We start from the raw sequence: 72089 nt of genomic DNA, 5'->3' as shown, positions 1-72089 counted from the left end.
TGAAGAGCTATCTGGATCCCAGAGATCCAACTTGAATGGGAAGTCATGGATTGCCATATTTCAGTGTGACATTCATTTAGTGCAATTTTATTAGCACTGTACTATGTGATGGGTACAAAAGTGAATAAAGAATAATTTTTCTCCTGGAGTTGCTTACAGTCTAGTTGGAAAGACAGATGTAAACAATGAGTATAATAGTTGCTGTAGCTGTTAAGATGAAAGGAAATAGTTTAATGGGCATAAAGCAGCAATTAGTCACAAATATTTCAGTAAGACTATTATTATGAGTCTTTAAAAAGATAATAGGTATTCATCAGGTGATAGGGATCTAGGTGGAAGAAATCATCTGAGCAGAGATAGGAAATAGCAGACTGCATTAGAGAAACTTCTTTTTCTAGGATTAGTGCTGGGGGTAGGGATATGGAGACCTATGTTTTGGAAAATGAGAAAGAAGTTAGAAAAATAAAATTGATTATACAGGACCTTGTGTTAAGATATTTGTATCTTTGAGGCAGTAAAGCTCCATCAACAATTTTTTTTTTTTTTTTTTTTGGTTTTTTGGGTCACACCTGGCAGTGCTCAGGGGTTATTCCTGGCTCCAGGCTCAGAAATTGCTCCTGGCAGGCACAGGGGACCATATGGGGCGCCGGGATTCGAACCGATGACCTCCTGCATGAAAGGCAAACGCCTTACCTCCATGCTATCTCTCCGGCCCCTCCATCAACAAATTTTAAGCATGGAATTGTTTTCATATCTGAGAAAGAATATTGTGGGAGCAGGTAAAAGGTGTGATGAAGTGTCTGCAGAGGAGAGACTGACCAGCACTAAGACAGAGAGGAGAGAGAAACAGATCAAAAGAGATCTGTAAAGGCTTTTTTTTTTTTTGCTTTTTTGAGTCACACCCGGCTGCGCTCAGGGGGTTGTCCTGGCTCTACAATCAGAAATCACCCGTGGCAGGCTCGGGGGATCATATGGGATGCCGGGATTCGAACCACCATCCTTCTGCATGCAAGGCAAATGCCCTACCTTCATGCTATCTCTCTGCCCCTGTAGAGGCATTTTTCATTGGGTTTTTTTCCTAGTTAGTTTTAGAAAAAACTTCCAGACATCTAGAACTCATGGTTTAGACTTTCTGCCCTCTCCTCCAGGAATTGAGAATATTGCATTTGGAATTCTTGTTTTGCCAGTCTACCCAGAGCCTCAGGTTCCTTGGCCTTGAGAAGTGGAAGTAAGATGAGACAATGAACACAGTTGAGTAACTATCAAAGTCAGAAACAGGTCTTTCTGCTTCTCAGCCTGATACATTTCCTAGTTTGTCAGAAATTATGTCAGCAGTGAGTGACCATAAAGGGATGAAACTATCTGTAGATGAAATTCTTAACTTTTGGAGGGAAGGAAGTGGTGGTAGTTAAATGAACCTCAGGAGCTAACTAGGGATCTAAAAGCCATCTCAGAGAGCTCTCTGATAAAGTTAGATTGTCAGATTATGTTGAAATGCAAAACTGCCATAATAAAGGCTAACAAAATGATGACAAACTTAAAGCTGTATTTGAAATGCTAAAGCTCAGAATAAGCTGAAATGTGCAGAAAAAGTTAAGGTTGCCAAGAAGGTGAAATAACTAGAGACAGAAAGAATGAGTACAAGAGAATAGGAAAATATTAAGTGGGGAAAACCAGAATGACTCCTTTCCCCTTCTTCTAATAAGAAATATAATCTAGTTAGAAAAAAAAAAAAAGACAAAATTCCAAAAATGAGAGGCAAAATATCTTACGAACTTATGTAATTTGGGAGCTCTTAGGTGCAAATGTTTGTTTCCCAGAGAGCTGCTAGATGTTACAAATGCTTTTTGTTTGTAGCTATTATGAATTTTTGAGAAATCATTGAAGATATAGGGTGAGACTAGACTAGATATGGATAGTAGTATTCCTATTATTTAAGAAATCAGTTAATGCCTAGCTATTTTTCTCAACAGCTCATGAACCAAACTGAAATGTCAGTTCTTTATATCTGGAGGATATTTAAATAGAAATAAAGAATTAAAAATCACTTTTTAAACCCAATATTTAAAGACCAGAAGACAATAAGTGTTTCTGAACTTAAATTGTTTAATGCTGCTTATTAACTGTTTTATGTGTTCATGAAAGCAGGTTAAATAGGATCTCTGCGTGGCAACTGTTTTTTAGCTGTGTTTGAACTTTTGTATGTATTTCCAAGTAATAAAACTATATTTCTAAAATATTTCTATATTTGAGACTGTTTGCTAATTTACTTTGTCATAAACTTTTATGTCATAGCCCATATTGTGAACATTTTGCTCAGTACCCATATGACTATAGTCACAAGCTTTTCTGATATTAATGTTATTTTTGAGAATATTGCATTATACTTGGGAAACTTTTTGAAACATTGTGTGGGCAACTCAAGCCTCACTTCAGTTTGATGCAGCACATCTGCTTGTCAAGGAATCATGGTATGTACAGAAAATCTCCAGACAGAATTGAGGATCTGAATATCATATCAAAGAAATCTGTAAAGTCTGGTTTAAGTTTTTTTAGGATCCCATAGCCAGAGAAATTATAGGGTCACTTGACACAAAGGTTTGGGAGCACTTGAATAATAGATAAAATGCAGCCTACAAATTATTCCTCTAAAATGTCCCTTTCTTCTCTTCATCTTGCTTAATAAATTCTTTCTATCCTACATTACTTTTCAAGAGAATTGTCTCCTCTGTGGTCCCAGAACTCTTTATGTGTAAGACCAGAGTTTTTCAACCTTTGAAAAGCTACAAGGCCTTCTGTGCCTATATCCCCCATCCCCTAGCATTCCCTCCCCTCGCACACAATACAGTTGCCCCCCTAATCTTACATTGTGCTTCTCCTTTTATGCAATTTTCACCTGTGAACCTCTTGGAATATCCTCGAGTCATTTGTCCCTGGAGTTAAGAAACAATGGCTTAAGAGTTACAATCTAGGGGGCCAGAGTGGTAGTTTGCCTTGCATACGGCTGACCAAGGATGGACCTGGGTTCGATCCCCAGCATCCAGGTAGTCCCCTGAGCCAGGAGTGATTTCTGAGTGCAGAGCCAGGATTAACCCCTGAGTGTCATAGGGTGTGTCTCCCCCCCAAAAAAAAGAATGTTACAATCTAATAAACAAAACTGTGAATATTATGTTTTTACCTATCTCTATGTAAGTGCCCTGTAAGCAGGTCTCCTCTTCATATTCTCAGAAACAGTCTGAAGATGATCACTAAAGCTCTGATTTAAAAAAACCCAATTATGTCAAAATAAATAGATAATAAAGGAAGGGACAGAGGCCAAGAAAGCATCTCCCTAATGGAATGGATCCATGGGCCTCAACTGTGACTCCCATTGATCTACGTGATGAGGCTTGTAGTCACGAAAGAATCAAGTGACCCTATAATTTCTCTGGCTATGGGATCCTAAAAAAAAAACTTAAGCCAGATTTTACAGATTTCTTTAAAACGATAATCAAATCCTCAATTCTGTCTGGAGATTTCCTGTATATACCATGATTCCTGACAGGCAGATCTGACTTTTCAATCAGCCTGGTGGTTGAGTCAGGTAATGGAACCATTTGTGGCTTACAAAATACGCTTACCATTCATCAAACACTAGCTATCTACTCTAGCTAGGATTGGGTGGACTGTAAACTGCCCCTACTATTATGGAACTCATATACAGTGATTAGTTAAGGTGTGTGCCTTGCTTGAGGATGAACTCTGATTTGATCCTGGTATCACAATTCTTCAAGCACTATCAGATGGATCCCTGAGCACAGAGCCAGGAGTAAGCCCTGGGTACCACTGAATGTGGCCCTTTCAACAACAACCAAAAAAAAAAAAAATGAGAAAAGGAGTAAAATGAGTATGGGGGCCGGCGAGGTGGCGCTAGAGGTAAGGTGTCCGCCTTGCAAGCGCTAGCCAAGGAAGGACCGCGGTTCGATCCCCCGGCGTCCCATATGGTCCCCCAAGCCAGGGGCGATTTCTGAGCGTGTAGCCAGGAGTAACCCCTGAGCATCAAACTGATGTGGCCCGAAAAAAACAAAAACAAAAAAGTAAAAAGTATATAGGTGATTGTGATAAAAGGCTGTAAGTGCTATAAATTAACCATTGGGAGCATGAAAGTTATGTCTCCAAGGACAGCCTTCGGACACAGAGAGCTTCCTACAGGAAGCCTTTTCTTGGCTGGGAACAGAAAGAGCCACACTTTCCTATTTTCTTTTTCTTTTTTTGATTTTTGGGTCACACCCGGCAGCGCTCAGGTGTTACTCCTGGCTGTATGCTCAGAAATGGCTCCTGGCAGGCTTGGGGGACCATATGGGATGTCGGGGTTCGAACCAATGACCTGCATGAAAGGCAAAAGCCTTACCTCCAAGCTTTCTCTCCAGCCCGAGCCACAGTTTTCTAACACATCAGACATCCCCACCCCTAGCCCCTGTGTAAGTGATAATTGTAAAGGTAGTCCTTATCGTCTGTTAATATCTCACTGTAATAACAGTATGACTTGAATCGTTTGTCCCAACTCCAGCCCTTGAGCATTTAGGTTAAAGATCTTGTATTTGTTTATCCGTGGTCCTTTGTTTTTGACGTATTGAAAATAAGATAGCATTAAGAAATATTTTTAGTGCTCACTTTGGCAGCACATACTAAAATTAGAACGTTATAGAAATTAACATGGCACCTGTGCATGAATGACATGCAAATTCATGAAGTGTTCTGTAATTATATATGTATGTATGTAAATATATATATTTCTTTTTCAAGTGCTGGGGGGGGGGCGGAGAGATAGCATGGAGGTAAGGTGTTTGCCTTTCATGCAGAAGGTCATTGATTGGAATCCTGGCGTCCCATATGGTCCCCTGAGCCTGCCAGGAGCGATTTCTGAGCATAGAGCCTGGAGTAACCCCTGAGCGATGCCGGGTGTGGACCAAAAATCAAGTGCTGGAGGGATAATGCAGCAGGTAGGGTGCTTGCCTTGCACATGGCCAACCTAGGTTCAACCCCAGCATCCTATATGGTTCCCCAAGCTTCTTTAGGAGTGGTCTTTGAGTGTAGAGCCAGGACTAAGCTGTGAGCACTGGTGGGTGTGACCCCAACACACACACACACACACACACACACACACACACACACACACACACACACACGTACGTGCACACACGCACCACACTTTTTCACCAGGACAATGGAGACTATCACAAGAATTGACATATGTGGTTACTGATAAAATCATAAAAGCATTTTCATGTGTGGATATTCTTTTTTATTTGGCAGTAGAGCCAGGCACCAAACCCAAAACACCATTTACTCTGCTGTTCCACATCCTGGAGAGTACTTTCTCCTCCCTTTCTTTTAGTGCTTGTGATGTTGGGAGTCACACCCTTGTGTGTCCAGTGTGGTGCATGTGCAATTGCATAGAGTAGAGATTACAGTACAAATGTCTATACCCAGTGTTCAGGATTGAACTCTCATTCTCCTGCATGCTAGACAAGTATTTTACACTGAGTCCATCCCCGGGTCTTGTGTTATCATTCTAAATCGAGATGAAAAACATTTCATTTTACCTATGAGGCAGCTGTCATCATTAGTCCAGCTTAATATTTACTTTTTAAAAGTCACTTTAAGACTTTTTGGGTTTTGTATCAAGACCCACTTGTCTTGGGTGTCTAATACATTTTGTAGGCACCTGATACTTTTTAAATTTTTTATTATGTTTTAAGCTTTGGCAAAAATTTGCTGGAGAGATCATACCTATAGCATGTAAGGCACTTGACTTGCATGAGGCAAACAGGGTTCAATTCCTGGCATCCAATCTGGTCCCTAAGTTGCATTGCTATGTCCAAGAGTGATGCCCTGAACCCTGCTAGATGTGGCTCATGATCCATATTAAATGAAATAAATTTTGACAAATACCAACACTTCCTGTAATAACAGTGATTGTTAGTACAGTGGTTACAACTCACATGTGTCACTGTCATCCAGATTCATCAAGTGCACTTGACATGTTTTAATTCTTCAATCCTCTGCATCATCCCAAGGAGGTTAAGGAAGTCCTGTATTCCCTCCTGAGCCTAAATAAGATAAAGCAATTTGTTATGAGCAATAAAATCCTGAGGAGAAAAAAAGGGGATTGATACCTCTGGAGAATCCTGTCAGCTTAGAGGCAATTTGGTCAAATGAATCTGGAAGGAATCTGAGTATTTTAAGTCCTAGATTCATATCCTGTCAAAAGAAAAAAAATTTTTTTTCACTTTAGCCCAGTCTTTGTTTTATTCCATCTTTACTTGCTTCATAGAATAATTAGCTTCCCAGTGCTGAAGTTTTAATGCACAAGCACCACAGATGGTGAATCCTTGGGACTACTATCTGGCCATATCTACCTTATGATAAATCAGAAAATAAATTGTAGTTCCCATACTATTTCTTCACTGATTCATGGCAGCTGCACATTTCCAAATTATGACTTTTAATTGGGAAAGGGGATAGAAATATCTAAATTCTGAAATGTTCAGTTCCTGGCTTACAAATCCTAGAGATATCTTCCAGATTGTTGTATTGCTGTTAACGTAAAAATGAGTGCTGAGCCAAGCTTTGGTCAGGAAGCTTCTCTCCATTCTAATATTGCAGGATGGTTGGCATGGCCTCACCCATCACCATCACCTAAGTGTCTGAGCCATACCCAAATGTATGGTTGGTTTCGCCTCCTCATAATCTCTATCAAAGGAGCAATATGGCCCCTTCAAAGAAGCTTCTAGTCTAGTTGAGAAGACTACACCACTATGGAGGAAAGAACTGTATCCTGTTAGCATACTGGAGGCCCCCAGTCCATCTCTGGTATCACATGATCCTCTAAAGGCCCCTCAGGAGTGACTGAGCACATAGCTGGTGGGGGAATAGCCCTGACAGCACAGGGTGTGGCCTCAAAATCACAAATTGACCCCCTATAAAGTTGTACAATATTGCTGAGTTTAGCAGGAATAAAAATGGGATCCTCTGAGGCATAGTGGTCAAGAGATAGTCATGTAGAGATGAAAAACTAAGCCATAAAGGCCTTGGGCACAGAGGTAAGTTTCATGACTACTTTCTCAGCACATCTCCAATAAATATTTATGGACCAAGTAGCAAGACAAGAAAGCAGGTATTCAATGCTAAGCAGAGGGTCTTACATCACAGGCAAGAAAGCACAAATCATTTCTTGCATGTGGAAAATCAAAGGAAATATGCTTTCAAGATCCAAGCAAATATGAGGTTTATTACTAAGTTTCCTGGCAACAAGAGCAAAATGAAAAACTCAAGATTGTAATAGCCTTATCTGATGTAAGGCAAGACATCAATTACTTTGAACAAAGACTATTAAATATAACCACACATTTATATTTCTAGCTAACCAGCTTTGTTACAATATTCAGTTCCTTGGTTTTCTTTAAGTCCTTTCGTATGTTGTGCCTTTTGTCCATGCACTTCCTCTGCTCCTTGAAATCTCATCACCCTTCTTCAATCAGCAACGTTCTTCAGACCGTGGCTTTATGTTCAACAAAGCCTTCTTTCCCTTCCTTTTCAGGAAGTTGATCACCCCTTTTGCCTTCATATTACTTTATCCATGTCCTCTGTTAGAACAGTGAACACACGACAGTCACATTCAGTTCAGTGGTTTTGGATTTATTGCATGTTTTCCTTACAATCATCTTTCAGCAACATCATAAATAATATGCTTTCTAAAGCTTCAGAAAGTTTCACTGCTGGGTATTGTATTTACCTCACAAATACCAGAGGTTTGGCAATATAATGAAAAATATCTAGAAAAATTTAGTTAATGAACATCTTTTAGAGATAAAAATACATGAAATTATAGTGATAACTAAATATAGGTAGGCCTCAAGTACTTGAGAAATATATGAATGACATGTATTCATGAGTGTTTTTCTCCAATAGTTAATTGTCAAATTTCTCCTAAGAGCTGGGAAACTGTCCATGCCAGACTGGAATCTAGGCAGCTACACAAAAGGTCCTCAGGTTTTGGCTCTCAGATCACAAATAATACTGTATCAAAGAATAAGAAAATTAATGTATTTTTTCCTCTTGGTGGGTTTGAGTGAGTTTAATGGTTATTTACCATAGGAAACAACTGACATTTGCTCAAGGCTTAAAGATGGAATATTGCCTTATAAATTATTTTATTCCAGAAAAAAATGTTGGGGCAGAGCGATAGCACAGCAGTAGGGTGTTTGCCATATGACCCCCTGAGCCAAAATCAAAACAAAACAGAATAAAAATGTAGCTTATTATTCAGTTTGTCCATTCATCATAGGACACCTTCAAATTCTTCTTGAAGCCACTGTCAAACAATGATAAATAAGTTTGAATAAGTAAAACTGGGTCAGATTCTAGAAAGCAGTGAATGGCAGTCTAAAGGCCTTTAATTGTGATGGGTAGAATATATGTATGTATACATATATTCATACATATATATATTCAGTAGGATATATAAAAATGTTTGGTGGGTAAAGCAGACATATTGGTTCTCATTCTGTGGCTGTGATGTGAGGAAAATTTAAAAGTGAAGAGAGGGTGGAGTGAGGTACACTAATCGTTGGTTGGACCAATGGCTGTATATTCATTTAGAAGTGGATGCCAGGAGTGAACATTCAGAATGGAACCTATAGGACATGACACTGTGAGAAGCTAGAATGAAGGTAAAGTTGCTGACTGCTAAGTTTCAGATTGAGGACTCCCTAATGGAATTGAAGAAGGCAGTGACTTCTGAGGAAAGGTTGATCCAACAGAAACCCAAGCATGAAAGTCTGGTTGGATTATTGTTCAAATGCATAAATATCTGAAACCCACCATCAAAGGCAACTTTATTACAAGAGAAAATGTCCCATCTCACAGTGTTTCCTTGTCTTCTGAGTGTTTCCTTGTCTTTATTTTTATTTATCCCCCGATTTCATACTGCAACAACGAAGGGGGCCCTGAGAAAAGTCGGATTTTTTTTTCCTTTATTGGATGGGCCACATCTGGCTGCACTCAGGAGTTATTCCTGGCTCTGCACTCAGAAATTGCTCCTGGCAGGCTTGAGGAACCATATGGGATGCCAGGAACTGAACCTGGGTCAATCCTGAATCTGCCACGTGCAAGGCACATGCTACTGCTGTACTGTAACTCTGGCTCCAAAATCGTTCTCTCTCTCCTCTCTCAACCAGAGGGAGGGGAGGGGAGGGAGGGAAGGAAGGAGGAAAGGAAGGAAGGAAGGAAGAATGAAAAGAAGGGAGGGAGGGAGGAAAGAAGATTTGACAGAGGGAGAGAAGGAAAGGAGGGAAGGAAGGAAAGAGGGAAGGGACGGAAGCAAAGAAAGGAGAGAAGATGGGAAGGAGGGAAAGAAGGGAAGAGCCAAATCACTCATTTTTAAAGCAAGGCTTGGTTTCTGTGCTTTCACTGCATAAATATATGCACACATACATATATGTATATATTTATGTTTTTGGCTTGGGGTCACACCAGTAGTGCTGTGATGGAAGATCATTCCTGATAGAGCTCAGGGACCCAGGGATCAAACCAGGGTCAGCCAGGTGTAAGGCTCTTCTGAGAAGCATTTGAACCTATTTTGTAATTAAGTATGAAAAGTACTCTTTTTAGTTAATGGTTGTGTCCCACCGATATTAAGCATTTGCAGGATCTGTGGGTGGGGTAAACATATTTAATGTTAGCATCTAAGGTCCAAGCTCAGCTTCTACTAAGCCCTTTGAAGCTGCTGGACACAATTAGGAAGGGCAGGAATTTTATTCAAAAGTGTAGGGGCTGGAGTGATAATAGAGTGGGTAGGGCATTTGCCTTACACTCAGACAACCTGGGTTCTGACAACTCTCAGACAACTCAGGCACCCCAGATGATCCCCTGAGCAAAGAGTTACTGCTATATGCAGATCCAGGAGTAACTCCTGAGCACCACAGGTGTTGTCCTCCTGAAACAAAAAATAATAAAGTGTAAATAAAGGACTGTTGTGGGTAACTAATGCAAATTTGCTTTACAGAATGCAAAGTGGCCATTTAACTTTGTGTAGAGCAGGGGTCTCAAACTCAATTTACCTGGGGGCCGCAGGAGGCAAAGTTGGGGTGAGGCAGGGCCGCATAAGAGATTTCACTTACCGAATATTCGCAACAGAAAATCGCATTAGTAAGAAAAAAAAAATCGCATTAAACATTTGCATACCCTGGACGGAACTGCTCGGGATATGCGAATGTTTAATGCGATTTTTTTCTTACTAATGCGATTTTTATTGTGATTATTTGGTAAGCGAATAATCGTGAACACTGCGATATTTGAAGGCCGGCCGCAGGCCACAAAATGTTGTACGGAGGGCCGCAAACGGCCCTCGGGCCACGAGTTTGAGACCCCTGGTGTTGAGGAGCAGCAACATATGAGAGTGAAAGGAAGTTCTATAATTCTATGGGCTTTGCAATCACCTAGCTTCATCTTCTGTAGTTGAAAACCTCCATAAATTTATCCAATTATTCCTTACCTGTAACTGGCTTAGTGAGTGCTTAGTAAGTGCCCAGCAAATAAACAATATTCAATAAATACAAACTCTTCCCTAAGACTGTTTTCTTATATTCTGAATAGCAACCTATTAGGAAGTCAAGTTAACAGATTGCAACCAACATATTTTAAAACAAAAAACACACTAGGGAACACTCACATACATAATGGCAAGACTGTACCACTATGCATAATACAATTAAAAAAAAAACAGATACAGTCAAAACAATTCATATCCTCTGCTTCATGGAGAGAGTCTCAGTTTACAATAGCCAAAATGTTTTATGAGTGCTCCGTTTATTCCAAATGAATACTTAGAGGGGTCAGAGAGATAGTGTAATTGGCTGAGTGCATATTCAGCACATGCTCCTATGTGCTGATCCCAGGTTCAATCCCTGGCACCCTTCTCCTAAGCATTTTTGGGAGTGAAGTCCCAAAAGCATAGGACTGGGAGTAGACCTTGAACATCATTAATTGGGTGTGGCCCCAAACCAAAATGAAACCTCATAATTTTTTGGGGGGGGTCACACCCGGCAGCACTCGGGTTACTCCTAGCTCTACACTCAGAGATCACTCCTGGCAGGTTCAGAGACTATACGGGATGCCAGGATTTGAACCACAGTCCTTCTGCATTAAGGGCAACCACCCTACCTCCATGCTATCTCTCCGGCCCAGAATCTGTGTTCCTTCCATTTTATTTAAAAATAGTGAATAAAAGTAAAAAGATATGATTAATAGAGAAGATAAATTTAATCTGATAATGTAGGGCATATAATTGTCAGCTTAGTTTGTGTCAAAGTGGTTGATTCACATTTTTGAACATTTTACGGTTTATTCATATGTAATTTATAGATGATGAAACACTTCTAAAAGTGCTAAGATTGACTACTAGAATTGACTATGGAAAAATAAGATAGAATTTCTAAATAAATCATGTAATGAAACCTTTAAAAAAGAGCTGTAATTTGTCTCCACATGAAGACCACTAGAGTAATAGGAGAAAGCCCAACATGAAATGAAAGATTTCTCCTGCATCAAAGCCAGTCTGAACTGCAATGGTGCTGAGGGTAACAGACTACTGCTGGTTCTGGGCTGGCAGGGGTGGGGTGAGGAATATTAATTACTGTGCTGAAGACTGAGACCCATGGAAAGGGAGAAGGACAGGTCAGAGAATCAGTGGTTCAGTTCCATCTAGACCCTGGGCTTTTGAGTATAGACAGTGCTCCCACCTTTGTGATGAGTCTCCCATTCCAATGCTCTCAAAGGTAAGGGTAAGGCAAAAGGTGGTTCCTTCCTATTTCAGATGAGCTAGGGGTACCAGTTGAGGCTGCCACTTAAGATAAACAGCCCAATTTTCAAAGCTTCCCGCTGACTGGGAGAATAGTTGGGTTGGGGTGCACTGTGCCTTTATCAAGTGTTGGATTAAGCACCACAAACCCTTCATCGGGCCTGAGTCTGGCCCAACTGAGTGTATGAGAGGTAAACAGCTTCCTGGGAAGCCAGAATGGCTGTGGAGGGACGAGGGCAAGCAAACCCATGGAGAAGATGTGCGAACACACTGAGGTAGAAAACTGCTATTTCGCTCCCAAAGACTCGAGTGTCAGAGGTTTCCCATTGGCAGATATATCAGCCCCAGAAACTGGAAAATGCCCCCAAGAAATGACTTTTCAATTGCTCTCCTGCTTTTAAAAATATAAAATAAAGTTCAAACTAACAATGTTGGAAATACTTGGAGATTCTTCTCCACCTCTCTCTCCCTTCTCTACTTTGAGGGTTACAAGGAAGGTTGAACGCATATAAGAACAAGAGCAGAAAGATGATGAGTCTTCATTTCACATAGCTCAGACCTTACTCTTGTACCCCAAACCAAAGGCCTTTTCCAAAGCAGAAGGAAGGGAAGGCAAAAATGGGCCCTGGATCTGGATCATGAAGGCGATTTAGAAGACCTGTTGGAAAACCAGCAAGTTTTAGCAGCTGGCTTGAGAGGTATCCTAGTACATGAGATTCTGTTTGGTTCAGTTTTTTATTTCAAAACAGGCTGAAGGAAAAGTTCAGAGAAGCAGCTGGTGCCACGAGTGAAAGTATTTGAAGGGGAAGCTGAGCTGTGTGCTCCCTTGCCTTACACTATGTGCTTCCTTTGCAGAAAAAGATAGTTGGACAAAAACACTGTAACAGGGACTCCACTCTAGGCTCCGTGGTGCCCCTCGTGTGTTCTGGACTCATTCTCAGATGAGAGAAGCTTGGCTGCCTCCTTCTCTTGTTAAGCCTAAACAATCTCTTTTGACACCTCTCCTTAGGGTCTCCAGGTCAAAATATCTACATCCCAAGCCCATGGCAATATTCCGGGTTCCAGGTTCACACTTCCAGTAGAAAGTCTGCTTGCTGCCTGGCAGTCTTGGAACTTGCTTTATCTGGTGCAGGCTGCCCTCCCGCCATTCAGCCCTGGCTTTTCTGTCTTCGGTATTTCTTAACCACAGCCCAGCAAGCCACCAACCACCTCCTCATGCCACAGCCCAATAGCACTTGAACACTCCCTCCATAGATGCCAAGTCCAGAGGCTGATGAGTTTCCAGTAGCAGCAGCAGCAGCAGCAGCAACCAACCTCATTCTGGGAGACATGTTGGTGCCAAGAAGACAAAGTTTGGTTCCTAAATGCACTTCTTGTCAGTTTGGCTGGGGAGATCTGGACAGCTGGAAGTGAGCTTCTCTATCATTTTCTGTTTCTTTCTTTGTATCAATTTTCCACCTGTGAAGCCCAACACCCCACCACCAACTACAGCTGCAATTCCTGCCAGTTTGAAGCCTGCGAGGAGGCCAATGGGACCCCCCACCACTCCGCCGATGAGTGCACCTGCCACAGGCAGAGCTGCCAGCTTGTATTTTGCAGCCTGTAAAAAAAAAAAAAATTCAATTTAGAAATTGAGTTGAGAATATCTGCCTGTGGTGATGTGCATTTTCCTCTCATTACTCCTGGCAATGCCTCTTTAACTCTTGGTACATAATTAACCTCAGGTTGTACCTGGGGGATTTGGGGAGGGTGGATGGGAGTGGAGAGGGAAGAAAAATATTCCACAGGTACTACAAATACTCCTTGCCTACAAACTTAAGAGAAAAGAGCTACAAAGGCTGGATTGTTACCAATTGATTTTGCTTGTAAAACAATCAATCCACTATCTAGCTGGCTGATTTCACCAGCCCCGGTTCCAGCCACCACAGAGAGCCTGAGCTTTTATGCAGCAGAGATTACTCTGGGCTATGGACCTGGGGTTAAAAGCAAGATGCTATGGAAAATAGATCATCTCACTCCAACCATGCTGTCTCATTCTTACACTTTTGCCCCCTCTGATTCTTTCTACTCTCTTCTAATCTCTGCAAACAGTCACTTTGCAACACACAAATGTCTTCTGGTAGAGGATAGGTTTGTAGTTTCTGAAAAAAAATAAAAAAAGTCCTTCTTGACAAAATGAATCTGAAGAGTAAAATGTATATATCACTCATTGATTTCTTACACTACCTATGTGTCATTTCTTCCTTAGTTCCTTAATTGCTGGTTCCCCCAACATTAAAGGGAGCAGATCAATTGGGTTAATACGAGAGATTCCCGGGAGCCAGAGAACTATTGATTTGTCAGCAGGAGCAGAATCTTACCTTCCCCAAGTTTTTGGTTCCCTCTTCAACATTCACAGCAGCACTGCTGACATGGTCTTCAATGCTGTCAATCTTCTCCTGCTGAGACTAGATGCAAAGGAATTATGAGTGAGCGGCCCTGCTGCGGAGCAGCAGTCGGCCAATACACACTATTTTAATTCCTGTAATCGGGGCCCTTGTACCTCAGCCTTGCAGCCCTAATAGTGGTTCATTAATAGCCTCTGATAAACCATATCCAAAGAACAAATTCACTTGTTTGAAAAAGAGAAGGCAACTAATGATTAGGTAATAAAAGGGTGGCAATTTTATTAAAGGAAAAAAAAAAAAACAAACCTCAGACCAAATTCATTCAAACATGCAAACATAGTATTCTCTAAATGAATACTTTCTAGGAAGGGGAAAAAATTCAAACAAGCTTTTTTTTTTTTAATATTAAGTTTGAGTTTGGTGGAAAAGAGAGTGAGAGACAGAAGTAAATATAAAACCACACATCTTTCCTAACTTCTCGCCCAAAATTCAAGTTTAAAACAGGAACTATGAGTCCAGGGGAATAGTTAATAGAAGAATATGCTTTGCATGACAGAGTCCCAGGTTTGAGCTCTGGACCTACATGATCCCTGAGCACTGCTGAGTGAGACCCCCAAGTTGTAACTCTCTTGATCATTGTTATAACCAATAACTCGCCTCCCCCCAAAAATACCAAGAAAGAAAAGAAAAGAAAATTGGAAAATTGCCTTTGGAGTAAAATGTCCTTGAACTAATAAATATAAATTACTATGCTTTAGGAATAAGAACACAATATGGTTTAATCAATCATGAAATATTTCCACTTGTGATATTAAAGTGTCCTATATTTTACACCTGCACATTTTAATATGCTTTAAATCATGACACATGGAAAACTTTCAGATCAAATATATTCATAAAACACTCACTATAAAACAGCAACACCTGCATGGACACAACAGAACTCATGACTAATGGGATCACCAGGTTTTGCCATTTAAATAAGTTTTCTTGAAAGACAGATGCTACATACAATGCTCAGCTACACCCACTGTAAAGAAATAGCATGATGAGTCCCATGGTAGAAGGCATGACCTCATGTAGCCATCATCACATAAATACACAAGTTATATTTATTTCCTTTAGTCACAAACAAAAAAAAAATAGTAGCCATCTTTGGATCCCAACTCAAAGACACTTCTGCAAAGACCGTGAATCTATTCAATTTTAATTCCAGCATATTTTATTGCGCTTACATATCTGACCCCTGCTACCAAATAGGATTCAAAGAAGTCTTCTCATCACAATAGTTGCTTCACTTAAGAGCATGAGGCTCCAGTTATACAACTGATTTCTCCCCAGACTCTGTCCACCCAATGCCAATGACTACTTTCCTTTAAGCCTATACCTGTGAATTATCAGACCTTCCAAACAACCCTTCATTCCTACATTCTTCATCACAACTTGGATTTGTCTAACACAATCCATAAAAAGATCTTCATTTTTCCTTAAAACATCACTGTCAGAAGCAAGCACAATTCTCTCATACTTCTGTGCCCTACTGAACCACCTGGATGTTTTAAAACATTTTTTAAATAAATATTAAATCACCATGAGATACAAGATACACAGTTACAAAGTTGTTTGTGACTGAGTTTCAATCATACAATGGACAACTGTACAACACCCTTCACTAGTGCACATTTCCCACCACCAATGTCCTTAGTTTCCTTCCTGCCCTGCACTTCTCCCAGCATGTCTCTATGGAAGACATTTTTCTTCTCTCTCTCTCTCTCTCTCTCTCTCTCTCTCTCTCTCTCTCTCTCTCTCTCTCTCTCTCTCTCTCTCTCATCCTTTTTTTCTTTTAGACACTGTGGTTTGCAATACTGTAAATGAATGGGTATCTCATCATATCACTTGATCTCCTTTCAGCACCCAGTTCTTGTCCAATATGATCATTCCCAACTGTAATTGTTATAGTGGTCCCTTCTCTGTTTTTGTTTTGTTGTTTTTGTTGTTTTGATTTGTTTTTTGGGCCACACCCAGCAGCGCTCAGGGTTTATTCCTGGATCTGTGCTCAGAAATCGCTCCTGGCAGGCTCAGGGGACTATATGGGATGCCAGGATTCAAACCAACGTTGGTCCTGGATCGGCTGCTTGCAAGGCAAATGCCCTACTGCTGTGCTATCTCTCCGACCCTGCCCTTCTCTGTCTTAACTGCACCCTCCAACTCTGTGACAAGCTTTCTACCATAGACTGTCCTGGACCTCATTTATATTGTTTTTGAATATTATTGCTATACTATGCTTTTAAAAAAAATATTCCACAGATGAATGTGAACATTATATATCTATCCCTCTCCCTTTGACTCATTTTGTTCAGCACTGCAAGATTTTTTAAAACACAGGCTGCTGGATCCACCCAAAGTTTCTGACTCAGTAAGCCTGGGGATACTTGTGCTGCCAATTCAAGATTCACAACTCTTTAAAATCCACTAGTGCAGTGCCAGGATGCAGTGAAGAAACTGCCTGCATGTATGAGACCCTGCATTTCACCCAGCATCATAATACAAACAAAGTCACAAATATCTACTGTATACATGATAGTATTAAAGAAGTCTTTGATCAGGTGCACCATGTTCATATTTCAGCAAGACCAATGAGTGCCCCCATGAGTCAAGCTCTGGGACTATCAGTATTCCATGTCAGAGGAGGACATGAAACTTTTACCTCACAGAGCTCAAGACAAACTGGGAGTGGGAAGGACACAAAGCAAGAGAAGAAACAAAACAAAAACCACAAAAAAGTCATCCTAATCTTCCCAAGAACGCATTATTCCTTTTCTGTTCAAAAATATATTAGGGAACTTCCCTGTGGCAGTGGCTGCAGTGCCTGGAAGCCACATCCCAGGTGAGTGGACCAACCCAAAGGACTGAGCCAGAAGGAGCGGAGCCAGAACTGCGGTCAAGCACTCCTCCTAGTCAATGAATCCTACCACATGGCAACTGTGACAATAGGTGTACTCGCCTCCGCTTCTGCCCTTTACTGGGAGAGATTTCCGGCCAGCAGCTTTCTCTCAACCAGGACAGAAGGCAGAAGGCAGATACAAATAATTCGCGAGTGTTAAGCTCTTTTGTGAACACCTAAAAAATTAAGCTGTAGAAATTAGTAGAATGGCTCCTGGTGACGTAAGCCAGTCAAGAGGTTTATTGAGGGAGAGAACAGGGCTTTTATGCCCTGCTTCAGTGGGAGGAGCAGCAACATAGGATTGAAACTTAAACCAATCAGATTTGTACAGGTACAACGATTTTAACCAATGGGAGCATAAACACATTTTGATGGCGGGAAGGATAAAGAGGAACCTGGCAGGATGGGGGGAGGGGAAGCAAATCCTTAAACAAATAGTTAATAGATCTTTCTTTTGTGCAAGCAATAAGGATTACAGTTTAAACCTTACAAAAACCTATCTATAATTATGTTTTTGAGAGCAGTTACAAAAACAGGTTCCATGGAAAGGTTAAGGAATCTGGTTTAAGCCAGATTCTGTGTGCCGGGCTAAATTTATTTGCAGAGTTTCTTTTTGGCTCGGGGCTAAGCAAACTTATGGCTTGAATCAGGCAGCGGTGAAAAATTCATTCAGAGTTCCATTGAAAATGTGGGTGTACGGTCGCCCACAAATAGGCTTCCACCATGTTTAGAGAATGAAGATGGTAGCTCTGATGACACAAAAAGTACCAATAACTTATTAGTTTCTTAGATAAGAACTTTAGAGAAAAAAATATGGAAGACATACATGGAACTCAATGAAAACATAAAAAGAACTAAATGAGCCACAGAAAAGAATCAAGACAATATGAAAGTAAAATGAGGAAACTTCAAACTGAAATAACAAGACTGAAAAACTTGGTAGGAGAACGAAAACCTCACTGGAAAACTTTTCCAACAGAATAACAGCCTCTGAAGACAGAATCATTTAGCTGGAAGATGAGATGCATACAACTCTGGACAACAGAAAATATTGAAAAAGAGCCTTAAAGCGAATGATCATGCAACAGGAAAAGTCCTCAAAGAATGTTAACAGATGAAAATAGAAGTCTTCAATAAACTCAACAGAAACAATATTAGAATCATTGGAGTCCCAAAGACACAAAAGAAAACCCTCATGAAATGAAGGACAAAACTCAAGGACATCATTGCAGAGAAACTCCCAGAGCTAAAGAGTGCATGCAACCAAATCCTACATACCCAAAGAGTACCACTCAAAAAGCACCCCAAGACACATCCTAGTCACAATGACAAATCCCACAGATAGGGATATAATATTAAAAACAGCAAGATCAAAAAGGGAAATTACATTCAAAGGAGCATTCTTAAGACTTACAGAAGATTTGTCACAAGAAACCCCCATGGCCTGAAGGCAATGATAAGATAAAGTGACAAAACTAAATGAAATAAATGCATCACCAAGAGTATTTCACTCAGCCAGACTTACATTCAGGTTTGAAGGAAAGAAACACAGCTTCACAGATACAATAACTCAGAAACTTTACAGACACAAAACAAGCCTTAAAAGACAAACTGAAAGGCTTATATCGAGACAAACCAACAGACACATCAAACTCTGTAAACAGATGACACTAAATAGTACCATGACAATTATCTTTCTCAATGTCAGTGAACTAAATGCAGCAGTTAAAAGACCTAGAGTAGCAAAATGGATAAAAAACAAAAGCTGAATCTAAAAATTTTCTGTCTACAAGAAACAGATCTGAATAATCAGAGCAAACATAGACTCAAAATCAAAGGTTAGAGGACAATCATTCAAACAAACAATTCCTTTAAAAAGGCTGGAATGGCTATACTAATTTAGACTTAAAAAAAAGTTAAAAGAAACAGATGAACATTTATTAATAATCAAGGGATATGTATAACAGGAAGAAATCACACTCCTAAATATATACACACTCAATCAGTGACTAGCAAAATATTTAAAACAACTGCTAAATTTGAAGAAAGACATCAATAGCAACACAATAGTGGAGACTTCAATACCACCCTGTCATCCCTTGATATGCCAAAAGACTAAAATCTAACAAGAATATACTAGCTTTGAAAGGAGAAATGGGGGCTGGAGAGATAGCATGGAGGTAGGGCATTTGCCTTGCATGCAGATGGAAGTGGTTCAAATCCTGGCATCCCGTATGGTCCCCCGAGCCTGCCAGGAGCTATTCCTAGGTGTAGAGGCAGGAGTAACCCCTGAGAGCTGCCAGGTGTGACCCAAAAACCAAAAAAAAAAAGGAGAAATGGAGGAGAGTGGCCTATTGATTGGATGTGTGTGTGTATACATATATGACTCTTCATCCGAGAAAACTGAATATACATTCTTCTCCAAAGCACATGGGTGATCATTATCCAAGACAGACCACATGCTGACCTATAAAACATAACTTCAGAAAAATCAAAAGGATAGAAATGATCTAAACTACCTTATAAGATCACAATGCATTGAAATTAGAAGTGAATGACAGGGGCCTGAGTGGTAGCACAGCAGCAGGGCATTTGCCTGGCATGCAGGTCCAGGATGGACCCAGGCTCAATCCTCAATATCCCATAGCATTCCCAATGCCAGGAGCAATTTCTTTTTGTTTGTTTGTTTTTGGTTTTGGTTTTGGTTTTTGGGTCACACCTGGCGATGCTCAGGGGTTACTCCTGGCTGTCTGCTCAGAAATAGCTCCTGGCAGGCATGGGGGACCACATGGGACACCGGGATTCGAACCAACCACCTTTGGTCCTGGATTGGCTGCTTGCAAGGCAAACGCCGCTGTGCTATCTCTCTGGGCCCACAGGAACAATTTCTGAGCACAGAGCCAGGAGTAACCCCTGAGTGCTGCCAGATGTGCACCCCCAAAAAAGAAATGAATTATAAACACAAGGAAAAACTTTAATGCTTGGAAATTAAACAGCTTACTAGTAAACAATCAATGGTTCAGAGACTAAATCAAACAGGAAATAAAAAGATTCCTGGAAATAAACAAGAATGAAGTCACAAATTATCAGAATTTGTGGGACAGAGCAACAGCAGTAATAAATGTAAAAAATGCTTTGCATGCATACATCAGGAAGGAAGAAGGGGCCTACATACATAACTTAATGGTACACTTTATAAAATTGGAAAGTGATCAATAAAATGAAAGGAAAAATAAAGTTTAGAACAGAAGTGAATTGGAAATCCAATAAACAGTCTGAAAGATCAATAAAAGCAAGAGTTGGTTCTTTGAGAAAACTCAAGAGAAAAACTTAATGAACTGAATTAGAAATGAAAAGGAGATTACTAGTGATACTATAGAAATTCAAAGGGTGGGGGCCGGGTGGTGGCGCTGGAGGTAAGGTGCCTGCCTTACCTGCGCTAGCCTAGGAGACGGACCGCGGTTCGATCCCCCGGCGTCCCATATGGTCCCCCAAGCCAGGAGCGACTTCTGAGCGCATAGCCAGGAGTAACCCCTGAGCGTTACCGGGCGTGGCCCAAAAACCAAAAAAAAAAAAAAAAAAAGAAATTCAAAGGGTAATAAGAGACTACTCTGAGAAACTCTATGCCACAAAACCAGAGAACCTGGAAGAAATACATAAATTCTTGGACTCTTTTTTGTTCTGTCCCCCAATTCACAGTACAGACCAGGCATAGAACTTGTGTTGAGGTGTATATGGGGTGCATTTACTGTACCTCCTCTTTTTATATAGTCAGTGTAAAGAACACTGTGGTAAGAATTGGGAGGCCAAATTCTTGGACTCTTATAACCTTCCAAAGTTGAGCCAAGATGATCTGACAATCTTAAAAGACCTGTTGCTATTGAGGAAATTTAAATGTTAACCAAAAGTCTAGCCAAATACAAAAGCCCAGGCCCAGATGGATTCACTAAAAAATTCTTTCAAACCTTCCAATAAGACCTACTGCCTATATTTTTCAGGCTCTTCCAGGAAATTAAAGAAACAGAAACATTCCAAATAATCTTTTATGAACCTAACATTACCTTGATACCAAAAGTAGACAGAAGCCACAAAGAGTACAGATGGCCAAAAGGCACATGAAAAAAATCATCCACATCACTAATCATTGGGGAGATGAAAATTAAAACAATGGGTATCATCTCATGCCACAGAAACTGGCACACATCCCAAAGAACAAGAACAATCAGTGCTGGTGGGGATGTGGAGAGAAAGAAATTCTCATTCACTGCTGGTGGGAATGCTATCTATATCTAGTACAGCCTTTTTGGGAATATTTTCTCAAAATACTGGAAATTGAGCTCCCAAATGATCAAACAAAACCACTCCTAGGAATATACCCTAGGAACACAAAAACACAATACAAAAATGCCCTCTGCATGCCTATGTTCTTTGCAGTGCTATTTACAATAGCCAGAATCTGGAAACAACCAAGGTACCCAACAACAGATAAGTGGCTAAAGAAACTGTGGTACATATACACAATGGAATATTATGCAGCCACCAGGAAAAATGAAGTCATGAAAATTTCCTATACATAAAAACTATTACACCAAGAGAAATGAGTCGGAAGGAGAGAGATAGACATGAATAGTCTCATTCACCTGTGGGATTTAAGAAAAATAAAACAGTATGATAATAATACCCAGAGACAATAGAGATGATGGCTGGAAGGACTGTCCCATGATATGAAGCTTACCACAAAAATAGGTGAGTGAAGTTAGAGAAATAACTACACCAAAAACTATCATGACAATGGTAGTGATAGATAGAAACAGAATGCCTGTCTTGAAAAGAAGCAGGGAATGGGAGAAGAGGGAGAAAATGGAATTGGTGGTGGGAAAGTTACATTGGTGAACTGTGCTATATATTCAAAACCCACATATGAATAGTTTTGTAATCACAGTGTTTAAATAAAAAATGATATATATAAAGAATATTCAAGTCGGGGCCGGAGAGGTGGCGCTAGAGGTAATGTGTCTGCCTTGCAAGCACTAGCGTAGGACGGACCGCAGTTCGATCCCCCAGCGTCCCATATGGTCCCACCAAGCCAGGAGCGATTTCTGAATCAACCTGGGTTTAATGTCCAGATTACAATAAAATAGAATAAATATATTAAATATTTCCCTATGATACTTGAAAAATTTAAGGCACTAAAACACTGGATTGTTCCAGGGGCCTGTTTCATTTTTATTATCATACTTTCAGATTAACTTTCTGTTAAAAGCCTGAGTGCCAGCACTAATAATATCTTGTCTGAATTTCTGACACCTGATCACCGTTTCTATTTGGGACATATCCAACAAGCTCCATTCTGGCTTGAAAGTCTATGCTAGTAGATAAATCACCATTGTAAAACTCTATCATCAACCTCTCTCACTTGATGAGTTGAAGAGTAGAAGGAAAATAGTCAATGAATCATCTTTCTTTCAGCTCCCAAATGATGACATCAAAATAATGGAATCTGTCAGGATTAGGGTCATTTTTAGATCTAGGATGTGAATTCAAGGCCCTAGGGAAGTAGTTTGTAATGTTCTTGGCTTTAAAAATTGCATATTTCAGTCCTCTATGTTGCTAATTTTGGGGGGTTGGGTGGGGACTGGGATTTGGAGTACACCCAGTTGTGCTCAGGAGTCATAGGTGCTTGGGGGACCATGAAGTATTGGGAATAGAATTGGGTTCAACCACATGCAAAGACAGCACCTTCACCTCTATAATATATCTCCAGTCCCTATTTTTCTCTCCAGTTCCATTCTATTTTTTTTTTTAAATAGAAGTAGAATTTGTTTGTGCTTTTGTTTCAGGGTCACAACTGGCAGTGCTCAAGACCACTCCTTGTATTGCTGAGAGGACCATATAATGTTCTGGGGTTGCCTACAAACAGGCACATTAATGCTTGTACTATCTCTTTAGCCCCTGATTTCCTAATTTTTTCCCTACAAAAGAACCCCTGAAATAATCAAAGAAAGGATCATGAAAGTGAAGACTTAGATTGTAAAGCCTTTCCCACTTACTCCCCATCCTCCAATCGCTGTAACCACTGTTAAGGCTTGTTGGACCCTGGGAAGTGGCCCACACCTGGAAATATTTGTTCACTGATATCAAGAGGTCAGCTAAATATAGGCTAGAGATAAGGCAGAAGGCAGGTGAGGTCCTATCCTGTGATCACCAAGTGTTCTAACTATGCAAACCGACCGCCTCTTTCCCTCATTTTGCCTGAATTAAGTGGACCCAATGCCATGACAGTGAACTGGGCATTAGCTGGTGTTGGAGGCATCATCTCTGCTGGGTGTACTGGACTAGATTCCATTCAGATCCGAATCTGGCCACCACTTCAGAGCCCTGTGCTTTTGGCTAAGTGACAACAGCTTGCAGGAGACCCCAAAATACCACCAACTTAAGTTCCCTGCTGGCTTCTGACTTGCTCAAGCTTGCTTTCATCTGCCTGGGTTTTCCACACCTAACAATCCTCAAAATCCATGATCTATTGTTCTTTGGCACCTCAAACATGATTTCATCACTTATTTAATAGAGTGGCACCCCAGTGTTTCTTAAGCTACTCAACCTAATGTTACATAATGTTACATATTAATGATACCTAATGTTACAGAAGAACTCTAAAAATGCCTCTGTGGGTATCATTTAAAGAGTCACTGCATTAGAGAGTACATCAGGGAGGACATATGTTTGCATGTGGCTGACCTGAGTTCAACCCCTAGCATACTGAGCCTGCAGGAATGACCCCTGAGCTCAGAGCCAGGTGTAAGCCTGAGTAGTCCTGGGTATAACCTCAAAATCAATAGATAAATAAACAAAAAGAATAAAAAAGATTAACTAGAGCTGGAGAAAGTACAAGGGTTGCATGCCTTGCATGTGGCTGACAACAGTTTAATTTCTATTACTGGATGAGGTCTGTCGGGGTCACTCCTGAGCTGTGTGCTCAGGAAGAGCCAAGAATAGCCACTGAACAGAATTAGTGTGGCCCAAATCCCTCCCTGCTAAATAAGCATTAGCCTCCCTTATATATGTCTGAGAACATAACTGAATCTTTTTTTTTTTTTTGATCATAGTGGCTTACATATCTTTCACATTAGTATTTTAGGTACATATTAACATTGAATCAGGGGAATACCCACCACCAAATTTGTCCTCCCCCCCCTCCTCGTTCCCATATCCCTCACCATCACCCCCGGGCTGCTAGAGTAGGTGGTCCCCTCTTTGTCTAGCTTACTATCAGTGATCATACATCTGTTTGGTCCTGGTGCCCTCCCTTGTTTCTCCCTCTATTTGAGAGGCTAAGCTAGATAAATCGAGTTATGTGGTTTTGTTTGAGGGAAAGAAAAGCAATAGAATGGGGTACAAATTAAGCAAAAATAAAAATAAAAATATGCTGAAAATGGGCGGAGTCCTAGTGGCTATCAGCCTCAGTTTGAGAGAGGACTTGAAAAAGGTAATTGAAACACCATAACAATACAAAAATAAATGTCAAATTAAATATCCAGTGAGCCCTACAGCTATAAAGACAAGCACCACACAATAGTCTCGGTTCTGAATTTAAATCATGCTGGAGTGCAAAAAGAAAGAGAAAGATAAGATAAAATAATATAAAATAAAAAGGGAGACATCAACTTAAATATCTACACCAAAATAAGGACGTCAAAAAAAGCAATCAATCAATATATATGTGAAAAAATGACTATGTTGTGCTTTTTTTTTTTCTCCCCTGCATAGGCACAGTAACTATTGGGGATATTATAGAGGGAATTCCCTTGACCTAGGAGATACAGGGTTTCTCCATACTGTCATGGGATTAACTATAGACTCCTTGCATGATCATTTACTCTCCCCTCAGTGCTTTTGTGGTGTATGGAAGACTTCTGCTTTGTCATGGATGGTAAAATCAGTCCTCTGGGGCCCGGAGAGATAGCACAGCGGTGTTTGCCTTGCAAGCAGCCAATCCAGGACCTAAGGTGGTTGGTTCGAATCCCGGTGTCCCATATGGTCCCCCGTGCCTGCCAGGAGCTATTTCTGAGCAGAGAGCCAGGAGTAACCCATGAGCACTGCCGGGTGTGGCCCCAAAAAAACAAAACAAAACAAAAAATCAGTCCTCTGTATCTAAAGATTTTGGTGACTGTGCAGCTCAAGGAATGGAGCTAATGATGAAGGCTTTCTTTGTGGTTCTAGCAGTTCTGCTTCTTCAGTGTCGTTTTAATTCATCTTCTGTAATTGGTGTTCTTGGTCATTATGTTGCTCCTAGGATGGAGCCTGGGACAAAGTCTTTTGCATAACTGAATCTTTTTAAAAAAAACTTTTTGACATGTATCTATTTTTTTATTTACTTTTTCATTTTGAGTCACATCTGGAAGTGCTCAGAATTTACTCAGGGATTACTACTCATGGTCCTTGGGGACCATATGTAGTGCCAGGATCAAACTTGGGTCAGCTGCATGTAAGGCACTTTTCTCACTATACTAACTCTATGCCCCCAAAGAACTATTATTAAAGCATTGATGATGCTGAAGATAATGTGATTTGTTTATCAAACAAAACTATATGAGCAACTGAAATAAAATTACCGAAGAATTGTTTTTCTCTCAAATGATTTTTATTTGGGGGGGGGGGGGCTTGGGGCTACCTCTGGTGCTCAGGGCTTACTTCTGGTTCTGCAATCAGGAATCACTGCTGGAGTACACAGGGGACCATCTAGGATGCTGGGAATGGAGCTTTTGGGGCAAATATCCTGCTGACTATAACTTATACCCTCTCAGATTCTTATGTGGACTCCAATAGGGCCATCATTCTCTGTATCAAGTAACAGTAATGTACTGAACAAATTCATCCCCAAGTCAATTTATATCAACAATAATGTTTTGACTTGGAGAAATATACTGGTAGAAAATATGCTATTTTATTCATATACGTGGAAAGCTGTAGGTTTCTTTAAAAGGAACAATACCTGGCCAGAGAGATAGCACAGTGGAAGGGCATTTGCTTTGCAGGCAGCTGATCCAGGACGAACAGTGGTTCAAATCCCAGCATACCTATGGTCTCCCATGTCTGTCAGGAGCGATTTTTGAGTGCAGAGCCAGGAGTAGCCCCTGAGCATTGCTGGCTGTGACCCAAAAACCAATAAATAAATGAATAAAAATAAAAAGAACAATGCCACCGGAGAGATAGCATGGAGGTAGGGCATTTGCCTTGCATGCAGAAGGTTAGTGGTTCGAATCCCGGCGTCCCATATGGTCCCCCGAGCCTGCCAGGAGCGATTTCTGAGCATAGAGCCAGGAGTAACCCCTGAGCACTGCCGGGTGTGACCCAAAAAAAAAAAAAAAAAAAAGAATAATGCCAAAATTAAAACTCCAGATCTTTCCCTTTTGTCTTGAATCTAAATTCTATTAGTTTTTAAGGTCTATCTTAGACCTTGGTTAACCCAAATAATATTGAGCTCTCCTGGTTCTATATTCCAAAAGTACATAATACATCCCCTTTAGCAAAAAATATATGCAGAAAACCCTAGACATTAAAGACACATTCTGACAGGCCCTAAGTACAAGATTCTGTTGTCCCTGGTGGCAACACAGAGAGTAAGCATGTAGAATACTCACAGCAACAGGAAATAGCTTTGTATGTAGGGTAACAATGTCTAAGAGCAAAGGTGGTAGCCAGAGTAGAAGGAAACACCAGGATGGTAGTGGAGGGGAAAAGTGCCCATATAGACTGGGGGGGAGGAGGGGGAGAAATTGGAAACACTGATGAAGAGACTTGGAATACAACTAAACTTTTAGGAGTAACTTTGAAACTCTATGATTCACTGTGATCCAGTAAAATAAAAAAATAAGAAAGAAAGAAAGAAAGAAAGAAAGAAAGAAAGAAAGAAAGAAAGAAAGAAAGAAAGAAAGAAAGAAAGAAAGAAAGAAAGAAAGAAAGAAAGAAAGAAAGAAAGAAAGAAAGAAAGAAAGAAAGAAAGAAAGAAAGAAAGAAAGAAAGAAAGAAAGAAAGAAAGAAAGAAAGAAAGAAAGGAAAGAAAGAAAGAAAGAAAGAAGGAAGGAAGGAAGGAAGGAAGGAAGGAAGGAAGGAAGGAAGGAAGGAAGGAAGGAAGGAAGAAAGAAAGAAAGAAAGAAAGAAAGAAAGAAAGAAAGAAAGAAAGAAAGAAAGAAAGAAAGAAAGAAAGAAAGGAAAGAAAGAAAGAAGGAAGGAAGGAAGGAAGGAAGGAAGGAAGGAAGGAAGGAAGGAAGGAAGGAAGGAAGGAAGGAAGGAAGGAAGGAAGGAAGGAAGGAAGGAAGGAAGGAAGGAAGGAAGGAAGGAAGGAAGAAAGAAAGAAAGAAAGAAAGAAAGAAAGAAAGAAAGAAAGAAAGAAAGAAAGAAAGAAAGAAAGAAAGAAAGAAAGAAAGAAAGAAAGAAAGAAAGAAAGAAAGAAAGAGAACCAAAAAGGGACAAAACAGGAATGCAGTTGGGACCAAAGGAAGGGAATAGGGTGGATATCCTAAGGCCATGATCTAGGCATTTAATCTGCATATCAGTCTGACAAAACTCCTTGTTGCCAAAGAACATGTAGAAGATTACATATTCAAAACTGAAGAAATCAGATCTAACCCTTTGCAACTCAGTTTTTATGCATCAAGTAAAATTCGTATAAAAGAAAAAGTAAGGGCCAGACAGAGAGTACAGGGGGTTAGGCACTTGCCTTGCATGCAGCCGATTGTGGGTCAACTTATGCATATATGCTCCTCCAAGCATCGCCAGGAGTAATCCCTGGGCACTGAACAAGAAATAAGACCTGACCATAGCTGCTAGGTGTGGCTCCCAAACAAAATTAAAACAAAATAAAACAAAAGGCATGAAGAGGTAAAAGGCAAAGATGAAACAGGACCAAGTACAAGGGTGGCTTGCCGCTGAGCGACTATCTCAAAGTTCCTGACTCATATCAGGTTGATTCTACAATTATGGGAAGAGAGGAGGGCATTGGAGCAGTCAGTGTTGAAGAAAAATGAAGCACAGGACTTGCCCTTTCCTGCTGCTGAATCCTAATGTTACTATTCTGCTTACTTAAGCTGTGTATCAGATATGAATTCATCATTATACACACTGGACCATGCCAACTTTCAATGGTTTTGTGGGTTCTTATTTTTATGGTGGTAAAAGTATGTACAACATAAAATTGATAATTTTCAACATTTCTGAGTATATCAGTTAATGACACTATACCTTTTCAAAATGTTGTGGAACTATCCTGAGTGGCCTATTGGTTTTCTCTTCTCCTATGGTCTATTCTGAGAAAGAGCATCAATACAAGGTGGACTGGCTAGCTAGACACTATCATGTCCATGTGATGGTAAGGAGAGGATGTGGTCACTCGGGTTATACTCCTAAATCAGTTGGTGCCTAAATGGAGCTTCTGTGTGTCCCTGGCCATGTGGTCATGAGAATTCAAGCCACCCTGGGAATAATAATCAGGGTTCTTCTTCGAGCTTTTGCCTAAAAGCATCCCGGTCTCATATCACTATAAAGAGGACATTTGTGTAAGAGCTATGGCTGCAACCAAAGTCTTCCTGCATGAATCTTTCTCAGATAAGGGGTTGGGCATGTCTTACGCAACCCAATCATCATGTTACTGCTAAATGACCACAAACCTTCACATCACTTTCATGTGCCTACATCACTGGGAGGAAAAACAAAACTGCACCAACTGAGGGAAAATTTGTCCATGTTAATGATTCCAAAATATATTTTACTGAAATATAATTTACACATAACATGACACATTTTAAAATGTGCATATGAAAGTCTTGACAAATCTATGTATGGAACCACACACATACAGATTTTACAAAATGCATTAGATCACAAATCGGGAGTTAGAATACTTGAATCAACTTCTAAATGCAGCAAATATTGTGGGTTTTTAGATGGTCCCCTTTTATATGCACTAAGAATAGGTCTACAGAGCTCTAAATGCAGCAATTCAGAAACATTTTGCTTCTTGTTAGAGGCATCAAAAATGAAGATGTTTTAACACAATTTAATGCATGCAACTTTGCAACTTTAGGCATTAGAGTTGTTTTCTTCTTCTAGCTCCTGGATCACAGCTAGGAGTGATTGGAGGCTACTAGATATGCGCAGGGATCGCTGCTGGTGATGTTGGGGGACTGTAAGATACTGAGGTTCAAGTGTAGGGCTCCTGCATGTAAACCATGCCCTCCACCCCTCTGAACTATCACCCCAACTCCTAGGCATTTCATGTTAAAAAAAATCCACAATTATAAAAACAAGCAAAGTATGGAGCTAGTACCCAAAAGCCTGTAAATTATATTCTAGATGGAATCAAGGATTCTTAACAGAAGAAATTAGTTGGGGTAAGATCAAAATAATTTATCAAATTAAAAAAAAATACACAAGACTCGTCTAGCAGATGGCAACAGATGACAAGTGCAAAGGAGAAGTTCTAACGGCCAGCAACATTCAGTTCCCATAAGGAAGAACTGATAGCGAGAGTGTTCCAGAGGCTGAAGTGATATATCCCTGCCCTACTTTCAAAAACAGGCAAAAGGCCTTCTCTGTGGAAAGTTGGAGCAAGTGCACAAAAATCTGATTACTTGTCCTAATGGTCTTTCCAACTCCAATGCTGGGGTTTTGTGATGAAGGGACTTCTTATTTAAAGCTAGATGTTAGAGAAAATATAACTCAAACACATACAACCCCTGAAGCATAGTTAATAAAAAACAAAAAACTTGGGCTGAAGAGCTAGGATTGGGGTTAAGGGACTTGCCTTTACATTTAGGTAGACCCCCAGTTGGATCCCTCGCACCATATGATATTCCAAGAACTCTGTGAACAACCCCAAAACATAGAGCTAAAGTGTAGTCTCTGAACACTGCCAGGTGTGCACCCCCCAAAACAAGCAAAGAAAAAAAGGAAAAAGAACAAGAATATTGCTCCAAATGAATTTTAAAAGTGCCTGATCCACTTCTTTGAAGAATGTCATGGGTATCTTTAGAGGGATCGCATTAAATCTGTACAATGCTTCGGGGAGTATTGCCATTTTAATGATGTTAATCCTGCCAATTCATGAGCAGGGTATGTGCTTCCATTTCCGCATGTCCTCTCTTATTTCTTTCAGCAGAGTTTTATAGTTTTCTTTGTATAGATCCTTCACATTTTTAGTCAAGTTGATTCCAAGATATTTGAGTTTGTGTGGCACTACTGTGAATGGGGTTGTTTTCTTAATGTACATTTCTTATTACTATTGGTGTATATTTGTAGCCTGCCACCTTGCTATATGAGTCTATTGTTTCTAGAAGCTTTTTGGTAGAGTCTTTAGGGTTTTCTTTTTCTTTTTTTTTTTGGTTTTTGGGTCACACCTGGCAGTGTTCAGGGGTTACTCCTGGCTGTCTGCTCAGAAATAGCTCCTGGCAGGCACAGGGGACCATATGGGACACCGGGATTCGAACCAACCACCTTTGGTCCTGGATCGGCTGCTTGCAAGGCAAACGCTGCTGTGCTATCTCTCCGGGCCCGTCTTTAGGGTTTTCTAAGTAGAGTACCATGTCATCTGCAAACAGTGAGAGCTTGACTTCTTCCTTTCCTATCTGGATTCCCTTGATATCTTTTTCTTGCCTAATCGCTACAGCAAGTACTTCCAGAATATGGGAGGACTTATTTTCCCCAACTTTAAACTTTACTACAAAGCAATAGTTATCAAAACAGCATGGTATTGGAATAAAGACAGGCCCTCAGATCAGTGGAATAGGCTTGAATACTCAGAAAATGTTGCCCAGACATACAATCACTTAATTTTTGATAAAGGAGCAAGAAATCCAAAATGGAGCAAAGAAAGCCTCTTCAACAAGTGGTGTTGGCACAACTGGCTAGCCACTTGCAAAAATTAAACTTAGACCCCCAGCTAACATCATGTACGAAGGTAAAATTCAAATGGATTAAAGACCTCGATATCAGACCCCAAACCATAAGATATATAGAACAACACATAGGCAAAACTCTCCAGGACATTGAGACTACAGGCATCTTCAAGGAGGAAACTGCACTCTCCAAGCAAGTGAAAGCAGAGATTAACAGATGGGAATATATTAAGCTGAGAAACTTCTGCACCTCAAAGGAAATAGTGCCCAAGATACAAAAGCCACCCACTGAGTGGGAGAAACTATTCACCCAATACCCATCAGATAAGGGGCTAATCTCCAAAATATACAAGGCACTGACAGAACTTTACAAGAAAAAAAACATCTAATCCCATCAAAAAATGGGGAGAAGAAATGGACAGACACTTTGACAAAGAAGAAATACAAATGGCCAAAAGACACATAAAAAAATGCTCCACATCACTAATCATCAGGGAGATGCAAATCAAAACAACTATGAGGTACCACCTCACCCCACAGAGATTGGCACACATCACAAAGAATGAGAACAAGCAGTGTTGGCGGGGATGTGGAGAGAAAGGAGCTCTTATCCACTGCTGGTGGGAATGCCGTCTAGTTCAACCTTTTTGGAAAGCAATATAAAGATTCCTCCAAAAACTGGAAATTGAGCTCCCATACAATCCAGCTATACCACTCCTAGGAATATGCCCTAGGAACATAAAAATACAATACAAATATTCCTTCCTTACACCTATATTCATTGAAGCACTATTTACCATAGCAAGATTTTGGAAACAACCAAGATGCCCTTCAACAGATGAATGGCTAAAGAAACTGTGGTACATATACACAATGGAATATTATGCAGCTGTCAGGAGAGATGAAGTCATGAAATTTACCTATACATGGAAGTACATGGAATTTTTTATGCTGAGTGAAATAAGTCAGGGAGAGAGAGAGAAAAAAAACACAGAATGCTCTCACTCATCTATGGGTTTTAAGAAAAATGAGACATTCTTGCAATAATAATTTTCAGACACAAAAGAGAGAAGGGCTGGAAGTTACAGCGCACCTCATGAAGCTGACCACAAACAGGAATGAGTTTAGTTAGAGAAATAACTACATTTTGAACTATCCTAATAATGAGAATGTATGAGGAAAATAGAAAGCCTGTCTAGAGTACAAGCAGGGGTTGGGTGGGGAGGAGGGAGATTTAGGACATTGGGAATGTTGCACTGGTGATGGTGGTGTTCTTTACATGATTTGAAACCCAAACACAATCATGTATGTAATCAAGGTGTGTAAATAAAATATATGTAAAAAAAAACAACAAAGACAGAAAAAAGAACAAGAATAAAATCTAGATAGATGATATATGAGCAGAAATAGGTTCATACCAGTGTGTACAAAAATGTATGTTCATACTCTAACCTCCTCATAATTAGCGAAGTAAAATAAGAATAATTGGGAGGGGGTCCAGAGAAATAGTGCAGTGGGTAAGGCTCTTGCCTTTTATGTGACCAACCTGAATTTGATCTCTGGCATCCCAGATGATCTCCCCAAGCACTACTAGGAGTGATTCCTGAGTACAGAACCAGGAATGGCCCCAAATGGCGCTGCCATGTGTGGCCCAAAAACAACCCCCAAAACTGAAGAAAAATAATTTAGAAAAAAATGACCGAAATTTTTATTCTATTTTCCATGAAATCTACTTTATATTTGGTAGTCTGTGTTAATAATCTGTCAATTTTCTTCAGAGCTCCCCAATTAGGAAGAATGTTTCTTATCTTTGACTCTTCTATACTATTCGACTTTCTTAGAAATACCTCTCCGTTGTCCTTTCTCTTTTATAGCTGTATTGCAATGTTCTTAACATATTTCCTCAGTTGACTCCTAAGGCTACCCAGTGTACAATTTCCCCTTTCCTAAGACCGAACAGACATACTATCAAGAGATCTTTCATAGACACAAGCTGAGTCTCATTATTCTGACCTGTTTAAAAAGTCTCTATTGGGTTTCCTAATGACTACAGAAAAAACTAAATAAAATTTGGTATTGAGTTCCTTTGGTCTTCAGCCTGGCTCTCACCCTCTCTTCTTGGTTTGCCCCTGGTACCTTGCTTTTTGGTTACCCTGCAGTACTTGTTGCTCCCAAGGGGCCAGATTCTTCTCTATGCCATCTCACTGTTGTTGTTCTCAGACACCCCTTCACTCACTCCCACCTGTGACCACTAGCATTTCTTAGAGGGGCTTCCAAGCATAGAGCCAGGAGAACTCCCCAAGCACTTCCAAGTGTGACCCCCTAAAAAATAAACCAAAATAATAGTCAAAAGCCTAGTGATAGGTGAAAGCCTTTATCCTGTCAATAGTCAAAAGCCTAGTGATAGGTGAAAGCCTTTATCCTGTCACCCAGTAATTCTGACCTCAAAAGAGCGACATACTTACATTAACTAGGAGAGAGAAATCGGTGACCAGCTGGCTAAGTTCAATTAAGCTCTTTAAAAAGAAAAAGACAAAAAGGAAGTTAAGTATTTTCAAGGCCGCCCAGTTACCAAAAGGAAAACAAAACAAAACAAAAGGTTTTGAACTTACCGCTTCTAAGGTTTCCCATGATTCTGCAGCATTTTCATCTCGAGGAATTTCAGGCAATGCATAGACTTGAGTCAAACTCTGAGGTTCAGGATCAGATTCAGCAGCATGAAAGGTTTCTGGATGAACAAGTTTAGCAGCTTTGTTAGAAGGCAAGAGCAAGAATGAATTCCATCAAACAACTGCCACCAAAAATGCTGACTCAAGTAAGTCAGGTTAAAAAAGTAAATTGATTATTCTAGAAAAATGTAAATATCCACAGGCAAACTGTTCTCTGATAAATTCATAAATAATATTTTTATTATACAAAATCTTTTTTTGTTCGTTTGTTTTGGGGCCTCACCTGGTGACGTTCAGGGGTTACTCAGAAATAGCTCCCGGCTTGGGGACCATATGGGATGCCTGGGTATCAAACGGCGGTCCATCCTAGGTTAGCGCATGCAACACAAATGCCCTACTGCTTGCACCACCACTCAGGCCCCCTATTCTACAAAATCTTATCTTTTCGAATCAAGGAATACAATTATTATCTACCAAATCTGATTAACTTGACTAGGGGTAGAAGATAAACTGCAGGACAGGATGACTATTCTATTGGGCTAATGTATCAGACATCTGGCAGAGATAGGTGTTATAGTTTTATTTATTTATTTTTTGCCCCCCCCCCCTCCAGTGTGACTGTTTCAACTGCTAAATAATAATTAGTCTTTTCCTTTGGCTACTTTAGCAATAAATATCTGATTCAGAAGGCATGAGATGCAGGGAAGTGATGGAACTTGGGGGGAAGGGCAGTTTGGGATATTTGGAGGGGGAGAGGGAGGTCACACCCCAGTGTGCTGGGGTGTGTGTGCTATTTCTAGCTCTGTGCTTAGGAGTGGTCCCTGATGGTGCTAAAAGTCAAACCAGGGTCAGGTTTTCTCTGACCTGAACCACAGCAATGCAAGTGCTTCACCTCCTCTACTATCACTCTGGCCCTGAAGTGATGGGTTTTTATTAATAAAAGTTAGTCAAATTGGTGCTAACAATAGAAAAAAATCTATTACCAAAAGGTTCTATCTTTTTGTATGGAGTCACCCTTCTCATTAGAGTCATTTTTCTTTTGGGCAGTGCTCAGGGGTTACTCCTGGCTTGTGCTCCTAGCAGGTTCAAAGAACTACAGAGGGTATTAGGGATTCAGCCTGGATTAACTGTATGCAAGTCAAGCGCCTGTACTACCTCTCTCTGGCCCTGAGAGTCATTTTAAAGACCCATGTCTTCAGTGCAAAAAGCAAAACAAAACCCGGATGATGCTTATATTGTTCTGTACCTATTACATAGGTATGTGTGAGTATCTCTGATATAAGTGCTTAACAAATAGTCACCACTACTGCCATTGTTCCTGCTGCTGTAAGTAATGAGATTGACTATATAATATGGTATAAAGACAGTTAAAGTCAGTATTCTCTGATATAAACTGAAGCTATGGTAAGCATGAGAAGCTCTGTGAGTGTGGCAGAGAAGTATTTAATAAAGACTTGTGATGGTATTTAATGGACTGAAAAGATTTCACAGCTTAAGTTTCTATAACCAAAAATTACAGGTGCAAGGGCAGTAGGTGAGGCAAAATAGTATGGTTGGAGGCAATGATATATGCACAGGTCTGGATTCTGATCAAAGCTCAGTACAGGTGAGGCAAAGACTAAAAACAAGAGAAAACTAAAGGGCTAGGTTAGACAACTGAGGGGACGCTATTCATACCACTCTCCTCTATTTAAGAGCTTGGTCTGTCTCCGATGATGAATACAGACTCTTCAAAGGAGTTGAAGGCTGCTTGCCATAAAGAGGACAATTAAAGCTGTAGTGTGGAAGCAGATTGAGGGTGGAGTTGAAAGGTGCAAAGCCATCAGCCAATATGTCTAAAGATAAAGGTCTGCTCCAGGACAGAGACAATGGGAATGGAAAGAAGATATTCCCAAGGCCAACTTCCCTTTTGGCCTTCTTTACTTCAAGCCCAAAATCCTACCAGTAAGAGTTACCTAAACTGCTGCTAGGTACAGTGCCCAATGAAACCAGAGATGTGGAATAGAATAATGCAAAGCAGTTGCTTTCTGGAACCTTATAGTCTAGAAGTGCAACAATACTAAAAAAGCAAACAGAATGCCTTGGCAAACAGCACCCATTAAGTGGGTGGTGGCACCTGATCAGTTTGGTGTGGTGAATAATTTGTGAGATTATTCCATAGGGAAGAGGAAGTTAGTAAGGTAGAGAGAGTACAGAGGAAAAAAATAGCAATGTGGGGGTCAGAGCGAAAGTACAGTGGGTAGGGCATTTGCCTTGCACGAAGCCGACCCGGATTCGATCCTCGGCATCCCACATAGCCCCCTAAGCCTGCCAGGAGTGATTTTTGAATGCAGAGCCTGAAGTAACCCCTGAGTACTGCAGGGTGTGGCTCATAAACCTAAATATATAAATATATAAGTAGATTTAAAAAATCCTTCTAAAAAATGCAGTGTAGCTCAAAATAAAGTCACCAGAATGATCTGACTACAAAGCTAGAAGTCAAAAGCATAGTTACAAGTGTGTCACCAGAGATGGTGAGAAGGCTTTGCAAGCCTGTTACTCTGAACTTTATCTGGCACACAGAGGCAAACACTGATGGGTTCTAAGCAGAAAAATAACATAATGGCACAGGACAACTAATTTACTCTTATAATAAGTCATTAATTACAATTTTAAATGTTTCTTACTGTTCTACTTTATCCCTCTTCACTTGTATTAAATCAGTGTTCTTTTAAGCCTACAATTACGAGCAGTTTACCTTCAAAGCCTACCTTTGTTATCTGTGATAAGAAAAAAAAATGGAGTGCAGGAAGGATAGTACCACGGGTAGGATGCTTGCCTTGCATGTGACCAACCTAGATTTATTCCCTAGCATCTCCTATGGCTCAATGAGCACTGGTAAGAGTAATTCCTGAGTTTGGAATTGCCAGGAGCAACCCCAGAAGCTCAGAAATCACTCCTGGCAGGCTTGGGGACCATATGGGATGCCGGGATTCAATCCACCGTCCATCTGAATGCAAGGCAAATGCCCCTCCTCCATGCTATCTCTCCGACCCCTTACTTCCCTATCTTAAAAATAGATTTAAAGTTTAATCTGGTCTTCTACAAATATTTAAAAGATGAGTAATTTATCCAGTATTTCAAGATACTTCCATTTTTTCCACTTCATTCAAAAATAAATGAATCAGGGAGCTGGAGAGATAGCACATCGGTAGGATGGTTTGCCTTGCACGCAGCCACCCAGGATGGACAGTGGTTCGAATCCAGGCATCCAAGATGGTCCCCCGAGCCTGCCAGGAGCAATTTCTGAGCACAGAGCCAGGAGTAACCCTTGAGCACTGCTGCGTGTGACCCACAAACCAAATTAATTAATTAATTAATTAATCAAATAATTCTAAGGCTTTCCTTCTACTAATGATTCCTGTTGTAGTAAGAAGCACAACTTCAGTAATGGTGAATAATGATGATTTTGTCAAATGTTATCATAAATACACCAGATGTAAAGAGGCCTTCCCTGGGTGCCAGCTCAGATGGCCAGAATTGGGTTCAGGTGGACTCTTAGGGGTCCTCAGGCTTCCCCCCTCCCTCCGTACTCCAGAGGAGAGGTGCATGGGGAGGAGGGAGGGAAGATATCTGGCTTCCGGTTTCCTCCTTGATTCTGGAGACCAGCTCTTGCCAGATATGGGTTTTGGGGAATCCCCATGCCAGAGGCCTTCTCCCTAGCCTGGGGAGTGCTGAGATGCTTGGCAGGCCCCCAGCCATCCCCCTCTTTCTCCCCTGGACTCCAGGCCTTCCCTGGGTGCCAGTCCAGGTGGACTCTATAGGGGTCATCAGGCTTTCCCCCTACCTCTCCCTACTATAATGGGAATGCGCTTCGGGAGGAGGGCGGGCCGTTCTAGTACTGGTTTATGTTGGGACAGACACTGAAAATTTTTTCTCCTTGGTCTCCTATTGATAGTATTGTATGCATATAGTTTATATATGCATAATATCCATCTTGTATTGTGACCGTGATACTGCCCTACAAAGCTCATATCTAATCTTTTACTGCCTCAGTCCCAACCCTTATTTCCCTCCATCTACCCATGTAGGTGCAGCTCATGACATGAAGCTCACCACATAGAGTGATGAGTGCAATTAGAGAAATAACTACACTGAAAACTATCATAACAATGTGAATGAATGAAGGAAATAGAAAGCCTGTCTCATGTACGGGTGTGAGTGAGGTGGGGAGGAGGGAGATCTGGGAAATTGATGGTGGGAATCTTGCACTGGTGAAGGGGGGTGTTCTATACATGACTGTAATCATACAACTACAATCATATTTGTAATCACGGTGTTTAAATAAAGATAATTTTTTAAAAAATTAAAAGAAAAAAGAGGAACTTTATAAACATTAAGCCCATTCAAAAAAAAATTTTTTTATTTTGGGGTTATACTGAGTGGTACCCATAGGATACTCCTGCTCTGAGCTCAGGATCACTACTTGTGGGGCTCAGAAGATATGTGGTCTCAGAGCCATATCCAAAATCAAGTGATTACAAAGCAAGCATCTCACCCCTGTGCTTCTCTCCAGTTCCTCAAGGTATTTTTTAATCCATACTTTTTTGTACTATTAAATAGAATATGAATAAAGCATGCCAGGCTATTACAAAATTTCTGTACATAGGTTCTTCATCAAGAAATGAAGGTATGGGAAAAGCTTGACATTTTAAGAAAACTTAAAAGATTTCCTTCTGCAACAAACAAGAAATGTTTAAGTCATTCATCTCTCATTTGAAACCAAACTGCGTATGCATCTCAGTTCAAATAGAATCTTAGAACAAAGGAATCTGTTTATCTTCCATGAAAATCCTGCTTTAAACTTACAACTCTGAACATCACTAATCAATTCAAAGCATGCCTGACAATTAAGAAAAGAAACTGGTTAATTTCATAATTCATTACAGCTTGTATTAAAAAAAATCACTAAGTTGGCTATCGTCTATTCATTTTGAACATTCATAAACTGCTTCAAACATGATAGGGCAAAACACTGAAACAAGTTATGGATACAGGAAAGAAGGCTGAGGACTTCTTATTCTCTCCACAGAATCAAAACTACAACTGCTTTCTATGACAATAATCTCATAAAGCTCTATTGACATGCAAGCAAATGCAGTGTGAGAAGAGTATTCATATACACTTACCACTGCTTTTTTCAACTCTTGATTTTAGACCTTTATTTTTTATGTGAACTTAAAACAATGTTTTTGTTAAAGGTAGAAATGAGCTTAATAAAATGAACACAAGACTTTCCCTGTATATACATCCAAATATTCTTTTCTTTCCTCTCTCCCCAAACTTCAAACACAGAAATGTTTCTTCTACCAATAATTACAACACAATATGTCAGAAGTTTCCATTGCATTAGCAAAAATTTTATTGTCGGTTAATTCAAAATAATTACTTGAAAGTTTTCATATTCTAACAGCTGAAACATAGTGGAGTTAATCTTCTAATCATCTACATGCATAAAATGCACTCTAAAGTCTGACTTAATTTATCTACAATGGGGATTTTAAAAATTAAAACTGACAGAAAACACCTCTCTGAGTCAGACAACCATCAACAGGTTTCACAAAACTGTTCAGTCTATACATATATATGTATATATATATATGTATATATATATATCCCTATGATATAATCTAATATTTCATCAAATTCAATGTGCTGGCCTGGAGTTTCAACGTTTTAAGTCTGGAATTCTTTCTCTTGTGACTATTTGTTTAAAATGTAATAAGATTCTGTTTCTATTCCACCAAAGAAATATGTGTGCTGGATGGGGAGTAAGAAATACAAAGCTGAAGAGAAGCACTGGTTCACTCCATAGGGTTTTCTATACCCTCCTAAATACAAATCAAATTTGTAGGCTCATCACTTCTCTTGGTGGGAAGTAATATGCTAAAATGAAACTAGACTCACAAGAGAGACAGAGGGAGTTTCTCAGATCAAACAAGATTGGCAAAGAGATGTGCTTGAGGAACTGTCTGAATCCGGACAAAAGAAAAAGCAAAATCATCACAGCTTCCCCCCTTAAACTTAATAAGCTTCTTTCATTCTCCACAGAACATAAAACGTCCTATTCCACTTGTTATTTCTATCTGTAAATGAAAAACTATTTTTGTATTTTGATCTCACTCATGGAAATGTGGCAAACACTAATCCTGAATCTCTGCTGCTGTTTCCAACCAATTTATTTCGGATCAGATTGAATTTTTACAGGAAAAAGTATTTTAAGGCACTTCTATGCAAATAAAACACATTTTTTTCCTGTATAGGCTGTCACTACTATAATGAGTAGCTAAAGTAAAAAAAAATAAGGAAAAACCAGAGAGCATGGGATAAAAATATGTAGAATGACAGAAGAGTCTATAGCTAAAAGAGACCACATATGGAGTAAACCCAATTTCTATGCCACTATTAAAGTCTTAAGTAAATTGGCTGCTTTCTTTTCATTATGCCACCTCTTTCCCATCCTCTCAATTATGCTAATATTTCTGGACTTAAGGCAATCTCACACTTGGAGATTAGTCAGGCACTTGATGAAACAGTTCATTTTATTCTGACAATGGATTCAAAATCAAAGCACAATATGACCAGCAGACCACTCAGAATTTGAAATTCTACACAGTTCTAGGAATAACTGAAGTAGGTCATTTTAAAAGTGGAATAACAATTTCAATCAAAACAGCACTAGTTTCAGAAAATTAATTTAGTGGTTTATCCCTGCCTACCAGTAACTGATTAGATCTTGAGGTAACCTGGTGTCCCATGAATTGAGAAGTTTGGACTCAACAGACTAGGAAAATGAATTTCACCCACAATTTCTTCTTCCTCATTCTCTAGCTTTGCCCCAATCTTTTTAATTTCCTTTGACACATTCAAATTTGCCAACAATTTTTTTTAAATAACAACTTCCTACAGAGAAACTAATTGTCAGAAAAATGGGTAAACTGCCTTCTTCTATCACCCCTCCACCCAATACTGTTGATGATAAATAAATCCAAATTTGCTGATCCTGAACAGTTCTGGAAACACTAAAAAGCAATTATAAGATGCAAATAATTATAAAACTATCAGATTGTAAGAGAACACTCAAAAGTCAAAATTTTTGTTTGCTAGGAAATTCTCTGTGATGTGCAATTCAAAGCAAAAACAGCGTTGTCAGCCATTCAGAAATCCAGCTTATTACTTCCAGAATTATTACTATCATCACAATTTCCACAAAATCTGGGTAAATGAGACGCCTCTTAACCACAGGGGATCACAAAGTCCAATCTCTCTGAGTAACTGCACAGAGAATCAGTATGCACTAGATGATAACATCACTCAGCCTCTTGAGTATGACTGCGGTAACCATATCCGAATGATATAAATAAAAACCCTTAAATATCAAAAGGCTTTCTTCCCATACATACTTCAAATATGGATTGACTGCTAATATTTCCTTCTCAAAATATTTTAGCTACTGGATATATTCAGAATGGACTAAGTGACTTGAGCACATTTGAAATGATAAAATTGTCTCTAGAAAGATATTCATTCATATTTATGAAAAATGTACTAATGGTCTCCTAATAAGTGAAGAGAGAATAATTGGTAAAGTGGTTGCAATCTAAGTGGTTACTTAGATTCTATTCTAAGTTCTAATTTATTTATATCCCACTTCTCTCTAAAGCAGTGGTCCTCAAACTATGGCCCGCCGGCCACATATTATATTTGTATCTGTTTTGTTTCTTCATTGCAAAATAAGATATATGCAGTGTACATAAGAATTCGTTCATAAGTTTTTTTACTATAGTCAGACCCTCCAATGGTCTGAGGGACAGTGAACTGGCCCCCTGTTTAAAAAGTTTGAGGACCCTTGCAAGAATTAAAGACAGCTTAGAAGGATTATAAAAAGGTAGCATATATTCAAAATAAAGGTGAAACCCCAAGCCAGAAGGAAAAAAAAAGGACAGCAATTGTTCATTTAAAAAACGCCAAGACACTTCTGTTTTTTTACTTTTGGGAGTCAGAAAATTTGGATTTAAGAGTTCTATTAAATAGCTCAAATATGAAAAACCTTTTGTCAGTTTTGAGGCTCAATGCCTTTAAGATTGAAGATAAAAACTATTCAATTGCTTTGAAATAAGAGATGCATTAAGTAAGTAATTATTTTTCTAATTCCTTATTAAAGACACTACTATAAATGTAAACAATAAGTATCAATCAATCCTAAGGACCTAAATAATGACTGATTTCATAGGAATTTTTTAATACCCCTTGAAGAAACCAGAACATTTAGGAAAAATATATGCTTGGGGTAGGAACAATAGTATAGCAGATAGGGTGCTTGCTTTGCTCAGTTGATTTGGATTTGATCCCCTAGCACCCCATAAAGTACTCTGAGGTCTACCAAGACTGACCCCTGAGCATAGAGTCAGCAGTACATGTTGAGCACCATCCAATGTGGAGAAAACCAGTAAAATAAAAAAACAAAAAAAAATGTTATGTCTGATTTGGCTTCTCTTGCTTATGGAAATAAGTGAAGAATATTCTGCAGATCTGGATGACATTCTCCTTAGGAAAAATTTTTAATGATTTTAAATAAACAGATATGTAAGACAGACACCCTGAACTTCTATTTTATATAGCAAAGCCTCATAATTTTTATGAAGCCCCTGAACATTGCTGGGTGTGGCCCAAAAAGAAGAAACAAAAACTCAGCAAACTGGAAAAGGAAGTTACCTAGTGATTTGTGCTATCTGCAATATTTGTACAATGAACTGTTATTTTATTCCTTACAATGTCTTGATCAAGAGAAAGACCTCATTAGAATACATTACCCCCAACAGTCATGGATCTGCTCAGAGAAGGCTGAAATAAAGTTGCTTCATCATTAAATTGTTTCTTAAGTTCTTCTGCGGATTCCAGATGGAGTTGAAGAAATTCTGCTGTTGCTGCTGCTGCATCTTCTTTAATAGGATCTATCATTCTCTTCAGAAGTATTAAGTCATCCTTTTGAACTTTCAAACAGAGCTTCTCCATTTCTCTGATATTGGAGCGAAGTTGCTTTTAAAATAAATCAAAACCACAACTTCTTAGTATAAGGTACTTCTATTTTTAGGAGTAACTAGTAATAATTATAGTGAATAGATAAGTACATACATAAGTACTTTTTATAGAAGATATATATGATAGATATATATAAATAGAAAGGTGGGGCTGGAGAGAGATCATGGAGGTAGAGTGTTTGCCTTGCATGCAGAAGGATGGTTGTTTGAATCCTAGCATCCCTTATGGTCTACTAGGAGTAACCCCTGAGTGCTGCTGGGTGTGACCCAAAAACAAAACAAAACAAAAAAGAAATAAAGATATACAGATATCTATATAGATATATCTAGACCTAGATCTATATAGATATCTACCTATATAATACATTTCTATTTTACATGGCATCTATGCTATTAATAAATTTCTTCTGCAGTCAGAGCAATTGTATAGTGTACAGTGCGTAGGATAAGTATCCTATTGCAACTGATCCAGGTTCGATTCCCAGTACCCTATAATCTCCAAGCCCCACCAGGAATAATCAGTGAGCTCAGAGCCAGGGGTAAATCCTGAACATCACTGGGTGTGGCACAAAAGCAAAAATTTAAATAGTCTAAAAATGCAATATATTTTTTCTTAATAAGCTGAGTAAGTTCTAGGGATTATGGGGAGTTAGATCAAGCACATAATGGAAATGAGCAGGAGGGTCAAAGTGAAGCGGTAGGTTGTGCATGAAGTTGTTGGTAGAACAGATGTTTATCATCCCACCAAAGGTGGGATAAATGGGGCTAATAGTCCAAGAAAAAAGATACATTTAAAAAATCCCTGAGCCTTTTATTTTGTTGGATTTTACTCTTATTTTAGACATTGTGGTTTTCAAAATTATTTATGGTATGGTTTCATATATAAAACTTTCTAGAACCATACACTCTACCAGAATGTCCCAATGTTTCCACTCCCATAGTAAATTCCTGAGTCTTTAAAAAAGGTGCTTATTTAGGGCATGAAGCAAATAGCACAGTGCATAGGGTCCTTGCCTTACACATGGCTGACCTGGGTTCAATCTCCGGTATGCCATATGGTCCCCCAAGAATGATTAGGAATAATTCCTAAGTGCAAAGTCAGGAATAATCCCTGACATTTTTCCCTGAGGAAAAAAAAGTTTGTTTTTTTTTTTTTTGTTTTTGGTTTTTTGGTTTGGGGGCCACTATCAGCAGTGTTCAGGGTTTACTCACGATCTTTACAAAAGAAAAAGTTTCTAAAAAGCTCTTATGCCATAAAGACAAATTAATCTTAACTCCAATATGGTTATATAGGGAGTTCTATGATAAGTTCAGAATTTTAAGAGACTTGTTTTTAACAAGGTTGGAAGGATGAAAAGAAAGACACGTGAATATGAAATACAAAAGAGTGGTGTGAAACGAAGAGAATCACATAAGCAAAACCCAGAATGAGCGGAGGCTGGTGAAAAATGTTAAGAACAATAAAAGAAATTTGAAAAATACAAGTAGAGCAAGAAGAGCAAGAAAGAAGGTTCAGACCTACTGCTTGGGGCAGATGGTGTAATGGTAACAGATGATGCCGAGAAAGCAGGAATCCTTAACTCCTGTTTTACTTCTGATTCTCTATTAAGGAGAACTATTCAAAGTTAAAAGAGGTGTGAGAAACATACTTAAAAGAAAGCTGGAACATCTTATTGTCAAGATCCCACATGAAACACAGAAAATAACAATCTTTAAAACTTTGAACAGTATCAGTGAGCAGTGAGGCAACTTCAACCAGCACAACATATGTAGAATTGGAGTCCTAAGTAAAAAGTTAGGGGGCAGAAAAAAATGTTTGAAGAACTTAAGGTAAAATTACAGTAAAATGCAGATTTGGGCTATAGAGTATGTACAGCAGGTAGGGGGCTTGCCTTACATGTGGCTGACGCAGGTTTAATCCTTGGTATCCCACATGGCCCTCCATGAACCACCTGAGTGTAGAGCCAGGAGTAAACCTGAACATCACTGGCTCTGAACACATTATGCTATCCATGCGTATGTTTAAGAAACTGGGCCAGAGATAGTACAGGGGTAAAACACTTGCCTCTTGGTACTAGATGTAGCCCCCTGAACACCACCAGGAATCACTCTTAAAAAGAGAGCTAGGAGATAGACTCTGAACACTGCAGAGTGTGACACATACTGTACCCCTATCCCACATATGCACAAAGAAATTTTGATTATACAAGCATTCCTTCTCACAACATCTTCATGAAATTGTCATGGAATTACTTTTATGTGTGTGTTGTACACTTCATAATGTACATAATGTCTAATGGGTTTTTGGTTGGTTTGGGGCCAAACCTTAGTGCTAGGATGGGTGGGGGTGCTACTCCCAGCCCTGTATTCTGGGGTCATTGCCCCCTGGTGCTCCAGGATAAACCCTAGATTTATTTCCACATGCATGCACTCTAACCCTTTATGCTTTGTCCCAGCCCCAAATGATGCTGAAGTAATCAATTTTCTTTCTAAACAAATTTATACATTAAGGGAAAATATCTATTTACTGGTGTCACTCACTTTTCTGCTTATGCTTAATAACCTTGTAGAAACCTAGTTTTCTGTCTGGCATCCTTTTACTACTGCTTGCAACACTTCTCTTGAACATGTCTTGGAGTAGTGTTAAACTGTAGTTCAGTACAGCTAAACTCCTTCAGTTGTTCTATATCTGGAAAACCTTTTTTGGCTTTTCTTTTCTTTTCTTTTCTTTTTTTTTTCTTTCTTTTTGGATTTTGGGTCACACCCAGCAGTGCTTAGGGGTTTCTCCTAGCTCTTATGCCCAGAAACAGCTTCTGGCAGCCTCAGGGGACCATATGGGATGCTGGGATTCGAACCACTGACCTTCTGCATGCAAGGTAAATGCTTTACCTCCATGCTATCTCTCCAGCTTTTATTTTCTAAAAAAAAAAAAAAAAAAATTTGCTGGTATCAAGATCTATATAGATTGTTTTTCCTTTCAATATTTTACAAATGTTCAGTTGTCTTCTTCTTTGGCAGTATTCCCAATGAAATTTTTACAATATTTCTCTATATATGTAATACATCTGTTTTTCAATTTTCTTGTTACTAGTTTTGAGCACTTTGATTTTTCTGGGCCTTGGTAGAATTTCCTTTGTCTTTCTTAGAGATTTTGAGCTTCTCCCATCTCTAAGTATATAGTTTATATCAAATTTGAATTTTGTGGGCCGAAGAGATAGCATGGAGATAAGGCATTTGCCTTTCATGCAGAAGAATGGTGGTTCGAATCCCGGCATCCCATATGGTCCCCCTTGTGCCTGCCAAGGGCGATTTCTGAGCATGGAGCCAGGAGTAACCCTTGAGTGCTGCCAGGTGTGACCCAAAAACCAAAGGCAAGCACCTTAATCCCTGTACTATTTTTCTAGTCCTGAATGTGTGTTATGTGTAGGGGATCAAATGCTCAGGTCACACTGCTGGCTCTTTGTTCAGAGGACAATACGGTGTACTATAGATCTCACTCTAGTTGGCCACATGCAAGATAAGTGTCTTAATCTCTGTACTATCCATTCAGCTCTGAAATTCCTTTCTGAGGGTAAAAAATATTATTAACTGTAAACTTAACTATACTGAGAACTGGGAAAGAAATTATTCTGAGTTAATTAAAATTATAAAAAAAAGCTAATGATTAAAAGAGTGGCTATGCATATATTTGCCTCTGCTAAATATTGACTTAAAGATTCCTAATGTGTTTTACAACATGTAATTAAAATTGTATACAGCAGAAAACCAAACACAAAACTCAAGTTCAATGGTAAACATTTAAATAACTCAGAGCAAACACATTCTTGACATCATATAATTATTAAAGGTTCCAGATTTATAGTTAATTAAAGTAATTCTGTACGATTCCTTACATTAACTATTACACTAACATATTAATAGTAGTGGATCACGCTTACTTCAACATCGCCATCAACAGGCTCACACACACATACACACACACACACACACACACACACACACACACACACACCACTCACACACAAAATGTAATTCCAGTGGCACTGTTCTATGACCACGAGACCTAGCACCACATATAAAGCATGTGACCACCAGCAAGCATTGCAAACAAGTCTGTAACTACTGGTCATTGCAATAACAGCAACAAAGAATCATAGTAACGAGGAGGTGAGTTAAGATCTTAAGATATAAAAAAAAAAAAAAAAGATCTTAAGATATATGTATTAAAATAAACTGGACCATAGATGCAGTACAGCAGGCAAGGCAGCTGCTTTCATGCAGGTAACCCAGTGGGCTCAACATCCAACAACCTAAATGATCCACAAACCTCACCTGGAGGGATCCCTGAGCACAGAGCCTGGAGTAAACTTTGAGCACTGGAGGATGTGGTCCAAAAACAAAAATAAATAAATAAATAAATAAATAAATAAATAAATAAATAAATAAAGAGTGAATATAGAAATAAAATTAACTCACTTCTATATGCATCACCAAAAGTTAGAAAATAGAAACAGAAAAACACAGTGTGAAGAATTAGTTGAGATTAGTGAAATAGATTGAAATCAATAAATAAAATAGTTTTAAAGCATGCAATTCAGTCATCTGCTATTATATACTAAATTCCTCCCAAACTAAAGGGTCTGAAACTACCATGTGATTTTGTTAATGAGTCTGTAGACTGGAATTTAGAAAGATCTCCACTGACTAGTTCTCACTTGGATTCTCATGTGGTTGAAACTTCTACTGAAGCTGCAGCATCTGAAGGGTTAATGGCATTGGAAGTCCTAAAGGTAGTGCTTACACTGCTGAGCTGAGCCAAGACTAGAAGCTACCAAGAGTTAAACCAGGGCCCCCTACAGGTAATGGCTCTATCCTGAATGCAGGGCTCATGAATGCTGGGCTGATGCTGGACATGCTCCATTATGCCTTCCCCCAGAGCAAGCATCCTGAGAACCAGTGGAAGTCACCAGCCTTTTCTGACTTAGCCTTCAAAGTCAAGCAGTACTTCTGCCTCAACAGAAGGGAAAAGGAACTAGACTCCATTTGTTGGTGGCGACAAGAAAGGCAATACTGGAGAAGATGATGGACAATGCTTGACATTTTTTGGATACCTTTAAAAAGCACAATCTACCGGCGCTCCCGAAGGAGCGGGAAGTGGAGTCTGGGAGGCGGCACCTCAGGGGTCTGGGCGCTGGGTGGGGGGGAGTACAATCTACCAGTTTGTTCTTCAAGCCCATACTCTTCCTTGAATACCTCTTGTCTCTGTCTGATACAGAAATGATCAACTGACCAGTGGAATAACATATAAAGACCAATGACAGAGCTATACATACAGATGTGATATTTAAGTCACACAAATTAGTCAACAGTGAGATACTGGCTTTCAAATAGGATAAAATATTCATATTATTTTTGATATTTCCCTCCCTCAAACCACTAATTCTAGAAGAATCAAAAATTTAAGTATTAGGAGTTGGAGATAGTACAGAAGGCTGACCCAGGTTTGATCCCCAGCATCCAATTGGTCCTCCAGGCTCATCAGGAGTGGTTCTGGAGTGTAGATTCAGGAGTAAAACCCATGCATCACTAGGGGAGTGGGCTGTGAGCTTCACTGAGTATAATCCAACCTTCCCTGCCTCCCAAAAAATAAGTAAATGTTAAAAGAGATTTAAAACATGCAAAAGAAAACATCCGAAATTTTTTCCTCAATATTAAGAGAACAAGATAACATTCTTGAACAGAACAATAAATGCATCAGCCATAGACATAAGATTGCCAATTTAGACTATGTCTAACTTAAGAATTCCTTTTAAAGCAAGATACTATGTGGACTATAAAAAGATAGTTCTTACTATTTATTTATTGGGGGGAAAAAGGGACCACCATGGGCATATTCTTGGCTCCATGTTCAGGGAACACTCCTGAAGATGCTCAGGAGATCAGATATGGTCAAACCCAGGCTTCAATCCCAAGCAAGGAATTAATTAATTCATTAATAAGTAACAAAAAACTATAAGTCTTTGAATCAAAATCTTAAAAATATGTATCTCTTGGGCCCGGAGAGATAGCACAGCGGTGTTTGCCTTGCAAGCAGCCGATCCAGGACCAAAGGTGGTTGGTTCAAATCCCGGTGTCCCATATGGTCCCCCGTGCCTGCCAGGAGCTATTTCTGAGCAAACAGCCAGGAGTAACCTCTGGGCACCGCCGGGTGTGGCCCAAAAACCAAAAAAAAAAAAAAAAAAATATGTATCTCATTTAACTAATGCAAAAATGTGCCCCAAAAGGAAAAAGTTCCCTTAAGAAAATAGTTATGGGGCCCCGGAGAGATAGCACAGTGGTGTTTGCCTTGCAAGCAGCTGATCCAGGACCATAGGTGGTTGGTTCAAATCCCGGTGTCCCATATGGTCCCCCGTGCCTGCCAGGAGCTATTTCTGAGCAGACAGCCAGGAGTAACCCCTGAGCACCGCCGGGTGTGGCCCAAAAACCAAAAAAAAAAAAAAAAAAAAAAAGTTATGGGTGCTCACTTTGGCAGCACATATACTAAAATTGGAACGATACAGAGAAGATTAGCATGAACCCTACACAAGGATGACATGCAAAATCGTGAAGCGTTCCATATTTATTTTTTTGTTTTGTTTTGTTTTGTTTTTGGGCCACACCCGGTAACGCTCAGGGGTTACTCCTGGCTATGCGCTCAGAAGTTGCTCCTGGCTTGGGGGACCATATGGGACACCGGGGGATCGAACTGTGGTCCGTCCAAGGCTAGCGCAGTCAAGGCAGGCACCTTACCTCTTGCGCCACCGCCCGGCCCCGCGTTCCATATTTAAAAAAGAAAAAAGAAAATAGTTATGGGGCTGGAGAGACAGCACAGAGGTAGGGCATTTGCCTTGCAAGCGGTTAACCCAGGACCAAAGGTGGTTCAAATCCGGGCATCCCATATGGTTCCCCCATGCCTGCCAGGATCAATTTCTGAGCAGAGAGCCAGGAGTAACCTCTGAGTGCCATCAGGTGTGGCCCAAAAAACAAAAAAAAAGAAAAAGAAAATAGTTACATGACATATAAAAGGATTTAGCAAATTTTTTTCTTAAGGCTGTCATTTTTGATTTACTAAAAATCGCAGAATAGCCTTACCTGAACTGTGCGTCCTGCATTGATATGTTCTTCATGTAGTTTGTCCCAAATTCTGCATCTTTGATACTAAATGAGAGGGGAGAGACATTTTGAATTTTTTAAATCTCTAAAGTAATTATTTCTAGTTATCACATTTGATGCACTGTATTAAGAACATTGTACAGTATTAAACAAGAATGAATATTTAGTACATATTCTCCCTCCCTCATTTTTTAAACCAAGGCAATTTTTAGCTTTCAGAGTTTCGGAAAATAAATATATGAGCTTGATAACTAAGAATTTTTTTTATTTGACAAGTACCATAAAAAATATGGTACAGAATACATGCAGAATACAAAATGCGTTTTGAAAATAACATCACATCCTGCTTTTGGTTGAAATAAAACAAGTATTTCCGTTGTAAATAACGACACCAAACATAACTTTGCTAGTTACACATTTAAATATAGTTAAGTTAAAAACAATCTGAAAGAACAGAATTATAAAATGTCCCACTTGTACAAGAAAGGCATGAGAAACTATAAAAGTAAAAAAAAACTAAGTGGACTAGGGAGATAGCACAGCAAGTAAGATGCTGGCTTTGTCTGTAGCTGACCAGGGTTTTGATTCAGGGGCTAAACATGATCCTGAACATGGTCAGAAGTGAGCCCTGAGTGCAGAGCCAAGAGTAAGCCCCGAGTAAACCAGCTGTAGCCAAAGGGGGGAAAAAAAAGAACAAAAACAAAAACTACCACAAAAATGTTTAAATACTTTTCTTCCTTATTCTTCATAATCTTTTGTCTTGCAAGTAGCGGCAGCCAGGACTTTGGTTCAAATCCCTAACACCACACATGTTCCTTTTGAGCACCACCTGGGGTCACTTCTAAGCAGAGTTATGGATGTCACTCAGTACTGCCAGATGTGGGTCAACTCCTCCCCATAAAAAAAAGTCTACAAGAAACATGACTCAGATGAAAAGAGAAACCAAGAAAAGTACAAGAACACACTTTCAAATTAATCCAAGCCATATTTCAAATGAGCCCAAGTAAACAGATCCAGGGAAATTATATCTGAGTGAACCAAAAGACCTTGCAAACGTGATCATGGAAACATGTTGGCTTATCTGGAAGGAACTGCAAAGAATTGGAAAATCTCCCAGAGACCAGCAAATATTGATCCAATTCTTACAAAAGAAAATACCTTCAAAACACTCACTACAGAATGTAATCGTAAAGTAAACCTTTGGGAAATTTCTGTATGAGAGTATCAGAGAGCTGGCTTGGACGAATTTAGAGAAACAGTGACAGAACAGAGGGCTGCCTGCTTCCAGCCCAATGTTTTTTTTCATCAGTATCTTAAAAACAATGAATGCATAATTGGCCAAATCTACCGCTAACATAAACTAGAAGGAATAATCATACAGATGAAAGACCACAGTTTGGGGCCAGAGAGATAGCACAGCGGTAAGGCGTTTGCTTTGCAAGTGACCGACCCAGGACCGATGGTGGTTTGAATCTTAGAAGCCTGCCAGGAGCGATTTCTGAGCACAGAGTCAGGAGTAATCCTTCAGTGCCGCTGGGTGTGGCCCCAAACAAAAAATATTTTAAAAATTAAAAAAAAAAAAAGAAAAAGAAAAACCATAATTCAACAAGATAAAAAGAACAAGAGTGTAGAGCCAGGAGTAACCCCTGAGCAGGTGTGACCCAAAAAAGAACCCCAAAAAGCAAAAAAACGAAAAACAAAAAGAACAAGAATAACATTGAAAAATGTAAAATACCTAGCATTTAAATTAGAAAGAGTAACTATAAGAAAAAGGTATAATCTAACTCATGAGCTGAAATCCATGGAAAAAGTCCTACACATTTCATCGATTGTAAAACCAATGACAATATTGCAGTAAAAGTGACTTCTAAAAGAAGTGATGCAGGGGCTGGAGAGATAATACAGTGTGTAGGGTGCTTGCCTTGCACATGACTGGCCCAGGTTCAATCCCTTACACCCCATATGGTCCCCTTACCACCAGGAGTAAGCCCTACTCAAACTCAGCTGGATGTGGCCCAAAAACCAAAAAATAAAATAAAAATTAACAAAACCCTGATGCAATCTTAAGCCTTGTACATGCATAAATATAGTCATGTAGCACAGACTTAATAGCAGCAAACTCTCAAGCACAATATCAAGTTTAACCCTTTTACTCACAGTGATGTCAAGTTAGTTCAGGGAGGAAGAGAGTTGGGGGGAGAGAAAGAATAGGAAGACAATCTGAGTTTAATTTAGAAGCTTACAAGGTCTGTATTACCTTTCTGCTTTACTAAATTTTATGGGAGAATTGTACATCTGGTATGGTGCTCAGGGGACCACACATGGTGCCAGATCAAACCCATGTCAGTCACATGCAAGACAAACGCCCTTCTCAATGGTCAGTGGTTGGTCATTAGCAAATCTCTTTTTGATTCATTTGTTTTTTGACCGTTTTTGGTTTGTTTGTTTTGATATGGGGGCTACATCCAGCCGACATCAAGGATTATTCCTAGCTCATACTCAGGAATTAGTCCTGGTGGGTTCGGGGAACCAAATGTGATGCTAGGGATCAAACAAGGTAAACACCCTACCTGCTCTACTATCCCTCCAGTGCCCCCAATCACTCTCATTGAGCCAGGGAACCAAATCAAGGTTAGCCACGTGCAAAAAAAGTTCTTAAATTTCTTTCTATTCTTATGATCTCTCCGGACCATTTCTGTGATCAATTTATTCTCAATCGAGCAGACAAACACCTATCTCTGCTCTTTTCCAATTCTAATAAGATGATGATACAAAGATGATGTAAAAAATAATTTAGGGGCTGTAAACTAGTACAGTGGTTAGGTGCATGCCTAGCACACACACACCCTGGCTTCCATTTCTGATAGTACATGGTCCCTGAGCACTCTTGAAGCAATTCTAGAGATCCCCAGGACCCCAGGGATGGCCCAGGTATTCCCACAATCATAGGCCGTGAGCAGCATCACATCCTCAGGCCCTTTCGTTTAAACACCAGATCAGTTGGTTAGATGGGATCCCCCAAGGACACTTAAGCAGCACCCGAAAGTCAACCCATTCCACCCAAAAGTATAAGTTCATAAGAATACAGTAAAAGGTTTAGTTGAGAAATCAATGTTAACATGACCTTGGAAAGTAGGAAGAATGTGGATATCTTGCACAAGTGATTTGGCACACCTGGAAAAGGTGAAAAGCTAAGTTGTACCGGGGTGAATGGTGAGAGGAAAGGCTAGGAGAATCACATCAGGTGAAATAAGCGGGACAACCTAAGCAAGATGAAAGGACCACTACAGCAGCTACATGTAGATACAAGATAGTAGCTACAAGGCAACCAGATGGATGGATGTGCCACACATACACACACACAATTTCCTATTAGCATTCTTAAATATTAGTAACTACTCAGTTAAAGCCCATAGTGTTAGAGGCTTATAGGCTTTTATAAACAGACACATACAATAACACAACAAAAGAAAACAAAAGGAAAAAATGGGAAAACAGAAGAGGGAGGTAGAAGGAAGAGAGAGAGGGAGAGGAGCATGAAAAAGAAATTAAAAGGAAGAGAGAAGGGAAGAGAAGTAGGAGGGGAAGAGGTGACACAAGAGAGTGAGAGGAAGAGAAAGAGAGTAGGAAGGCAAGAAGACGGAAAGAAGGAATGAAGGAAGAAAGGAAGGAAGGAAGGAGGGAGGGAGGGAGGAAGGAAGGAGGGAGGGAGGGAGGGAGGGAGGGAGGGAAAGAAGGAAGGGTCTGAGAGATAGAACAAGGGTTAAAGTGCTTGCCTTGCATGCAGTCAATCACTAACAAAGATAAACCCTAAGCTGGAATTAGCCACTAGCTAACTCCCAGAGTGCTTGGTGTAGGTCCAAATATAAAAAATAAATAATTAAAAGGATGAAAAGAGAATAAGGAGAGTGGCAAAGGAAGGAAGGCAGGCAGGAAGGAAGCAAGGAAAAAAAGAAGGAAGAAAAAAAGAAAGGAAGATAGAGAGGAAGAAAAAAAGAAGGAAGAAAGAAATGAAGAAGGAAAGAAGGAAAAAAGAAAATGAAAGGAAGAAAGGAGAAAAGGAAAGAAGTAACAAAGGAAGAAAGAAAGGAAAAAGGAAGAAATTCTGGGAAAATGTAAGGAAGTAGAAGAAAAAAAAAGTTTTAAAGGTGTAAGAGATAAAATCCAGAGCCTCACATACATAATGCAATAAGTGTTCTACTTCTCAGATGCTTCCCCAACCCAATGGAAGAAAAATTTAAAAAATAATATCATTAGACTTCCTTTTACCACAGAGCTACATAGTGGTAGAATACTTGTCTTGGGCCGGGAAGGTGGCGCTAGAGGTAAGGTGTCTGCCTTACAAGCGCTAGCCAAGGAACGGACCGCGGTTCGATCCCCCGGCGTCCCATATGGTCCCCCCAAGCCAGGGGCGATTTCTGAGCACATAGCCAGGAGTAACCCCTGAGCGTCAAACGGGTGTGGCCCAAAAACTAAAAAAAAAAAAAAAAAAAAAAGAATACTTGTCTTACCATGTATGATGCTCTGATTTTGATTGCTAGTGTGCCAATAAAAAAAGAAAAAAAATTATTACAATGAAGAAATATAATACAATATTGCATCTATGACATAAAAATAGGAAGAGCTCTTTAAAAGGAAGGGGGGAAAATCACCCAAAGAGAAAAAGAAGAACAAAAAAAACATATATTTTGAGTCTTTTATCATGGCAATGGAGCTGCAAGTGGGTGTGATTGCTAGAGCTGGATTAGCAGCTCTAGCAGTTGAGAATCTGAGAACAGGATAAGAGTCATGAACTTTACTAAATGCTGAACTTAAGCCCTATTTAAAAAAAAAAAAAAAAAAAAAAAGCCCTCATCCCCAAAACTACGAGAGACGAAAAATACAAGTAAAGCAAAACCCCAGACCCTCTCTCTTATCTTACCATCTTATCATCCACTCTTTTCAGGTTTCCCACTGTTTGTATTTTTACTATATCCCAAAACAGTGGCTCATACACAGCAAGCTTCCACCAAACTTTTATAACATGAAACATAAAATTAGGCTCCCAATGTACTTTTGCTATCCCTGGTAACTATAATAGAGCTTATCTTACATGCGCCCAGAAAGCTGAATGATAACATTTCAAATTTCAAGATTCTGTCCTAATCAATTCTATCATGTGGAATAAAATGCAGTGTGGAAGGGCCTATGGCACAGACACAGGTGTCCTGGGCACACTGCTCCCATTGTTTCCAGAAACTGCAGCATCACTCCACCAAGGCTTACTTTCAATTTCCCTTCAGACCGACTTTCTTCTTCCAAATTCACAGCGGATGACTGATGGCTAACATAATAAATATTTTATCTTTCCACACCCTTCTCTCAGGAAGAATGTGCCTTTTTGAAAGCAGGGCACCATCAGACACCTGGAGTCCAAATTTAGCTCTACTCTCTTTCGTCCTGAGTGAACACTGAAGCTTCTGGATGTTTTCACATGGTCAGAAAGTATCTATTAACGACATACTATTCAGTCCGAGGCAGATAAAAAAGGAAAAAAAAAAAGCCTCTTTCCTAATTAAACTAGAATTCCTCGAGGCAGCAGAATGATCCAGGATGAGAAATAAAAATATTTCAGAATGAGTTTCACTGCTTAGCTTCATACATCATTTATCCTGTAAATTATAATTATCCTGACACGGTATAAATTTTTTTCACAATAAGTTAAAATAAAAACCTTCACAAAATGCTAAAAAGAAAAATGTTCTGGCAGAGTGAGAATGATATGATTCAAGAATAATTTTCTTAATAAATCTGTCATAACTAATCAAATCAGCAATAAACCCATTTCTCTCCCCCACCCACCATTCTCCCAAGGTTGGGGCTTTTCAATTGCTGAATGACTGTGGAGCGTGAGTCTAGGAGCTGAGAACAACTTTTGCACTTGTATATAAATATAAGAAAAGGGAAATCAGGGTCAGTGACAGAGCCCGAGCTGCACCGCATTTTCCAGTCCCACCTATGAACTGAGGTACAGCTGGCTGAGAGGTCTAGGAGGGATCCAGGCACCACTAAGGAGGCCTCACCATACCCTGAATAAGAAAGGGAAAATCTATGGGGCCAGAGAGATAGCATGGAGGTAAAGGCATTTGCCTTTCATGCAGAAGGTCGGTGGTTTGAATCCCGGCACCCCATATGGTCCCTGAGCCTGCCAGGAGTGATTTCTGAGCGTGGAACCAGGAGTAACCCCTGAGCGCTGCCTGTGTGACCCAAAAACCAAAAACCAAAAAAAAAGAAAGGAGGAATCTAAAACATGTTAAACCTCAAGGTAAAATAAATAGGGCAATAAAGGAAAGAAAGTCTTAAAATAACCATCATGGTGGTTCGAATCCCGGCATGACCCCATGCCTGCCAGGAGTGATTGGTGAGCACAGAGCCAGGAGTAATGCCTGAGCGCTGCCAGGTGTGATCCAAAAACAAACAAACAAACAAAAAACTCATGAATAAAATTTTTGGAGTCGGAGAGATAGCATGAAGGTAGAGTATTTGCCTTGTATGCAGAAGGATGGTGGTTCAAATTCCAGCATCCCATATGGTACCCCAAGCCTGACAGGAGTGATTTGTGAGCATAGAGCCAGGAGGAACTCCTGAGCGCTGCTGGGTGTGACTCAAAAACCAAAAAAAAAAAAGAAGAAGAAGAAGAAGAAGAAGAAGAAGAAGAAGAAGAAGAAGAAGAAGAAGAAGAAGAAGAAGAAGAAGAAGAAGAAGAAGAAGAAGAAGAAAGAAGAAGAAGAAGAAGAAGAAGAAGAAGAAGAAGAAGAAGAAGAAGAAGAAGAAGAAGGAAGAAGAAGAAGAAGAAGAAGAAGAAGAAGAAGAAGAAGAAGAAGAAGAAGAAGAAGAAGCAGCAGCAGCAAAACCTGTTACCTAATATTCTAAATATAGCTAAAATCACAAGAAATATGAATTAGAATCAACCACTGTTTCTGTAATGTAAAATGAAAAACTCACCTTCTCAATATTTATCTGATGCTTTCTTAACCTCTCCAGGTCTGTTGGAATTGCTATCTTAACGAACTTCTGTATAGCTGGTTCAAGACGGCGTATATTTACTTTTTCTTCATCTTCAGACATTGTAAAAAATAAATGTTGTGTGTCTTCTGCTTGCAACAACTGGCTTCTCCTTGCAACAACTGGCTTCTCCACTCAAACAAGAAAATCTAAAAGCAAAACATTTATTCAGAATGTTTTTTCATGTCTGTATTCATTTATCTGTACTCTTTTGCAAAACCAGGCTTTAAACTCAGGGTCTCATCTATACATGAAGATGAGACATTTACCACTCACTGACCACTGAAACACAGCCACTGAGTCATGTCCCAGGCCTCAGTTTCCATTATTTTTGAAAGCCAATGACAAAACAACATACTAAAGATTATATTATATTATACTAAATATAATTTAATGCTGGACTAGAGTGACTCACTTTTTTCCTTTTGAAATCTTTTATTTCAAAGGCTTTTCTCTCTACAAAAGGAAGGTGCATTTACTTTTAGACTGTTTAGGAAATAAGAAAAGGAGACTAATACAACATTAACAGCCATCTCCTCCCTTATAATTCAATGCTCTTTCTGTTGTGATGTATGTCTTTCCAGGTATTTTTCTATATAAGAATGTATATAAGTATGTATTTAAATTGCTGAAGAAATAGTACAAAGGGTAGGGCACTTGCTTTGGATATGGACTATCCAGATTCAATCCCTGGCATCATATATATACTTCCCAAGCACTGCCAGGAGTGATACCTGAGTACAGTAATCCCTGAGCACTGCTGAGTGTGGCCTAAAAGACCCACACCAAATGCACTCTAAAAAAAAAATGTTTTTTTAAGATAGAAGTAAAATAGCTCAGTGGGCTGGAGCAAAGTTTTTGCATGCAGGAATCCCAAATTCAATCAATCTCTGAAACCATTATGCCATAAGAACCATGGAAAGTAACCTCCTTGCACAGTGTTGGGAAAAGTCCCTGAACACTGCCTCATATGGCCCCCACCCAAAAATTTCTAACATATAAAAGTTTAAAACAAGGTAAATATTTTCCAATTATTTTATTTCCTAAGGTATCCTGAACTTTGAGTAATTTCTTTAACAAAAATCCCTGGATTATCTCACACCACAGAGACTGGCACACATCACAAAGAACAAGAACATGGGGAGAAAGGAACTCTCATTCACTACTGGTGGGAATGCCATCAAGTCCAGCCTTTATGGAAAACAATATAGATATTCCTCAAAAAACTGGAAATTGAGTTCCCATATGATCCAGTTATTCCACTCCTAAGGATATACTCTACAAACATAAAAACCCAATAAAAATGGCCTTCTGCACACCTATATTCATTGCAACACTATTTATAATAGCCAGAATCTGAAAACAACGGAGATGCCCTTCACCAGATGAATGACTAAAGAAATGGTAGTACATATACACAATGGAATATTATGCAGCCATCAGGAGAGATGAAGTCATGAAATTTTCCTATACATGGATGGACATGGAAACTATTATGCTGAGTGAAATAAATCAGAGGGAGAGAGATAAACACAGAATATCACTCATCGATGGATTTTAAGAAAATAAAAGACCTCATTGCAATAATATCCAGAGACAATAGAGATGAGGGCTGGAAGGACCGGCCCACAATATGAAGCTTACCATAGAGTGGTGAGTCCAATTAGAGACAATAACTACAGTGACAACTATCATGAAAACGGTAGTGAGTGAGAGAAATAGCATGCCTTTCTTGAATACAGGCAAGGGGTGGGGGAGGAGGGAGATGGAGGGCATTGGTGGTGGGAATGTTGCACTAGTGAAGGGGGTGTATTTTTATGATTAAAATACAACTACAAATATGTTTGTAATCATGGTGCTTAAATAAAGATAATAGTTTTTTTTTAAAACCCTGAATTGATTGATCCCTGGCACTGCAAACAAATAAGTGGCAAAAGGCAAAATTAGAGAAAATATTTCATTCTTTTGTTTTTATGGCCCTATTCGGTGAAGCTCAGGAGTTATCATGGCTCTGCACTCATGAATTACTCCTGATAGTGCTTGATGGACCATATGGATGCCAGAGATTAAACCTGGGTTGGCCACATACTACTAGCAAGCATTGTATCCATTATATTTTGGCTTTGGACCCTGAAAATACTTGTCTTCATATTTATGTTCTTAATTTGCTTATGTCCAACCCCACTTCTAATGTCCTTCTAATGTAACTACACAATATGTATTTGAAACGCACACAATACTTCTCACTAATGTTCTTTAAACTGCTTCCTGCCAATATTAAAGAGCTTAGCACTAGCTACAACTGATATTAATAACCAGTGATAGAGCTGTACCAAGAACCCAGGATTCCTAAAGTATTACCAAATGCTCTTTCTTATTTGCCAGCAGTTTTCTGCTATTATTTCAGAAAGCCCAAGGCAGGAGGCCTGTGAAGAGATTAGGGGTCCAGTAAACAGATTCCAGGATCCTATGCCACTTTACTAGCTATAAAGTCATTTATATCTATTCTATATTTTGAGTTTATAGCTTTTATATAAGCAACTAGCACCTTGATGTAATCAAGCTTGAAAACTATGACTTTTCACCACAAATTCACAGTATCATACTAGCCACAACCTCTTATTAAAAACTTTTCTTTAACTTGACTGTTATTCATCTTGGGTTATGATTTTTTTAGACTAGACTCTAGAGCAGGGGTCTCAAACTCGCGGCCCGCGGGCCATTTGCGGCCCTCCGTACATTTTGTGGCCTGTGGCCAGCCTTCAAATATCGCAGTATTCGCGATTATTTGCTTACCAAATAATCGCAATAAAAATCGCATTAGTAAGAAAGAATCACATTAAACATTCGCATACCCCGAGCAGTTCCGTTCGAGGTATGTAAATGTTTAATGCGATTTTTTGCGATTTTTTTCTTACTAATGCAATTTTTTATTGCGAATATTCGGTAAGCGAAATCCCTTATGCGGCCCTGCCTCACCCCGACTTTGCCTCCTGCAGCCCCCAAGTAAATTGAGTTTAGACCCCTGCTCTAGAGAGATAGGGGCTCACAAATAGACTTTGTGGAGTCTTCAACTCTTCAATTAAAATTATAGATCTAGGAGCCAAAGCAATAGCACAGTGGTAAGGTGTTTTTGCCTTGCATACAAAGTACGGATCCCATTTCAAATCCTGGCATTCCATGTGGAGCCTGCCAGGAGCAACTTCTGAGCACAAAGCCAGAGTAACTCCTGAGCACTGCAGGGTGTGACCCCCCCCCAAAAAAAATAAAATTATGGGTGTAGGGCCGGAGAGATAGCACAACAGGTAGAGCATTTGCCTTGCTCACGACTGACCAAGGTTTGATACCTGGCATCCCATATGGTCCCCAAGACTGCCAGGAGTAATTTCTGAGTGCAGAGTCAGGAGTAATCCCTGAGGGCTACAGGCATGGCCCAAAACCAAAAGCAAAAAGTTCAATCTCACCTGAAGGATACAGAACCATCACTCTAAACATTGACGATTCTTTCTTTTACAGTTATAAATCATTAAATTCTGAGGGAAGTAGAAAACCTGTCTAGAGTACAGGCGGGGTGAGGTGAGGAGGAGGGAGATTTGGGACATTGGTGATGGGAATGGTGCACTGGTGAAGGGAAGTGGTCTTTACATGACTGAAACCCAACTACAATCATATTTGTAATCACGGTGTTTAAATAAAGATATTAATTTAAAAAAGAAAGTCTTTAAGTTCTGACCAGTTAGACCATCTTCACTACTCATCTATTAGAAACTACAATACTTTTTTAGGTTTAAGCTTAAAAGCAATAAAGAAAACTCCACAGACACCAAAAATTGAGTTCAACAATGTTAATTACTGTAAATCTGAGATACAGAGAAAGGTGATTTGCCAGGAGTCAGACCAGATATGCACCCAAACAGGAAAATCCAAAGCTAAGATACTAGAGAAAATAAAGTACTGTAAAAAATTAAAATGATGGGACCAGCGAGGTGGCGCTAGAGGTAAGGCCTTGCAAGCACTAGCCAAGGAAAAACCGCGGTTCGATCCCAGGTGTCCCATATGGTTCCCCCAAGCCAGGGGCAATTTCTGAGCGCTTAGCCAGGAGTAACCCCTGAGCATAAAATGGGTGTGGCCTGAAAAACCAAAAGAAAAAATAATTAAAATGACTATTTTTTAAATTCAAAAAATAAAAGAGAATCTTTTTTTAAAAGGTAAAAATGAAATATTAAGCTACCTTGAAAACAAGCTGATTAAAGTTTCAGAAATGAAAACCACACACAAAAAAAAAGATGAGTTAAACAGTTAAACAATACAGGTGACTAAAGAGAGAATTACTGATAGGAAAATATAACTTAGAGCATGTGAAAATAAAGAAATAAGCCGGAGTGATAGCACAGTGGTAGGGCCTTTGCCTTGCATGCAGCCAATTCAGGATGGATGGTGGTTTGAATCCTGGCATCCCGTATGGTCCCCCCGAGCCTGCCAGGAGCGATTTCTGAGCGGAGAGCCAGGTGTAACCCTTAAGTATCACTGGGTGTGACCCAACTCCAGCTGCCCCCCCAAAAAGAAAGAAGTAAAAAAGGTAAGGGACGTAAAAAATGTAAGAAACTATAACAAGCAGAAGTAAGGAAAGAAGTGAGGAAAGAATAAAGAAAGTGGCAATAGGTCTCATTTAAAGTGAGTGAGAATTAAGACATAAGACTCCAAATTAAAAATGTGCATTAACCTCAAGTAGCATAAATAAATGTATAGAAGGAAAATTGCATGACATCAAAGAAAAACTTAAAAATCAAGCCAGAGATAACAGATAAATTAAAACAAATAACAGCCCCTCACCCCCAAAACTCCCAACTTTTTATCAAAGATATTAAAAGACAAGAATATGGCTTATAAGTGAAATCCAAACAATCATTTTCAAACATACAAAGGTTAAATGTCTTACCAAGCATCTTATTAAAGTAACCACTCAAAGGCATATTTTGTTGGGCCACACCTGGAGGTGCTCAGACATCACTCCTAGTGATAATGGAGGGACCATATGGGATGCCACGGATGGAATCCAGGCAGGCTACAAGCAAGGGAAAGAAAGGCCCTACTTGCTGTTCTAGCTCTCTAACTCCCTACGCAGGGGCTTGGTTCAGCAATATGGTCGCCCAAGCTTGCCAAGGCTGCCTGAACATCAAACTGGGATCCTTGAGTATCACTGAATGTGACACCACCTTCCCCCCCCAAAACAACAAAGGAACAAAATATTCTATCACTGTCCCTTTAGCTTTGACTAACACTAGTATTCTAGTCAAACAGTATAATACTGATTGCATATTATAACAGTATCTTCTTTTGTTTTGCTGTTATTATCTGACCACATCCAGCAGTATTCAGGAACTCTTCTAGCCACTGTGCTAGAGAGCTTCTCCTGGCAACTGCTTGGGGTGCTGTGTGGTATGGACTGAGTCTGGGTTATCCCACACTAACTTATGTTCCAATTCTTTGAGTTATCTGTGTCTTTATTGGCCCACCACTCTACCCCACCCTAGATTATCATCAATTACTCTGCATACAATAGCAACTTCAGACAAGGAGATACTCAATGGGCTGATCACATAATTTGAGGTGACTAGAGGGGGTCATATCTGGTTGTACTCAGGGTTAACTCCTGGCTCTGAATACAAGTATCTCTCCTGGAGGGCTGGGGGACATGTAGGAGACTGGAGATAGTACCAAGGTTGACTGTGTGCATGGCAAGTGTCCAACCCACTATACTATCTTTCTGGTGTCCTGAGCACATGTTTTGTAAAAGGAGGCCAGGGTTCAATTACTGAGCACAGCACAATCTTCCAGCATTGCCAGGAGCAATACCTAAACACTGAGCCTGGAATAACCCAAGAACCTTCCCGATATGTCTCAAACTAAACAAAAGCAATTCCAACATGCTTTTCCTCTGGAAAAAAAAAATCGTGCAGGATTTCCTACTTTTGAATAATAATAAAACAAAATGCTCAGAGATATAGATTCTATTATCAATCTCTACTTCCGACTTTGAAATGAATGTTCTTTTACATTCCATTTGCCTCTAAATTTTACGTAGTATTTGAGACACAACTCCAATGATTCTGTCCTCTCCGCCAATTAGAATGTACTTAAGAAACCCAGGAACAAATTCAATATTTTGCCTGTTCTCACTATTTTCCCTGTGCTATGATGATGCTTATGTTTTGAATTCCAAAAGTGATTCATTGCAGGTTCGGAAATACTGACTCTGCTCCTTGGGTTTTGTGTCCAAGTAAAATCGACTGTCTGGAGTCAGGGAGTGATGTGCAACAGGCTGATCAATAGACTGAGAACTAGCCGGGCGTGCTGGAGCTCCAGCACAGGGTCAACTCCTGGCACTTCCTGGTCCCCCAGGCACTGCCAGGGAAGGTGCCTTTTGAGATCACCAGCAGAGACATTCTGTCTCAAGGACCTCCAGAGAGACATTAGCAACCCATGATCTCCTGCTGACTAGATTATTTTGTTCCACCATTTCCATTTTTATGAAATTAGAATAATTATAGAAGTCTAAGAAAGCACAATATTTCACAAACTGCACAAATCACGTTACTGAAGGGGAACATCTAGCAGAGGCTCTGCTCATCAATCAGCTGAAATAATGTTTGTAAACTCAGTGTGGAAGCTGAGTTCAATACACCGGATGCGTTTTAAAGGTGTGATTGATAGGGAGTGGGGATGGGCTATTTGGGGGAGCCACTGAAAGAATGGTGGAAAAGGGCATTCCAGTAAAGGGTGTAGTAATGAAATATTGTATGCATGAACCCTATCATTAACAACACTATAAAACATGACACTTAAAATAAAATTAAAAAAAATAAAGGTGAGATTGAATAATAAGCATAACTATATTTCAGCATTTCTTGATTTTGTAACATTGGAAAATTGGAACACATTTTTGGTATCAATAAAACACAGGATAAAAATATTTATAACACCACAACTGTGTAAATTAAGCTTATGAAAAAGACAAAAGTGGGGGCCGGAGAGATAGCATGGAGGTAAGGCGTTTGCCTTTCATGTAGAAGGACGGTGGTTTGAATCCCCGCATCCCATATGGTTCCCTGTGCCTGCCAGGGGCGATTTCTGAGCATAGAGCCAGAAGGAACTCCTGAGTGCTGCTAGGTGTGACCCAAAAACCAAAAGCAAAAAAAAAAAAAGAAAAGAAAGAAAAAGACAAGTGTCCAATTTTCCAAATTTCTGTAGAGCCATATTTTTAAAAAGTGTAATATAGTATTTGGAATATTAGAATTAATCTGCATGATGGTGGTGCTTGTTACACAGGAGGTAGCTCAGCGCACACTGACAGTATGAGAACCTAGCTACAGCCCTCCATGCTCTAAGATTAAAAAATCTCACAGAATTATACACCAGAAAAAGTGGTTTGGTTTTTTTGTTTGTTTTTGAAAATTCAACAGAACAGAGTACTGTGGAATAAAATACAAACTCATTAAAAAAAGCAAACTGTTTTACAAATAGTAAAACCCCACTGAAAGTGGCAGGGGAAGGAAAATAATCTATGTAACTTGGGAAAATAGTATTTAACTGGTTAGTACAAGGTAAAAGGCAAAAAGAACTACGCACTAATATACCTTGGATAATTAAATTTTTATAAAAGCATGGTTAGAGCTGAAGACAGTATAGCTGGTAAGGCTATTTTTGTGAGTACATATCTAGCCATGAAATATATGAATATAGAACTAGAAATTACATTTATATATACACATATATAGATATAAAGATATATATGTAGGGGTCAGAGCAATAGCACAGTGATGGGTGTTTGCGCGTTTGCCTTGCATGCGACTGACCCAGAACGGACCTGGGTCTGATCCCTTGCGTCCCATAAGGTCCCTCAAGCCAGGAGCGATTTCTGAGCATGTAGCCAGGAGTAACCCCTGAGCGTCACCAGGTGGCCAAAAACCAAAAAATAAATAAATAAATAAAAAAGATATGTATTCTCCTGTCTTGTGTCAGGAACTGGAAGAATGGTATCTCAAGATCTATAAACATATCAAGCAACAGATCATAGTGTACCAATGTCATTCATAAAAATAAAAAAAAGAATTCAGCATGTTGAGGTATCACATGGTCCCAGAACACCATCAGGAACAAACCCCAAGCACTAAGCAGAGAGCAGCACTAGAGCACCACCAGCTGTGAACCCCAAAGTAAAAAAACCAAAGCCCAAATAAATGTCAGGTATGAGTTAAGGTGCTGGCCTTGCATATCACCTATCTGGTTGGATTCCCCCTTATGCTATTGAAAGAAGTGAAAAACATATTTTCCCCTAAGATTGTTCCTTTTTCCCCCTTTACACATTCCTGATGGGAGTTGTCTGTCTCTTTCTCATGCAATGCAATGTTCCCCCCTCACCCTCCCCTCAATTTATCCTAACAGACCAATGAGTTATGTTAACTACCTGTTTGTCTCTTATCTACTGAGCTACAGGTGCTGATCCATTTGCTGGCTCCCCATGGTTTTACAGACCCCGCATTTGAAGACATCTTGGAAACTTGAAGTCTGGGTCCCTGCTCACACCTACCCTAAAAATCTCCGGATTCTCCTACATCAAAGCCCATTCCTGTTTCCGCTGTAAAAATAACACAGCCCACCTGAAAACTGTATAAAAACCCCTGATTTCAGACCTCGGGGTTCGCAACCTCTGCTCTGCTCTGAGCACGTTTCGAACCTCTGATCGATCAGATTAAATCGGAATTTGCTTGCAATTGCTGAGCACGTGCCTTTTTCACTATTCTGCGCTGGGCAACTGAGGGGGACGGGTCGCCCGAACTTTTCACTATCAATCATCACCTGAGTACCAGCAGAGTGAATTGTAAGTGCAGAGCCAGGAGCACGCCCTGAGCACTGGGTGTCTACACCTAGTGTAGCAAAAATAAAATGAGAAAACCAAAAAAAAATCTGAGTCCATTTTCATGCAAAAAAAAAAAGTAATTCAGGAGTAACAACAACAAAAAAGGAAAGAACAACTCTTCCTTATGGAAGAAGGAAAGGACTGAAGGAAATGAAATGACCTCTAATCAATAATTATTGAGGAAAGAACAAACCCCTCACCATCTATTAAATTCCACAAAGGAAAGTTAAAGGTGCACTGGGATATGTGCAGTTTAAAAGTGGTCATTCTTTTTTTTTTTGTGTGAGGTTTTTTTGTTTTTTGTTTTTTTTTTTTTTTTGGGTTTTTGGGCCACACCCGGCGGTGCTCAAGGGTTACTCCTGGCTGTCTGCTCAGAAATAGCTCCTGGCAGGCACGGGGGACCATATGGGACACCGGGATTCGAACCAACCACCTTTGGTCCTGGATCGGCTGCTTGCAAGGCAAACGCTGCTGTGCTATCTCTCCGGGCCCAAAAGTGGTCATTCTTATGAAAAGAAAAGAACTAAGAGTCACAACAGGCAGGAGGCACAGGGCTACTAAACACCAAGGGGCATCTTTGAATCACCAAAAGCAGGAATAATCATTGGGCAAATGTTCAATTCTTTCAACCACTCATTTCCACAATGGTTCTATCACAATAGATACACTGTGTGGACATATGACAGGAAGCTGGAAGAGAACTCTGTTAACTCCTGTAACTTTTCTGCAACTGTAAAATCAAAGTTCTTTAAACAGCTCTCTTGCTGGAACCATCAGGACAAGCTGGGCCACCAGCTGAAGTTGGAGCAGCTCAATCCTGCTAGTCCTCCCAGATACTTGCAAGTCCCAGGAGGAGCAGAGGCCTGTGTGAGGGAGAACCCTGCTAGAGGGCGGACACCCTCCATCCACCACGGGTTGTTCAGGGTTGTAAACCTTAACGTTTCCAGTGAGGATGCAGTACAGAGAGGCGAACCACACACCTACCAGGTTATTTATAACAGAAAGCCTGAGTCTTTGGAGGCCAAAAAAATAAATAAATAAATAACCTAAGTGCAAAAGAGAGGGGAGAGAGCAAGAAAGAGAGAGAGAGAGAGAGAGAGAGAGAGAGAGAGAGAGAGAGAGAATAATCTAAGTGCAAAAGAGAGGGGAGGGGGAAAGAGAATAATATAAGCGCAAAAGAGAGAGAGACAAGAGAGAGAATAATCTAAGTGCAAAAAGAGGGAATAATCTAAGTGCAAGAGAGAGAATAATCTGCAAAAGAGAGAATAATCTAAGAGTGTGTGTGTGTGTGAGAGAGAGAGAGAGAGAGAGAGAGAGAGAGAGAGAGAGAGAGAGAGAGAGAGAGAGGAGAGACATGTCCCCCTGATCCAGGGACCCCATTTAGAGGCCTCTGGCATGGCCTTTCAGTACTTGTGACTGCAGGGGGGTGTCGACGGGAGGAATTGGGAAAGGGGGAGGCAGCAATCTAGGTCCTCAGGCCCTCCCATCTGGTGTCCACTGAGTCTCATATCCCAGGAGTTTTTACTAAGAAAGCATCAGGATGGGAACTGCGGGCCAGTCACCCCCGGGTCTGGCAGGGGGAGGCTTGGATCATCCCTCGGAGTCTTCCCAGGCCATCCTGACCCTGAGGTCATCCTAGGATCGGGGTCGGGGCACGTAGAGAGCGAAAAGCGCCTCCCACCACCAGGATGCGATGCGCGGGCCCGGCCCGGGAGCAGAAGCTGAAGCTGGGCGCCCTGATCACGTCGCAGGGGCATCCCGTCCGAGGTGGGCGCCCCCAACTTTTCCACCCAGCACCCCAGGAGGCCCCAGCGCTCCCCGGTCCCCGGTTCCACCTCCTCCTCCTCCTCCTCCTTCCCGGGATCGCACCGGACAGGGCTTCCAAAATTGAAACTGCAAACGAGTTGGGGCAGGGAGGAGTCTCCCTTCACGACACGCTCGGACTACCGACCCGGAGCCCCGATTTCCGAGGGGGCGCCCATGCCACGCGCCGCCGCGGCGCCAGGGCCCAGTGTCAGGCAGGGCCGCCCCCCCAGGCAACCCTTACCGCGAAGCCCTTACCTCCCTCCGGGCCGCAGGAGGCCGGTCGGTGCCCAGCGCGCAGGCGCGGGCCTGGGCCAGACAGGACGGGGCGGGGCGGGGCGGGCGGTGGGCGGGGGTTGTGGGTGGGCGTGGTGAGTGGGGCCACGCCCCCTCCTGCCGGGTGCTCTCCTTGGCGGATTGCAGCTGGGCGCTGGTGAGTGAGTTATCTGCCTGGAGACTGTTTTTCAGAACAGGTCTTAGTTTATGCCCTGCGTTTCTAAAATTGAACCGGGAGAAAAGAGACGTGCAAGCGCTTTTATTTAATTTTTTAAAATAAAAATGGTCTGTTTATTGCATTTTATATGGGCAATAATATAATAGATTATTCTATTATATGTAATATATAGTAATCTTATTATATTATATATGATATTATATATTATTATATAATATATTATTATGGTATAATATAGAATATATTATTATATTATTATTATAATAGTATCTATATACTAGTTGTGTGGTTTTCTCTTCATTTCTCGATGCTTTTCCTGGGAATTTTTTTGGGCGAATTGGCCTTGTGGTCTCTCTCAGTGACTTCAAAGTAGCAGAAACTCAAGCTCAGAGATTTTGTACCTTCTCTCTCTCTAACCCTCCATTCCCAAGGTTAAGAAACAATAACAAAACCTTAAAGATGGAGAGGACACCAGCCCAGAGACTAAGAGCAAACAAACAACTTGTCACTCCCCGTGCCTGGCTTGGGCGTCCTTAAATCCAAGGTCATTATTCTAGTTTCTTTGATAATGACACTGATGCTCCAGAAGAGTTTTAAGTGACTCATACCAGTTCAACTGGTTGGTGACAGCTGTAACTCCAGCAGGATTTCCTAATTCCTTCCCAAATTCTTCCTAGTTATACTACATGCTACCACTGAGCTCCTAGCTGGTGTTGAAGCCCTGTCCAGCTCACCTTTATTTGTCAAGATTCTAGTAACTTGTATCCATAGTATTCTCAAAATTAAAATGATGTCCAAGGAAATTCATTCTCCTTATTTATTTTTCTGTTCTTCTTTTGGGAATCTCTCCTTCCTTGATCTTCCTAGAACTCTGGCTCTAGGAAACTTGGTTTTTAGGGTCCATCAATCCAGTAGGGGGTAGAGGTAGATAGTGTGGACCAAAGATCAAGGACATGTATGTAAATCTTGAGAGGCAACTTCTAAAATAAAGCATAAAATCCACCAAGCAACTTGGATTTTTTGAGTGGGAGCTATAATGAACGCTAATGTCTGTTCCCCAGTTTGCTGTAGAAATAAGGTATTCAAAATGTTTTTGTTTGTTTTGTTATGTGGAAATACAACTCGGTTGAGCTGGGGTCTGAGTGGGGCCTCACAGATGCACATATATAAGGTATAGACTCTACTACTAACACTACAGAAACTGTCTTTGTGTGCCAGCCTGTTAAACAGGACATTTTTTAAAAAAAATTTATTGAGACCATTGTGAGTTACAAGTCTTTTACAGTTATATTTCAGGCATATAGTGACAGTGAAATTAGGGCCATTCCCACCATCAGTGTTGACCTCCTTCCACCATTGTTCCCAGCATGCATCCCATGGATTGTTAGTGTAACAGGTCCATTTTGTGTTTAGCCTGTGTTTTACATTTTCTGTGTAGAAAGATAGAGAAATGTGAGGCAGAGCAAAATATTTCAAGTTCTGAGATTTTATGTAAAAGGCGGGAGCCCCTACCTAGAAGATATAAATAGAATTAAAAGAAACAAAAGCAGGGGCTGGAGAGATAGCATGGAGGTAGGGCTTTTGTTTGCAATGCAGAAGGACTGTGTTTCGAATCCCGACATCCCACATGGTCTTCGGGTCTGCCAGGAGAGATTTCTAAGCGTAGAGCCAGGAGAAACCCCTGAGTGCTTCTGGGTGTGTGGCAAGGTTTTGTTTGTTCATTTGTTTATGCATAGATGCAGTAAATATTGGGGAAATTAGAAAGGAAATTTTCTTGGCCTAAGAGATACAGGGTGCCTCCACCCATGAAACATAAGACCTACTATAGACTCCAGGGCATGTTGGTTGTCCTATCCCCAAGGTCTTTCTTTAACAGGACTTTTTTTTTTTTTTTTTTCTGGCCACACACAGTGACACTCAGGGGTTACTCCTGGCTAGGTGCTCAGAAATCACTCCTGGCTTGGGGGACCAAATGGGACGCTGGGGGACCAAATCAAGGTCTGTAATAGGCTAGCACATGCAAGGCAGACAACTTACCACTTGCACCACTGCTCTTGCCCCAACAGAACTTTTTTTTTTGAAATTTAAGATATTTTAATTAATCGTAAGTAAATAAAGCAAATTTCGAATTTTAATATAACCTTTTGATTTTATTATTGTTATTTGTTTTTATTTTAATATAAACTTGAATATGAAGTTTATAATTTAATCTAAACTTTTAATATAAAAAGCAGACTTGACAGGCTGAATTCATGCTTTACATGTCCTAAGTGCTTTGGAGGAGATTGAGTATTTGACTTTGGGTGGCATGTAGTGGTTTTTGTATGTCTGCTAAACCTCTTTCATTTTCCCCTTCAAAAAACAGTGCTTCCTTGTTGAATTTTAGTTTAGTTAATCTACCTAGAGGGGATATTTTAAACATTTTCTTCAGATTTTTTCACAGTTGTTTTAAATATTTTTGTTTGTTTGTTTGTTTGTTTTTGGGTCACACCCGGCAGTGCTCAGGGGTTACTCCTGGCTCCACGCTCAGAAATTGCTCCTGGCAGGCACTGGGGGACCATCTGGGATGCCGGGATTTGAACCAATGACCTTCTGCATGAAAGGCCTTACCTCCATGCTATCTCTCCAGCCCCATGTTTTAAGTATTTTAATGTTCCCTGTTAGGTGCATAAACATTTAGGAGTTTGAGATTTTGGTGTTTATAACCTTTGATCATTAAGAAATGTCCATCCCTCTCCTTATAACTTTTTAGGACTTGAAGTCTTTGTTGTTTGATATTAAGTATGGCCACCCCTGTTCTTTTTGAAGGAATATTTTGTTGGCTTTGAGCTTCTAGAGCCATCTTTCTGTTTCTTGGTGGTTATCATTGTTATTGTTGTTTTGTGGGGTGGTCCACAAGTGGCAAAGTTCAGGGATTACTCCCAGTGGGCTCAGGCCACCATACAGGATGCCAGGGATAGAACCCAGGTCAGCTGCTCCCAAAGTAAACTCCCTACCCCTACCCGCTGTAATATCTCTCTGGCCCCTTCTGTTGTAGTCTTGGTGTGAATCTTTGTGATGTACTATCTGCACCCCTCTGCCAGGAAGATGTCTAAGGAAACCAAATGAGTGTTGCTGTCTTCTTTCTCTGCTGGAACTTTCCCATCCAATTTTGTTATTTGGGGCTTTTCCCTTTTTGTTGCTATCAGCTTTTTTCCTGGAAGGAGATAGTCCTACAGGATCCAAGAAGATGACAGTGCACCTAAGGTTGTTTGTGATTGACCTAGGAAAACCTCACCTCTTCCTGTTTCTGCTTGGGTGAAGAGATTCCCTTTCCTCTCCCCACAGTGATTTAGCAAATCAGATACTATCAGTGTGGGATTGTTTGTTTGTTTTTGGGCCACACAGGGTTTACTCCTGGCTTTGTGCTCAGGGATCATACCTGGTGGGGCTTGGGGAGCTGTACAGAGGGGTGGGGGCATGCTGGAGATCAAACCTGAGTTGACCACATGCAAGGCAAGCACCACACCCATTATACTATCTCTCTGCTTCCCAATGCTTTGTTATATTCTTGAATGTTACAAACATCTATTCTACATAATAATATCTATGACCTTTCCCCTCCATCTCAAGGTATGCTGTAATCCTTCCTTCATGGAGATGTGACGTTTTATCATTCAATTTTCCTTACTAAATATTGGTGTGGGAGGAAAATACAAAGGAGTATGTATGTGTTTAGTCACTCTGGATTGCTAAAGTATTCTTTCCAAGAGGGTGTGCAGGTGGAGGATGTGACTTAGTGATAGAGAACTTGCCTTGCAAAGTTAAGGCCCTGGGTTCAATTTCTAGTAACCCTCCAAAAAGCATGCAAAAATTAGTTTTTTAGCTTCCAATGTCAAAAATACCTTTAAACATAATTTATT

At 40.0% G+C, this 72089-nt stretch overlaps 1 protein-coding gene, 2 non-coding genes and 1 pseudogene across 3 annotated transcripts; 2 read left to right on the top strand and 2 right to left on the bottom strand.

The window, feature by feature from the left end:
- The first annotated feature begins 4647 nt into the window (after positions 1-4647).
- On the top strand, positions 4648-4747 carry LOC126029935 (uncharacterized; annotated as a pseudogene).
- Positions 4748-12558: 7811 nt separating this feature from the next.
- STX17 (syntaxin 17) lies at positions 12559-57138 on the bottom strand. Its single transcript, XM_049770189.1, has 7 exons — positions 56951-57138; positions 49946-50011; positions 42587-42812; positions 33678-33793; positions 33531-33581; positions 14203-14289; positions 12559-13442 (listed from the first exon to the last, which is right to left on the bottom strand). The coding sequence occupies exons 1-7, from the start codon at positions 57071-57073 to the stop codon at positions 13203-13205; spliced, it is 909 nt and encodes a 302-aa protein (XP_049626146.1). The 5' UTR covers positions 57074-57138; the 3' UTR covers positions 12559-13202.
- On the bottom strand, positions 20853-20981 carry LOC126032456 (small nucleolar RNA SNORA51). The gene has a single exon (XR_007503871.1). It is a non-coding gene; the product is annotated as a small nucleolar RNA SNORA51 (small nucleolar RNA).
- LOC126025664 (U6 spliceosomal RNA) lies at positions 49331-49437 on the top strand. Its single transcript, XR_007501497.1, has one exon. It is a non-coding gene; the product is annotated as a U6 spliceosomal RNA (small nuclear RNA).
- Positions 57139-72089: the final 14951 nt, after the last annotated feature.

Source organism: Suncus etruscus, chromosome 1 (genome assembly GCF_024139225.1).
Source record: "Suncus etruscus isolate mSunEtr1 chromosome 1, mSunEtr1.pri.cur, whole genome shotgun sequence".
NCBI classification, from domain to species: Eukaryota; Metazoa; Chordata; class Mammalia; order Eulipotyphla; family Soricidae; genus Suncus; species Suncus etruscus.
Note: the sequence above shows the minus strand (reverse complement) of the source record. Positions and strands in the feature narration are given on the sequence as shown.

Excerpts from the sequence above, each read along its gene's own strand:
- STX17 (XM_049770189.1), bottom strand. The coding sequence starts at position 57,073 with ATGTCTGAAGATGAAGAAAAAGTAAATATACGCCGTCTTGAACCAGCT. Across the intron at positions 50,012-56,950 it reads ATCAGATAAATATTGAGAAG|TATCAAAGATGCAGAATTTG; the intron begins GTGAGTTTTTCA and ends CCTCTCATTTAG. Across the intron at positions 42,813-49,945 it reads ATGCAGGACGCACAGTTCAG|CAACTTCGCTCCAATATCAG; the intron begins GTAAGGCTATTC and ends TTATTTTAAAAG.